At 40.9% G+C, this 72,089-nt stretch overlaps 1 protein-coding gene across 1 annotated transcript; it reads left to right on the top strand.

Moving 5' to 3' along the window:
* Positions 1-48,091: 48,091 nt before the first annotated feature.
* Positions 48,092-63,210, top strand: srgn (serglycin). Its single transcript, XM_028795970.2, has 3 exons — positions 48,092-48,255; positions 51,061-51,205; positions 60,230-63,210. Exons 1-3 carry the CDS (start codon positions 48,168-48,170, stop codon positions 60,522-60,524), a joined length of 528 nt encoding a protein of 175 aa, XP_028651803.1. The 5' UTR covers positions 48,092-48,167; the 3' UTR covers positions 60,525-63,210.
* The last annotated feature ends 8,879 nt before the right edge of the window (positions 63,211-72,089 follow it).

The following is a 72,089-nucleotide window of genomic DNA, read 5'->3' as shown; positions in this document are numbered from 1 at the left end:
TGAACTTCTGCCGGTACTTCCTGGTGTGGCGGAAGTGCTGGCTGAGCACCCAGAAGCACTCCGGGTGTCCCTGGTATCCCTTCCGCCAGCACCTCTGAGTGTGGCGGAAGTGCTGACGTCCAGGGCTCTTCAGGCATTCAGGCACCCCCTGGCAGTGACCACGGGCCCTTATAGGGTTGAGCTTCCATGTTCTGTTCCCGTGGTCCCCATACCAACCAGGACGGCATGTCCCCTCGTGGTCCGGAGGAGGCGTAATCCCTCATCCTGTCCTTCCGGGCGTCCCGGCTGGGTAATGCCCTCAGCCGCTCGCCACAAGGGATGAATGTGAAAACTACTGATGAAGGCTACAATTGATTGTGATCCTGTGCATTCATAAGGTCATAAAGGAAGACAAATCTCAAAAACAAAAGCCAGATCTGTACTTCACCACATGTCTACGGCAAAACAGTGCAGGCTTTACCACTCCCAAGCAGCCTAGTCCAAAATCAAGAGGCAGGCTTATGGGCACAGGCCCAAAAGTGGGGCTAAGATTTTATAATCAAAATATCCATAAAGGAGAGAGGAAAAGCCATAAAAACCTCAAGACTCCAGTCCTCGAGAGCCGCAGTGGCTGCAGGTTTTCATTCTAACCTTTTTCTTAATCATAATTAAAAAAAAACAAATAAAAGGCCAGATTGGCCCGTAATTGGGGTCTGTGCCTCTGGATTGGCCTCACCACAGCCGGTGACCACTGCAGCCAGCAAGAGCCCACAAATGGGGTTAAAGTTCTTAAAATGTCCACAACAAAAACGATGAGGAAAAAAAAGTTAAATCCCAAAGCAAAAGGTCCTTTAAGAATTTATTTATATGAAAAATGAATAACAAAAAAGGCAAGGACAATAAAAATGAGCAAGACCAGGATTTGTCTAAAAACATCTAACACAAAATACAAAGACAGCGCATTAAGTGATAGCAGGGGTGCAAAACCAGGAACTCAAAATCAGACGACTCAAATCACAAAAAACACACAAATTGATTGCAAAAGCACAGCGATGAAGCTTTTAATCCTTCTTTAACTTCTTTGACACTGCGGAGATTTAATAATCAGGTGGCCTGGTCTCCTTCAGTGCCACATATAGGGGGTAAGACAGGTAACAAAAAAAATACATAACAGCAAAATGAATAAACAACACCAAATAATAGTCATACAAAGTCAAACCAAACTTAAAAATGGAATTAACATAATATATCTAAATAACACAAAAGATGAAATAATCAAATAATAAAATTGAGCCAGGCGACAACACTGGCACACATAAAGTGGAGGACTCACAAGTTCCAACTTTGAGTGATGTGGGTGACCAAATGCGCTAGTTTAAATTTGTACTTTGATATAAAATGTTTTCACCTCCTCCTTCTGACAGATACCGAGTTCTCTATATGGTGACCAGAATTTTTTGGTCCAATCCGGGGACAATTTGGGAATTTAGAATCTACAGATCACGAGTAGGGAATCTAAACACTACAGAGTCCAAAGCGAAAGCTTATCACGTGATTTCTCGCTAAAGTTGCAGGATGCGGTAAAGCACAACCTCCGTCAAAACACCGCGCACGCGCGCCGAGTTCAAATTATCGTGGTGATGAGGTACATTCAAAAAAGTGAACCAGCTGAAAGCGGGGACGAAACGGGGACATGTTTCTGAGTGGGGACAGTTGTCTGAAAAAGGGGACTGTCCCCGGAAAACGGGGACGGATGGTCACCTTATCTATTATTCCTTCCACACTCCTTTTCACAGTCATTAGATTTTGCACTGAATTGTGATCCCTTATTCCATCCATCCATCCATTCATTCATTTTCCAACCCGCTGAATCCGAACACAGGGTCACGGGGGTCTGCTGGATCCAATTCCAGCCAACACGGGGCACAAGGCAGGAACCAATCCTGGGCAGGGTGCCAACCCACCGCAGTCCCTTATTCCTAATAGTTTTATCATTTCTAGTAAAAGGGTGTTGTACCGTGTTAGCCATTATGAATGAAGTGAAAAGTCAAGCAAAATGACACCTTTTATTGGCTAACTAGAAAGATTACAATATGCAAGCTTTCGAGGCAACTCAGGCCCCTTCTTCAGAGAAGCCATTTTGTTTGACTTTTCACTAATTTCTAGTGAAGAAGAGAACTTACCTATAGGGGGAGCTCTCACTCACTTCACTAGCTGTGATCACTAAAGTTACTAAAGACGTTACTAGCAAATGTTAAGTCTCAGGCAACATCACTGAAGTTAGCGAGACACCTCAAGAACCTCACTGGAACTCAAGCAAACTAATGGAAACAACAGAAATCAAATCGTGTGTGCGTATGTGCCTGCTGGTATTGCATTATTGTCAAATGTTCTGAGAAGACAGGTAAGTAAGAATTTTCTAATTCCATGTAGACTATGTACACATGACTATAAACTTCACTTGACATCCTGTACTCAGTCAGTCAGTCATTACCCAACCCGCTATATCCTAACACAGGGTCATGGGGGTCTGCTGGAGCCAATCCCAGCCAGCAAACGGGCACAAGGCAGGAAACAAACCCCAGGCAGGGTGCCAGCCCACCGCAGTGCACACACACACACCAAGCACACACTAGGGACAATTTAGGATGGCCAACGCACCTAACCTGCATGTCTTTGGACTGTGGGAGGAAACCCACGCAGACACGGGGAAAACATGCAAACTCCATGCACGGAGGACCTGGGAAACGAACCCAGATCTCCTAACTGCGAGACAGCAGCGCTACCCACTGTGCCACCGTGCCGCCCTACATCCTGTACTGTCTAATTGAACTGTTTATTTAGTGGCTCAAAACTGGGCACTATCAACAAAACTATCATGCTGGACACCCTGACCAAAGTTACATTCCGACTCTTGGAAAAACTGGATTATTAGTGGCATATGATATGGCATCGGGGGTTGAGCAGGTGCACCCAAACTAAAGCTAATACTGGCTAGTCTGCTCTGAAGTAGCTTGAATATGAATAGCAAGTGCCAAAGCTTCTGGCAATGGAAAGTATTCTGGTCAAAAACCAAACGTGTAATTTACTGTAACTTTATCAATAAGGCTTTATTTTGTATGGTGACATTCACAGAGCAAACCATCATTTTAAAGCAGAAATTATGGTAGCAAATGAGTGTGTGAAAAGCAACAGCAACTTCACAAGCTGCTCCGAATTGCTCTTACTAATCAGTAAAACAATCTTCACCCTCAAGACACTGGTGTTTCTCAAAAGTGGTTGTGGAGCAAGAAGGTGAGGAAAGATGAAATGATTAGGAAATAAACAGACAGCCATCTTCTACAACACGCTCTCTACATGACAGCTCAAGTAGGTCACAGGGCACAATTTAAAAATGGCCATTCTGTCCCCCAGTTCTCCACATGGTTGTACTTTTCACAGCACTCTAAAGCTCCTCCTGGTCTAGTATCTCTGAGAAAGGGGATATCTAAAATAAATTCTGAGTGATTTCTGAGAAATGACTGTTCATCCCGGAGTGTCTCAAGCAGTGTCAGCGTTACAGATTCATATCAAAACCAGGCGCCTTGAGCTTCAGTTGACACAGCATCACCCGAGTTTAGGGGCCTGCTGAAGAAATTCTGACTGCCATCCATCTTCTTACATTTTGTTATCTTTTACAGCCTCATTTCCTGTCAGTGGCTCATCCACGCATCCTGTGCTCAAAGTGTCTGCTCTGAACTCCAACCTCGTGGGCATCATACACAGTATGTTTTGTGTTAAATGTTTAATGAAAGCCTTTGGCATCTGTTATATGTTTATCCATCCATCCATTATCCAACCCGCTATATCCTAACTACAGGGTCATGGGGTCTGCTGGAGCCAATCCCAGCCAACACAGGGCGCAAGGCAGGAAACAAACCCCGGACAGGGCGCCAGCCCACCACAGGGCGCACACACACACACACACCCACACACACACCAAGCACACACTAGGGACAATTTAGAATCGCCAGTGCACCTAACCTATGGACTGTGGGAGGAAACCAGAGTACCTGGAGGAAACCCACGCAGACACGGGGAGAACATGCAAACTCCACGCAGGGAGGGCACGGGAAGCAAACCCTGGTCTCCTAACTGCGAGGCAGCAGCGCTACCCACTGCGCCACCGTGCCGCCCGTTATATGTTTACTAAACTGTTAATTGTCATTTTCTAATAAGCAGTGTTTTACATAGGGACTTTACTGTCTGTCTCATTATTTTATATAGCACATTTTTGACTTTGTCTTAAACATCATATACTTTCTTTCCATTTTATTTACCTACTAAGTTTTAAGATAAAACTTTTAAATATAAGAAGAATATTTATTTTATATAATGTCTAATCTAATAATATAGTAGACGAAATGCCTCAGAATTTATTTTATACAGTTTAAAAGCTATTCAATTTCAATACAGATCTTTACTGTCTTTCTATCTATCTATTATATAGTGTCTTTCACATCTATCTATTATATAGTGCCTTACATATCTATCTATCTATCTATCTATCTATCTATCTATCTATCTATCTATCTATCTATCTATCTATCTATCTATCTATCTATCTATGAATCCACGGATGCTGATGTTTTATTGCAAAGCTTCTATACTTCCTGCTGTTCTGTGATGGATGTTGTAGCCCCACTCAAACAGAGACAATCCAAAGTCAAGCATGACCCATGGCTAAATGAACAAACTCGCTCCATCAGGCAAAACTGTAGGCGGCTAGAACGTAAATGGAGGAAAGATGGTCTCACTGTTACCTTTGACTGCATGAGAGACATGTGGTCTCAATACCAGAGAGCAGTCAGAGGTGCAAGGAACCGTTTTTTTACTGACATCATCTCAAAAAATTCTGGCAATCAACGTGTCTTATACAAAACACTGAATGCTGTCCTCTCTCCAGCTGCAACTGTTTTCTCTTCTCCCTCCAATGCTCTTTGTAATCAGATCCTTACGTTTTTTCTGGATAAGGTTACGAACATTAGATCCCAGATCTCCATTTCTTCTTCTGGCTCTGTTGATTTAGCCGTTCCTGTACACGGCTCCCTCACTAGCTTTGAACCCATTTCGCTCCCCCATCTGGAAAAAATCGTCGCCTCAATGAAGCCTTCAGGCTCTCCGGACGATGTGGTGCCGTCCAGACTGCTGAAAGATGTCTTTCCTGTGATTCGATATGATGTCTTAAAGATCATAACTAGTAGTCTATCTTCGGCTACAGTTCCTTGTGCTTTCAAACACGCAGTTGTACATCCAATCGTGAAAAAACCTGATCTTGACCCTGCCATCTTCTCCAATCTACGTCCAATTTCCAAACTACCTTTCCTGTCAAAATTACTCGAAAAAGTAGTTTATGAGCAATTAATTCACCACCTACAGGACCATCAGGTAATGGACCTTTTTCAGTCAGGCTTTAGGCCCCAACACAGCACAGAAACCGCGCATTTACGTGTCCTAAATGATGTCCTTTTGGCATTGGACTCAGGACTCTACGTGATTATGGTTCTTCTCGATTTATCTGCTGCCTTCGACACAATCGACCACGACATCATGATCTCCCGACTCGAATCCTGGGTTGGTGTATCTGGCTTAGCCCTCGACTGGTTCAGGTCATATTTCTGCAACAGGACTCTTAGAGTCATGCTAGATGATTTTTCATCTGAATCAGTCCCACTCCCATGTGGTGTCCCCCAGGGTTCCATTTTGGGGCCACTACTTTTTTCAATTTACATCCTGCCTTTAGGTGCAATTTTTAGAAAACATGCAATCTCGTATCACCTATATGCTGATGACTGCCAAATTTATTTCTCCCTCAAGTCAACTGACTCCACTAAACCTCTTCTCAACTGCTTATCTGACATTAAGGACTGGCTGGCTGTAAACTTCCTTCACCTGAACGATTCAAAAACCGAGGTCATTGTTTTTAGTCCCGACCGCAAACAGACCCTACCCCTTGACCTCGACTTTCTTCCCATTCCAGTAACTTCGTCTGTTTCCAATCTTGGAATCAAAATGGATATGGTCCTGAAAATGGATGCTCAAGTCAACAGCACAGTAAAATCCTGCTTTTTCCATCTCAGGCGAATTGCCAAACTCAAACCAATTCTGCCTTACCACCTCCTGGAATCAGTAATCCATGCATTCATTACGTCCCGGCTCGACTATTCTAATTCCTGCCTATATGGTATTAGTAAAGCCACTCTTTCGAGACTCCAATTGGTTCAAAATGCGGCTGCAAGACTTTTAACTGGAAGCAGCAGAAGCCAACACATTACACCGATTTTAAAAACCCTACACTGGCTGCCGGTTAGCTTCAGAATTGATTTTAAGATACTCCTCTTAACCTATAAGGCACTAAATGGTCTAGCCCCTGCCTACTTGAGTGTCTTGCTCCATCGTCACAATCCCCCTCGTGTTCTTAGATCCGCAGATCAGCTGCTCCTAACCGTTCCCAAGGCACGTTTTAAAGCTCGTGGTGAAAGGGCTTTTTCTGTCTGTGCACCCAAGCTCTGGAACTCCTTACCTTTAGTGGTTAGGCAGGCCGCTTCAGTCACCACATTCAAATCAAACCTAAAAACTCACTTCTTCACATTGGCTTTTAATTCTTAACCTGTCTTATTCCCACTTGCTTTTTGCTATTTCTCTGTTTTATTGGGTCCCCTGACCTGTTTTTTAATGTCTCTGTTTTAATTCTCTCTTAATGTTTGTTTTTAATATTTTGCTTTTAGTCTTGCTTGTTTTAACTGTACAGCGCTTCGGTCAGTTGTAATGCTGTGTTTTTAAGCGCTTAACAAATAAAAATGGTATGGTATGGTATCTATCTATCTATCTATTATATAGTGCCTTACATATCTATCCATCTATCTTTTTTATAGTGTCTTTCACATCTATCTATCTATCTACAGTGCATCTGGAAAGTATTCACAGCCCATCACTTTTTCCACATTTTGTTATGTTACAGCCTTATTCCAAAATGGTTTAAATTCATTTTTTTCCTCAGAATTCTACACACAATGCCCCATAATGACAACATGAAAAAAGTTTACTTGAGGTTTTTGCAAATTTATTAAAAATAAAAAAATTGAGAAAGCACATGTACATAAGTATTCACAGCCTTTGCCATTAAGCTCAAAATTGAGCTCAGGTGCATCCTGTTTCCCCTGATCATCCTTGAGATGTTTCTGCAACTTAATTGGAGTCCACCTGTGGTAAATTCAGTTGACTGACATGATTTGGAAAGGCACACACCTGTCTATATAAGGTCCCACAGTTGACAGTTCATGTCAGAGCACAAACCAAGCATGAAGTCAAAGGAATTGTCTGTAGACCTCCGAGACAGGATTGTCTCGAGGCACAAATCTGGGGAAGGTTATAGAAAAATTTCTGCTGCTTTGAAGGTCCCAATGAGCACAGTGGCCTCCATCTTCCGTAAGTGGAAGAAGTTCGAAACCACCAGGACTCTTCCTAGAGCTGGCCATCCATCTAAACTGAGCAATCGGGGGAGAAGGGCCTTAGTCAGGGAGGTGACCAAGAACCTGATGGTCACTGTGTCAGAGCTCCAGAGGTCCTCTGTGGAGAGAGGAGAACCTTCCAGAAGGATAACCATCTCTGCAGCAATCCACCAATCAGGCCTGTATGGTAGAGTGGCCAGACGGAAGCCACTCCTTAGTAAAAGGCACATGGCAGCCCACCTGGAATTTGCCAAAAGGCACCTGAAGGACTCCCAGACCATGAGAAAGAAAATTCTCTGGTCTGATGAGACAAAGATTGAACTCTTTGGTGTGAATGCCAGGCATCACGTTTGGAGGAAACCAGGCACCGCTCATCACCAGGCCAATACCATCCCTACAGTGAAGCATGGTGGTGGCAGCATCATGCTGTGGGGATGTTTTTCAGCGGCAGGGACTGGGAGACTAGTCAGGATAAAGGGAAAGATGACTGCAGCAATGTACAGAGACATCCTGGATGAAAATCTGCTCCACAGCGCTCTTAACCTCAGACTGGGGCGACAGTTCATCTTTCAGCAGGACAACGACCCTAAGAACACAGCCAAGATATCAAAGGAGTGGCTTCAGGACAACTCTATGAATGTCCCTGAGTGGCCCAGCCAGAGCCCAGACTTGAATCCGATTGAACATCTCTGGAGAGATCTTAAAATGGCTGTGCACCGACGCTTCCCATCCAACCTGATAGAGCTTGAGAGGTGCTGCAAAGAGGAATGGGCGAAACTGGCCAAGGATAGGTGTGCCAAGCTTGTGGCATCATATTCAAAAAGACTTGAGGCTGTAATTGCTGCCAACGGTACATCGACAAAGTATTGAGCAAAGGCTGTGAATACTTATGTACATGGGATTTCTCAGTTTTTTTATTTTTAATAAATTTGCAAAAACCTCAAGTAAACTTTTTTCATGTTGTCATTATGGGGTGTTGTGTGTAGAATTCTGAGGGAAAAAAATGAATTTAATCCATTTTGGAATAAGGCTGTAACATAACAAAATGTGGAAAAAGTGATGCGCTGTGAACACTTTCCAGATGCACTGTAGTGTCTTATCTATCTATCTTGTCTTTCTTATCTATCTATGTTAAATAGTGCATATTTTTACTTAAAATAGAAGCTTTCCGAAAGCTGTAAGCTCCAATATAAAATGTCCCTAAGAAAGGTGACCAGTCACCTGGGATGTCACTCTTAAGTTCCTCTCTAATTTTCTGTCATTTGTCAGTGTATCTATCTGTACTGTATCATACTCTGTAGTGCTTTTCATGTCTATCTATTCTCCGTGCTATGCCATAAAAAAACTATTAGCTTTTTTCCTGATTTCCTGTATTTTTGCTTATTTGTAACACTTAATTGTTGCCCCAAATTTACTATAATATGAAAGACAACCTGGGTAAAAACAATACACAATTTTTAAATGATCATTTGATTTATTAAAAGAAAAAAGTTCACCAACACCTATACCACCTACAGTATGTGACAAAGGAACTGCCCCTTCAGTCACTCAATCAAGCAATGAACCGAGTTTAAATGATAAGGAGTTAAATTAGACTGGACACACCCAAGGTTAATTGCTGTCAACACTATTGAACCTAAATTATGATAATTAATATAAATTATGATCATTTCCTCTTGGGATTAATAAAGTATCTATCTAAATATCACTTAAACAGAACCTTTCATGAAATGTGAAGATAACTAAAAGGTCTCCACATGCAGAACACCATGCTCGATTAAAAAAAAAATTCCAGTAGAACTGACAAAGAAAAATCCTAAAATATGTCAGTCAGGAAAAGGTTACAAAGCAGTCCCTAAAACCCTGGGACCACAGTGAACTACCGTGACAGCCATCATCTCCAAATGGAGACAATTTAGAATACTGGTAAATCTGCCCAGGTTAACCGGATTAGCAAACTTTCTCCAGGGGCACATAGAAAACTCATCTGGAAGAACCCAGACAAACATCTAAGGAACAGCAGGCCTCTTTCAGCTCAGTTAATGTCAGCATCATCAAAGTTGACCATGGTAGGTGGATCGGGGTGGTTCAGGACAGCCTTGAAGTGTTTCGGTCCATCATTCATCCAGTTCGGCTTGGGTTAACATTTCTGTCTTCAAATGGATCATTCAAATTGCGCTTCCATCAACATGTTGACGATTCCTTAAAGGATTTTGGAGTCCACACGATCCACGGCATCTTGGGTTTCCACCTCTTTCCATAGGAGCCAATCTTTCTTATTGCATCAGCATGATCTTTTGACTTGATGATTGAGCTTGGAGTATTGTAAGGTCATTTGATCACACTGGTTGCTTTCCTCAGATTGATCTCACCTTTGTTTCAGTTTTCTTCTTTCATCAATAAATTCCCATGAATGACCTTGAATCCATTGTTCCTTCCGCTTGCCATGCCGGTGACCTATGACCTCTTCAGTGTAGTCCCTTATGCTGGTGTCAGGTAGCTCAGCAAGTGTTTCAGAGCAATTTCATAACTCAACAGCAAAGTCATTTGAGCTTCATAATGGCGTATGGTGACATGGCAATGATTATTCTTTGGCATTTGAAGTTGAGCTTGAGATTCACCCTGACAATATAATGATCCGACCTGATGTCTACCGCCTGGAATACCTGGGCATCATGAAGAGATGTCATCCACTGATGGCTGATGCAGATGTGTTCAATCTCATTGAAGGTAATGTCGTCCAGGGCTCGCCATATCTTTTTATGAATACGGCGATGTTGGTATTCCCAATGTAGAGATCGTTGGAATCGCAAAATGAGTCCAACTGCTCACTGTTGTCACTTAGACGATTCAATGATGCCAAGGGGCCAACAGACCACTTTAACCCATGTTGGTCACCACCAAGTTGCGCATTGAAGTCACAAAGAACAACCTTGGAGTTGTGTTGTGGCGTCTTGTCAAGGATATCCTGGGGCTGACTGTACAAATTGTTCTTTTTGAGATCATCGGTGCCATCAGTCAGTGGACAATTGTTACCCAGATGTGACTAGTGAGAAATTGTGTAGTAAGAATTCTGTTATTCATAGCTTCCATCTGATGAGGGCATTGGCTGCTTGTTTGCTCAATACGATCCCAGATCCACATTTGTGATGTTAATAGTGTCTAGAAAACAAGAAGGTCTTCCCTTTATTGTTCAGTCCACCAAACTTCAAAATGCTCAGGATGTCCAATTGATTTCCCTTAAACTCCTGGAACAGCTGTGCGAGGCGTCCAGCTTGGTGCAGCATTCGAACATTCCAAGTGCTGATACAAGTAATTATTTTTACAGAGAAAATAGAATCCTTCTTCAACCGTTTGCTCCGACGTGGTCATTTGCACATAATCAGACTCACTCACGGAGTCTGCAGCTGAAGAGACGCTTGTCATTTCTTTGGCAGTGGGTTTTTTTGTTCTTATACTGTATAGCAGGAAAGCAAACCCAATGCTCAACCCTCCTCCTTCTGCATTTGGGACATTTGGGACTGGGACTGGCAACAGCGCAGTTAGAACATCAACACCATAATAATAATAATTATTTTTTACATAGCACCTTTCATACATATATGTAGCTCAAATGTGATTTACAAGGAGATAAAATAAAAAGTATTGCAAGGTAAAAAAATAATGTTAATAACAGTAGAAAAGACACCTGGGATTTTCCATCCATCCATCCATCCATCCATCCATCCATCCTCTTCCGCTTATCTGAGGTCAGGTCGCGGGGGCAGCAGCTTGAGCAGAGATACCCAGACTCCCCTCTCCCCGGCCACTTCTTCTAGCTCTTCCGGGAGAATCCCAAGGCGTTCCCAGGCCAGTCGAGAGACATAGTCCCTCCAGCATGTCCTGGGTCTTCCCTGGGGCCTCCTCCCAGTTGGACGTGCCCGGAACACCTCACCAGGGAGGCGTCCAGGAGGCATCCTGATCAGATGCCTGAGCCACCTCATCTGACTCCTCTCGATGCGGAGGAGCAGCGGCTCTACTCTGAGCCCCTCCCGGATGACTGAGCTTCTCACCCTATCTTTAAGGGAGAGCCCAGACACCCTGCGGAGGAAACTCATTTCAGCCGCTTGTATTCGCGATCTCGTTCTTTCGGTCACTACCCATAGCTCATGACCATAGGTGAGGGTAGGAACATAGATTGACTGGTAAATTGAGAGCTTCGCCTTGCGGCTCAGCTCCTTTTTTCACCACGACAGACCGATGCAGATCCCGCATCACTGCGGACGCCACACCGATCCGCCTGTCGATCTCACGCTCCATTCTTCCCTCACTCGTGAATAAGACCCCGAGATACTTGAACTCCTCCACTTGGGGCAGGATCTTGCTCCCAACCCTGAGAGGGCACTCCACCCTTTTCCGGCTGAGGACCATGGTCTTGGATTTGGAGGTGCTGATTCCCATCCCAGCCGCTTCACACTCGGCTGCGAACCGATCCAGAGAGAGCTGAAGATCACGGCCTGATGAAGCAAATAGGACAACATCATCTGCAAAAAGCAGTGACCTAATCCTGAGTCCACCAAACCGGACCCCCTCAACGACCTGGCTGCGCCTAGAAATTCTGTCCATAAAAGTTATGAACAGAATCAGTGACAAAGGGCAGCCCTGGCGGAGTCCAACTCTCACTGGAAACGGGTTCGACTTACTGCCGGCAATGCGGACCAAGCTCTGGCACCGATCGTACAGGGACCGAACAGTCCTTATCAGGGGGTCCGGTACCCCATACTCTCGGAGTACCCCGCACAGGATTCCCCGAGGGACACGGTCGAATGCCTTTTCCAAGTCCACAAAACACATGTAGACTGGTTGGGCAAACTCCCATGCACCCTCCAGGACCCTGCTAAGGGTGTAGAGCTGGTCCACTGTTCCGTGACCAGGACCTGGGATTTTTCTCCACAGTTATGTTGCATAGTAACAGAAGTCCCGCCATGCTGTGTGCAACTGATGAAACACCCATGATGCCTTAGAAGATCTGAGAATTAGACATTAGAATGCACTCCAGTGGGCATTCTGTCAGACCCTGTTGCAAATCAGCATCCGGCTTTAAACAATTCTAAAACTTACTGGTAACCAGTGCATCATGGCAAGCACAGGAGTTCCAGTCGCGATTCTAGCTGCAGTGTTCTGCGCAAGCCCTAGTCTATCAATTAGCTTTTTGGAAGGCTGGCATGAAGAGCTTTCCAATAATCAGGCTTACCAATGACAAATAAGGGTCAGCTTCACAGCACTACATAATGACAACATCAAAGTCAGAGATTGGCAACATTTCTGAAATGTCCAAAAAGGAATCTTCGGGACATTATTAATATCAGGAGAAAACCATAAACCAGAATCAAACAGAACACATCGAGATTATTAACCTGTGTCTTCATTTATGAGCTTAAATGTCTTATTATGTTCCTATTATGATATTCTTTCATTATTTCTGCTCATCTGCTTGTCTTCCTCATTTTGGCAGTACTTTACAGACAAATGCCGCTCTTCTGGCACCCAATGCCCCTACTAGAGCCCAACTGGATTTGTAAAATATTTGTTTACTTCGGCGGAGTTGTTTTTTATTTTTATCCTCTGCCCACAATCTGCTGTTCTAATTAGCTGTTTTTGACGTGGGGCCATTTCTTGTGTTTTATGCCTATCATGGATTGTCACTTACTTATTCTTTTCTGTCATAAACATATACATGTATGAAATGCTGCATATCTCTTAGGCAATTTTTGCTTGCTCTTAGTCTTCTTCTGCTTTTATGACAGATTTTTGTCACCTCCTGAAATAGGAACAAATAACCGCAGCAAGTCACAGAAACAAGAGATAAAGCACCCTTGCAGAGTCATAAGGAGTTGCTTATAGCCGATTGTTGCCTGTGCACATTGCAGGTTGCCTTTCAGTTTTATTGCATGGTGTTTTGCATTTTTTATTGTATTATATTACATTACACATATTAGGGTGACAGTATGGTTGCAGTGGGCAGCAAAAGGTGCCCGATAGATCCAATGTCCTGGCGTCATTTCACACACCTAATTGCTATCTGTGTGTAGTGTGTATGTTCTTCCTGTGCATGTGTCGGGTTTTACTCCTCTTTTCTTCCCACTTCCCTAAGATTTCCATGTTAAGTTACTTGATGAATATAAATTGTCTCTGTGGGCACTACAATGAGCTGGCTCTCCATCCAGGTTTAATTCTTTTCTTCAACCCAGTGCTGCCAGGTCATGCTCTGGTCTCCCACCAAACTGCAGTAAGAATATTTGAGAATGTTATGGTATCATAACTTGTGCAAATGTCTCGAGTGATTTGAAGTTGCCCATAGAATGTGCACTATATAAAAAAGAAGCTAAAATGAATGTTGAGGGCATACAAGCGTATACTTTTCATCCATTCATCCATTGAATTTCAACTGCAATTATGTGGTGAGAGGACCACATCATGTCTCAAGGCATAATTTAGAGTCACTAATTAATCCAATAAAGGACAAATGGGTGCCACAGACTGTCCTGGCAGGATTGGGCAGAAGACAAGAACCAAACCTGAATGGGCCGGCCGTCCATCAGTGGGTCTACACACTTTTTAGGATGTGGGAGGAAAGCCAAAGTACCTGGAGAAACATCCATATACTGTAGATACACCTACAATGACTTAGCCTGGCATTTCAACCCAGGATACTGGATTGGTGAGGCAGCACTACATGAAAGTTCCACCATCTTTATAATATAATCAGCACAAAACATTTCATATATGAACACCATTTTGTGCCCCCTGTTCCTACACCACTAACCCTATGAAAGGCTCCCAGCTGCTCAAGTGTGGCTGAACTCCATTTAGCAACTTCCATGTTCTTACCACTAATCCCTCTCACTGGGTTCATCAAATCTTATCATGATGAGAACGTGAGGTCAAGGTTCACAGGGCAGTTAGAGTCAACCCCTAGATGTCACTTACTGCAAAATCTGTAGTAAATTAGCACAGTTCAATGCATTGTATGAAAGATGTTGAGGAGTGTCATTTACAAATTTATAAAATTGCAAGGCCAAAGCAGACAGTTTTGGACCCGAAACCTCAAGGCTGGTTCAGTTCTCACCGAGCTGGCACTGAGTGACTCATTTAACCCCCTATTTTTAAATAACTGTGTCACATCTCAGTCCCAGAGGTTATCTTAACTAAAAACACCCGTCTAATGTGCAATATTTCAACACCTTGGGGGATGATGATCAGTATTATAGCACTATAAGGGGAAGAGACTGGCTTATTAAATTGTCACAAGTTTCTCTTTTAATACGGATTTCCATATAGAATACCCGAAAAAGTCAGTCTTAAACCCACTTAATCCAAGGCAGGGTCATGGGGGTCAAAACCTATCCTGGCAGATCTGGACAGTATGCCAATTTGTTTCATGGCTCGTTTACATACTTATATTGGGACAAATCTCCAATCGCCAGTCAATGAAATCTCTAAGTCCCTAAGGATAAAGATGGCACATTGAGACCCCATAAAAACCGATATGTGGACATACTAGAGCACCACAACTGCTGACCTGCCCAACCCTAGGACTTTTGAACTGCTGCCCTGCATAACATTTACACTCCAAACTTCTGCCATCATCTATTTAGGATTTAGGAGTCGAAGTGGACTCAACAGTTTTAACTTCCAGACAGTGTTCGGCTAACAGAATGTCAGGTTATATAGCGCCTTGATGTGTGGTGTACAAGTCACAGGAGGTTCTGCTCAAACTTTATAACACACTGGTGAGGCCTCATCTGGAGTACTGGGTGCAGTTTTGGTCTCCAGGCTACAAAAAGGACATAACAACACTAGAAAAGGTCCAGAGAAGAGCAACTAGGCCGAGTCCAGGGCTACAGGGGACGAGTTATGAGTAAAGATTAAAAGAGCTGAGCCTTTACAGTTTAAGCAAAAGAAGATTAAGAGGAGACCTGACTGAAGTGTTTAAAATTATGAAGGGAATTAGTCCAGTGGATCGAGACGGTGACTTTAAAATGAGTTCATCAAGAACATGGGGACACAGTTGCAAACTTGTTAAGGGTACATTTTACACAAACATTCTTCTTCTTTTCTTCTTCTTTGATCCCTAGCTGGCGTTGGGTCTGGATCGGCTCCTAAGCCCATACGCTGCTGTGGGTGCCAATGGTTGTCGGATCTCCTTCACAACTCGTTTCCATGCAAGACGATCGTTGGCGATTGTTCTGGCCTCGTCGAGATTTATTCTGCGATTTCTGATGTCATCTTCGACCTGTTTTAACCATGTTTTCTTCGGTGCCGTTCGTTGGATTCGCCATTGGGTGGGTCGTTCACGCCAGAGGAGTTGGTGTGGTAGTTGGCTCGCGTCCATTCGACATACATGGCCAAACCATCGCAGTCGACGTGTTTGAATTTGTTCCTCGATTGGCGGTTGGTTGTCACATCTCCGTCGGATGTCCCCATTTCGAAGCCGGTCTCTGAGTGATGCTTGTAATATCTGCCGGAGGCAACGCATCTGGCAAACTTCGAGTTTGTTGAGGTCCGCCTTGAGCACTGTCCACGTTTCGAATCCATAGAATAGAATCAGCAGGATCAGTGTCCGGAAAAGGCGGATTTTGGTCGGAATGGAAATATTAGTTCGCTTCCACAAGCACCACTTTAGAGAAGCGAATGCTGTGGTTGCTTGACCTATTCGACTGTGGATCTCCGCCGTCAACGCGACTTTCTTCTGTTCGATCAGTGAGCCAAGGTATTTGAACTGCTGAACTTGCTGTATTTGGATGCCGTCGAGGTGGACATTTGCAGGCGATCCATCTGTTGTCAGCACCTTCATCTTTTCAATGTTTATCTTTAATCCATATGGCTGGGCGGCGCGGGCAATCTTATAGAGAGCATCCGTGGCTTCAGCGTCATCCTCAGCCAGCACACTGCTATCATCTGCAAGCATTAGATCTGTCACGGTGCCATTTTCATCGAACTGGACTCTGCGTCTGCCCCCGAAGACTTTCCTCATAATGGCGTTGAGTACGATGTTGAAGAGCAGCGGTGAGGTGACGTCTCCCTGGCGAACTCCAGTGCGAATGGCGAGTTCAGTCGACAGCTCGTTTCGGATGCGTATTTGGCTCGATGATCCGTTGTAATTGTCCCGCAGTAGCTTGATGACTTTTGGTGGGATGTGCTTGGTCTCCAGCGTCATCCAAAGTGCTGGTCAATCGATGCAGTCGAACGCGGATCGAAAGTAAATAAAGACAACACAAACATTAGGAAGTTTTTCTTTACACAGAGAACCACAGACACATGGAATAAGCGACCAAGTAGTGTGGTAGACAGTAGGACATTAGGGACCTTTAAAACTCAACTTAATGTTATTTTGGAAGAATTACGTGGACAGGACTGGCGAGCTTTGTTGGGCTGAATGGCCTGTTCTAATCTAGAGAACACAACAGCAGCACCCACTCAAATCAGTGGACTGATGCATTCATCTTCGAATCCTAACATAAACTGTTTGTGGATTTGTATGCTGAAATATTCTTTAATACAAGCCAAGTGTAAAGTTATTATTTGTGTCGTGATTGGCTTGTGTCATTGTTTAGTTCATTTTTTTGCCGTGGTAGCTTTCAGGTGACCATATTAACGGAACAACCTTTCCACAGTGCACTAGGCCTGGTCCAATACCCAGGAGCTAGTGCTCCCTACTGGACACAGATGTTATATAAGCATCACAAAAACATTACATTACATTTTCAAACCCACTTAATCTAAGGTCAAAGAATATCCTGGTAACACTGGGCACAAGGCAGGACATAGCACTGGGCAGAGTGCCAGTTCATTACTCAGTTTGGAACTGCCAGTTTATCTAATCCATATTCCATTGGGGAAGTGGGAGGAAAATGGGATTATTTGGAAGGAAACCCTATGCAGACATGAGGAGAACCTGTAAACTCCATACTGTCAATGTTACAAGCGCCATAAGCTCAGTAAATCGTAACAGATGAACATGCTATCTGTACAGCCACAAGTGATATGAGGAAGACAAAAAAGAAATTCTGAACATCAAACTCCCACTTCTGGGAGCCATACAGAATTTTTGGGGGTTTACGTAAATGAGTAAGACGGGGGCCTCCACAGCAAATTTCTATTCCAGCATATTTTGCTGTCAAAACTATCAAGAACTGATAACTAAAGTGAAAATCTGTTAAATGCACAAACAGGAAATATTTTGAGATAATAGAAAGAGCATTATCAGCAGTGAGCTCCCCCTGACTCATCACACTTATCTTTGCATGAAAGATAATTGTCTGTTGAGTGCACCACAGATGAGAGAGCGACCTTACATCACATGAAATGTAGCTCATTTGTTGTAAGGTTTTATTGGGTGGTTTTCTGAAAGCAACTGATTAATTATATTGAGTTAGTTTTATGGGATAAGGCCTTGTGCACATTTTATAGGCTCATATGAAAACGAGGGGAGAAAGTTCCAGAATTGAGTGCCAGGTACTCTTTGCTCTGAGCCCTGGAACAAGTCACTTAACCTGCCTGTGTTCCACCTTTGCAAGTAAATGGTGCTGAATGGTGAATTTTAGAACATTAGGAAGGTGAAAAGATGGGCATGCTTGGTGTCATAATATTTGATTTGATATACTTTATTAATCCCCCCTTCCCGAGGAGAAATTGTCTTTTCACATCACCTTTGGACGGCTGACCCTGCACTCAGACCTCCAAATGTTTTAGTATATGTGTGGTTTTGGGTTATTTCAGAGTTTATATAACTAGGGATCAATTCTAATTGTCTATTATTGAATAGAATAAGTACTGAGTAGGTTATGTTGTTTTCTTCAGTTGTATGACTGTGACAGTCGGGCCGTTACGTTACTGTAGGCGATGTACAAATAGGACTGCACAATTGTTTTCATTCGTTGTTCGGTGGATAACACAATTTTGTAATTTCTCTTACTGATAGTTTTTTTTTTTCTTCTGTAAAGTAACCCTAGCAGTAGGAATGTTATTTTGATTTGGACTTTGTTCTTGAGTAACATCTTGCCCCGTGGTTCCCGGTTTCCTTGTTTTGGTTTGATCTCATGGTTTTGACCCTTGCCTGTTTCACACCAACATCTCAGTTTTCATTTATCGTTTCTCGGTATTTCAGTGCTCACAACATGGCCAGTAGCCATACTACATGCACTTCAGAACAGGTCATCCACCTGACAGCTAAGCATGTTTGAGCTCGGCCAGTACTTGGGTGAGAGACCAGCCAGGAAATGTTTGGGTTGCTGCTGGAAGTGTAATGGCCAGTAGGGGTGCTTACGCTGTGTTCTGAATAAGGATCCCAACGCACCAGTGATGGGGGTCACTGTCCTGTAAAAATGGTGCCATCCTTTGGATGAGATGTAAAATTGAGGTCCTGACTCTCTGTGGTCATAAAAGATCCCTGGGCATCCTTCATAAAGAGTAGGTTGTACCCCGATGTCTTGGATAAACTGTGCACCACATCCTGGTCATTCTGGCCCCCTAATCATCCTCTGCCTCTAACAGGCTCTCTATTTCTCACCCCTTCACCACCTAACAGCTAATGTGTGGTGAGTGTACTAGCGCAAAAATGGCTACCATCCATTTGGATACTGTGCATTAGTGGTGGTTGAAGTGGCTCCCCACTCACTATGTGAAGTGCTGTATAAATGTAAAGAATTATTATTGTTATGTTTATTAATAATAATTCTCAAGCCCTCCGATTTCTAGCTTCTCTTCCCTGTTTTGGGTATGTATTGGTTCAAAAGCAACGGACAGAGGAAGACTAGGATGCCTCGACAAAGGAAGACAGAAGTTTGAAGGTAAGGTAGTTTGTCTCACTAATCATGGCGCTGGGGTTTGGTGATGTTGAATAGCACATACAAGCAAGGATTCACCGTACTCTGTACATGTGACAATAAGGACCCTATGAAACTAAAAACCTACAGTATTAGCTCACCTGGTGTTGGTTACTTAGAGGCTACAGCAGGGCCGTGTGCCCCGTTGTCCATGAATCATTCCTCATTCACAAGGGCAACCTCCCTCAACTGCAGTGACCAATAGTGCAACACAGCCCTTCTGGCTGAGCTGTCCAGAAGCACCTGATGGTCTTCCTTAATGTCCTGTCCTGGTCACTCCAGTGTGTCGGCCTGCTGCAGGGATGCGTATGCATTAGACTTTAATGATACCTACTGCTGGGAAATAAAATAAATATTGATTGATTATTTGGACAGCAAAGCTCTTTGTAGCTGCTCTTAGTAGCAAAGGAGCCACAGATTCATTCGCGTGAAAGGCATTTTATAAAATGTACTGTTCGTCTCACTGTGAAAGGCGAAACATAAAATAACCGAACTGATTTGAAAAGGACTCTGTGTGGAATGTTATGTACAGAATTAACAGGAAAGGATTGTTTTATCATAAGACTGACTGTGAAAGGAGCTGTAACTGTTTGTACATTTTGACAGTGCCCAGTTTAATATTCTCTTTGCAGAATTGGGCATATGGCAGAAACTGACCCTTGATGGGATGTGCATTCATAGACACACTCATGGCGGGCATATTTAGAGGTGCCAGTTATGACGGGGGACATTTTTAGAATCAGGGCAGCAGCCATTGGTGATGGTGGTAGAAGTTGTAGTATTGTCACATACACAAAGTGCAGTGAAATTCTTCCTTGCATGTCAAACCAACATCCAACATTGCCATTCTCTGCAACATCATCATGATAAATAAGAAATCATTGCACTCAGAACTTCATTTTATTTTATTTAATAACAAAGACAACAAAGCTGGCCTGATGCACTCCAGACTGGTGTCCTTCAACATCTGCAATAAGATTCTGCAGATGTTCTATCAGACGGTTGTGGCTAGCGCCATCTTCTACGCAGTGTTGTGCTGGGGAGGCAGCATAAAGAAGAAGGACGCCTCACGCCTGGACAAACTGGTGAGGAAGGCAGGCTCTATTGTAGGCATGGAGCTGGACAGTTTGACATCTGTGGCAGAGCGACAGGCGCTGAGCAGGCTCCTATCAATTATGGAGAATCCACTGCATCCACTAAATAGGATCATCTCCAGGCAGAGGAGCAGCTTCAGCGACAGACTGCTGTCACCGTCCTGCTCCACTGACAGACTGAGGAGATCGTTCCTCCCCCATACTATGCGACTCTTCAATTCCACCGTGGGGGGGGGGGGGGGGGGGGGTAAACGTTAACATTATTCAAAGTCATTGTCTGTTTTTACCTGCATTTTTATTACTCTTTAATTTAATATTGTTTTTTTGTATCAGTATGCTGCTGCTGGAATATGTGAATTTCCCCTTGGGATTAATAAAGTATCTATCTATCTATCTATCTATCTATCTATCTATCTATCTATCTATCTATCTATCTATCTATCTATCTATCTATCTATCTATCTATCTATCTATCATATAGTGCCTTTCTATCTATCTATCTATCTATCTATCTATCTATCTATCTATCTATCTATCTATCTATCTATCTATCTATCTATCTATCATATAGTGTCTTTCACTCTATCTATCTATCTATCTATCATATAGTGCCTTTCACTCTATCTATCTATCTATCTATCTATCTATCTATCTATCTATCTATCTATCTATCTATCTATCTATCTATCTATCTATCTATCTATCTATCTATCTATCTATCTATCTATCTATCTATCTATCTTTTTGTTTCTATGCTTCCATTTCCTAAACCCTGTTGAAAAAAAAAACTCTTACATAGACAGGAGTTCATAAGATGTCCTGGTGGTCCATGCACTGGTTGATTTCATTTTGACTTCTTTGCCAGTGACCCTCCAATGGAGGGTGTTTTACACCTTATACATGCTCCCCGCAAACACATTAATCACTAAGGACTGATGATCTAAAGAAGGCCAGGCCCTTTAAGGGGACACTAACATTTAGGACCACATCTAGCACATGTGGCCACTTTGGGGGGAGTTCTGTACAGTTCTGACACTAGACGCAGTGTGGCATTTCATGCAGAAATGGTCTCAGACTGGAAATTAAATTCCCCTTCTGGTCAGAACCCCGGGAAATTTGGAGTATGGAGCAAGTGTTCAACTAGTGTTGGGAGGACAGGCCAGGCGAAGAGAGGAAAAGAAAGGAAAAAGTAAGAAGTTGGGAATGAGCCGCCAGGTAGGCTTGTGGGAAGCTGCCAACACAGAGTGGACCTGGGGCAGGCCTGTTAGGTTAAAAAAGCACCATTTTTGCTTATTATTATTTTGCCAATAAACAGGGTTTTTTTTTTGTATACCTGGTCTACTTTGGCTTTGTTTTGGGTTCAGAGATTTTTCAAGAACATCATCAGCAGGTGACAGTTTTAACTGCACAGATCGACTAGGTGAGAGATAACTGAAATACCCCAATAAAACCAATACGGACACAGAGAGAACATTCAGTCTTTACAAAGAGATTAAGTGTGCTGGGTATTGAACCCCCATCCATGGATTTGTGAGACATGTCTACCACACTGTGAAAGGTGCTATAAAAATATAAACAGTGCATTTTAATAACACTCAGTGTAAAAGGCATACTATAAAATTAATATGGAGGGATTCTTTTAGTTCAAGATGAACATGTTGCTCCGTACGTTTAGTGGTGCTCACTATGAAAGAGACATGCAATCTCAAACCCACCACTCACACTAGGGACCATTTAGCAGTCACCGAAACACCTACTCTGCATAAGTCTGGTGTCATGGGAAGAAAACTAATGTAGACAAAGGGAGAACTTGCTGACTCCACACAGACAACAGGCGCTTCAGTTCCAGATATGTGCAGCTGCAGCACTAAACATTGCACCACTTACTGTAAAAGGTGCAGATCTATCCATCCATTTTCATACCCACTTAATGTAGGGAAGATTTCCAGGGTCCAGATCTTACCCTAGCAGGATAAGGCAGAAGGCAGGCCAATTCAGTACTCCACCAATACATACATACTGTATTTATGACTTTTAATTGAACTGTGTATGCTCATTTTGTATACATGGTACTGCACAAAAGAAAAGTCTGAACTTTGGTGGCAGCTGTAGCTGTATTGTCCTTTCAGTTGCAGTCGTCTTCTTCTTTCAGCTACTCCCCTTATGGGTTGCCACAGCGGATCATCTATTTCCATATCTTCCTGTCCTCTGCATCCTGCTCTGTTACACCCATCACCTGCATGTCCTCTCTCACCACATCCATAAACCTTCTCTTAGGCCTTCCTCTGTTCCTCTTCCCTGACAGCTCTATCATTAGCATCCTTTGCCCAATATACTCAGCATCGCTCCTCTGTACATGTCCGAAACAACGCAATCTCGCCTCTCTGACTTTGTCTCCAAACCGGTTACAGTGCAAATGGTAAAAGCTTCCTTTGACTGGTTTCAATCTCAGAAAGATCTTCAAGCACAGCAGAGCTGAGAATGCCAAGCATACTGTTATCGAAAAGGCAAATATAATGATGGGATCTTTATAAAAAGCTGCTTAAAATAGACCAAGGGACTTTATGATCAACACACTACACAAAACACATAAGAAGATGTGCAAAGGTGATCAACCACGTGTACTCCAGAGCTGAAGGGCATGTTGTATTGTGACAGGCTCAGACAAACCTCTTTAGGACTGCAAAATTCTCAAAGGCAGAGTGGATCCAGAAAAATGCTTTCAACTAAACAGTGAATCACATACTCAAGGACACCAGTGGAAAAGAGCACACAACAGTTTAGTGTACTTTGACAAATACACTGCATGGAGTCTGCATGTTCCCCAAGTGTCTGTGTGGGTGTCTTCTTGGTGCTCCAGTTTCCTCCCACTGTGCAAAGACATGCAATATAGCAGCGTTTCTCAACCTTTTAAGTATTTGCGACCCGAGTTTTCATAACAGTTTTAATTGCACCCCCCTAACGTTTTTTTGAAAGGAGCCCACTAATACCAATTTGTTCTTTTTTAATTAATGATATATCATAGATGCATATTTTATTATACCTACTTAACTTTTATCAACATTTATCTAACTCTATATTTATTTTTCTAGTATCAGAATGTAGTTTATGTTAATTTGTTTTGGTTTCAATAGATGTATTTTTCATATTTTCGATTCTTGTTTTTTTCACATCTTCGCGCCCCCCCCTTTTTGTTACTTCGCACCCCCCTAGGGGGCCTGCCCCACAGTTTGAGAACCACTGCCATAGAGAGAGTAGCACTTGAAGCTGTGCAGTGGAGGGCAGTCAAATGCATCCCAGGACGAAAGAGCCTGGAGGGAACAGAGAAGGATACACGAGGTTCTCAAATAAAGTGGATCCATCAGATTTATTTATTTATTTTTAAGTTTTATTTATCCCATATATATGCAAAAGATTTTTATAATGTGACAATCAAACATACTTTTCAGTGAAATAAAATGGAAAGATTCTAAATGTCTGTTCAATAAGAAATACAATTGGACCATATATAACAGAATCAATTAAGATTTATAATCACAAATCTCACTTATACCGGCACCCTCACCAAAACACAGTCCTCCAGGCTGGACTATTGTAATGCACCCCTCATCGGGATCCCCAGCAAGAGTCTTCAAAAGCTCCAACAAATCCAAAATAGATCCTAATGAGGGTGCGGAAATATGAACATATTTCACCAATCCTTTGGTCACTACATTGGCTCCCTATTCACCTCCGTATTAAATACAAACTTTGTTTGTTCACTCGCCAGTGTATCCATGGAAATGCTCCACAATACCTTAAGGAACTTCTTATATTACACTCCACTACAAGAAACCTTCGTCTTGCAAATATCAATCGCCTTCGCCCCCCTATGACCAAACTTCGTACAACGGGTGACTGAGCCTTTGCAGTTGCTGCTCCGCGGCTCTGGAATGCCCTACTAGACAACCTGAGAACACAGCAGATTGTGGGCAGTTTTAAAAAACAGTTAAAGACTTTTCTGTTTAGGAAAGCATATTAACAAAATTGCCTCAAATTATTGTTTTATCTTTGTTTTTATCTTGTTGTGTCTTTGTTTACATTTTTTTTATTTAGCACTTTGAGGTTTACTACAAATGTAAAGTGCCTTATAAATAAAATGAATTATTATTATTATTAGTAGTAATTAGCAGTGACACAGGCAGGAGCTCAGCAGGATTATTTCATAATAACTGTCATGCATGCACGTCGGAGGACCTAAACACAGGCTCAGTCGAGGTATGCAGTAACCCGCCGAGACAAGAGGGGGTGCTGTCTGTAACTCTGTCGTCTCCTTCTTCCCCCACAGCACCGACAAGCTGCACGCTAAAGGCATTTGACCACGCCCCTTCTGGTCCAGCCACCATAAAACCCCAAGTATCCAAGAAGGAGGCGTCATTTATTGACTTGAGCAACCCACCGGACGGAGCTCTGCTAGATGCGACTGACTTGCAAATCCTTTGTTTAATGAATCCTCTCATATGGGATGCACACCAAAGAGTGTTATTTCTTTTTATTTTTCATTTTGTTGTCTGCGGACAACAAAAGGGATGACCCCGTTGGTGCCGCAAACTTTCCTTTTCTGTCTGCAGAACTTGTCATTCCCACTCTTGGCCACATAACATTAATGAATTCTTGTCAGATTTTAAAGAAGTTATTCTCTAAATGAGTAGAATAAGCCAATGCACTAACAATGTAATAAAACAAATAATGGTCAGGTTATCACCAAACAGTCTAAATTCATCTTAAAAAATTTCAAAACACTGCAGACAGACAGAAAAAAAATGTTTTCCCAAAAAGGCTTTAATTTTGTATATTCCCAAAACGTATGCCTGAACAAGGCCAGAGCTACTTGGCTTTGTTCACAATTGGGTTCCAATCCCTGACATATATTACAGGACAGTTGTGTCCAATGTGCAATTTTCAGCCAGATTACAACAGGTTCTGCACAAATTGAAGAATGAAAGTCGTGAATGATCAAATTGCACTCCTTGCCTGAGATACTGATAGAGAGCTCTCTTTCCCAGCATTGCTAAAAGTGATCTAGCGGTGATAATATTTGATAAAGTCTGGAAATACTGCAAATATTCTTGTCCTTACTAGTAAATTAAATTAAAAAATTTAAAAAATTTTAAATTAAAAGCCGACTATACTTCCTTAGAAGGCTGGCGTCCTTCAACATCTGCAATAAGATGCTGCAGTTGTTCTATCAGATGGTTGTGGCGAGTGCCCTCTTCTACGCGGTGGTGTGCTGGGGAGGCAGCATAAAGAAGAAGGACGCCTCACGCCTGGACAAACTGGTGAGGAAGGCAGGCTGTATTGTAGGCACGGAGCTGGACAGTTTGACATCCGTGGCAGAGCGACGGGCGCTGAGCAGGCTCCTGTCAATCATGGAGAATCCACTGCATCCACTGAACAGGATCATCTCCAGACAGAGGAGCAGCTTCAGCGACAGACTGCTGTCACTGTCCTGCTCCACTGACAGACTGAGGAGATCGTTCCTCCCCCACACTATGCGACTCTTCAATTCCACCTGGGGGGTAAACGTTAACATTTAACATTATACAAAGTTATTGTCTGTCTGTATACCTGCATTGTTATCACTCTTTAATTTAATATTTTTTTATCAGCATGCTGCTGCTGGAGTATGTGAATTTCCCCTTGGGATTAATAAAGTATCTATCTATCTATCTATCTATCTATCTATCTATCTATCTATCTATCTATCTATCTATCTATCTATCTATCTATCTATCTATCTATCTATCTATCTATCTATCAGATGAGACCATTGTTGGTGCATTAGGAACATTTTTGTTTACAACTTACAGACTTGTAATAAAAAAAAAAAATAAGTGTGTTGAGGTAATACAATATTTACAACAGAGCTGATCAAAAGGTTCAAACATATTATCACCATAAAGATCTGACAGTTGAGATGCCCGCCATGTTTCAAGACTTAAATACTGCGTAGTTGACGGAGGCCTCAAATGCAAAGTTATCCAGTAATGGAGCAGCACATCAAAAAATGGTGACTGCTATAAACAGGAATAGCTACAGAAGAAGAAGAAGTATTTGATTAAATACTCAAGGGGGAGTGGAAATAAAGAGGAAGTGCATTTAAGACAGAACTTTGGTTGCACTTCCTTACTTAAAGAGTCGTGAGAATCTGAGAGAAACTACCACGTTATGGAGTTGAAGCAGAAACCTTAATAACTTTATAAAGTATCTGGATAAAATATTGAAACAAATTATCTACTGGTTAACCAAATGGACTGAAAGGTCACCAACCATTTGTTAAACCTCTTACTGTAGGTTCTTATTTTCTAAGTGTGGTATGAGCAGCCATATCTGAAAATCAGGTGACCCACAGGGATCCATCCTTCCATTTTCTATCCTAATGAACTGGTTTACGGTTGCCAATCCAGTCAGCATGAAGCATGTTATCGGAGGCAGGCCATCAGAGGGCAAACTCACACTCAGTCACTAATTCACACTGATATTATTACATCTGTTGACTGGTAGCTTGTTGTATGGAGTGCATATGGTGTGGAAACAGGGATAAGCAGCACTTCAGGTAAGCCGATTTATATTTTCTATTCAATAAAATGAAGTCCAGCATTTTAAAACATTCTTGTTTATCACAGTACTAAAGAATGGCAACGTGCTGCTGGTTGGCTGAACTAAGAATTTTGGTGTACCCTCTACGTGAAACAATGCTGTTACCACCAATTCTACTGCTAGTATTATTATCAGGCCAAAGTCACTAATTAATCAAACACAATTATTACTCCCAGACCATGAAGGCTATAAACAGACACCCCATGCACTTCTTACCAGCTCTTCTTTAGACAGACCGTGTCTTTAAGCTTTGCAAAGGAATCCCACACAGACATGGAGAAGAAATACAAACTCCACATAGATGATGTCTTGAGTTGTGATTTAAACCCAGGACTCTGGAGCTGTGAAGCAGCACTGCTAACTGGTGATTTTTACAAAAACCAGCATACTCCACATCGAGACAAGATGCAGAGTCTTAGATTCTCTTCAGAACAAAACCCACTCTAAAAGGCTTTAGGGGCACAGACAAATGTATGCAATAAAGAAACCAAGAACACAACTGGAAAAATGTGTTTCGTCTAAGGTGATATTCAACTACCAGTTTAGCCACATTTTTTTTTGAGCCCCCACATGTCACGTGGCCTTAAGTGTGAATATGACCTCATAGCATATGTTCCATTTACATACAGAACATAAATAATCCGGCGGGGGAGGTGTGCACTCCTCATTTCCTGTATCGGTTCATTTTCTGCTCAAAGCCTTAAGTCTAAAGGCTGTGACGGCAGTGCTGCATGGACAGGCCATTTTTGTGAGTTCTACAGATGGTGGCCACTACTCCCACCTCCGTATCTGAGTGTCACTCTTTCACATGGCCTCCCCAAAAAGAGTCACTTTGACTCATCCTGCTGTGTGGGGCTGATAAATTCCCCTTCCATTTACATAGTGAGTACTCTAAAAAATTCTGCAATTTTTAATTTTTTTTTTGCAGAAGAGGGCAGTTTATGACCCATTAACCTGGATTTCCCCTGGTTCTATCTATCTATCTATCTGTTGTATAGTGCCTTTTATATTATTAAGGATAAGATTGAGCAACACCTGGCAAGGACAGGAGTTATTCTGAACTGTCAGCATGGGTTCAGAAGGAAAGTCGTGTTTTACTAACATGCTGGAATTCTATGAGGAGGCAACAAAAGGATACGATCAAAGTGGAGCAGATGATATTAAGTATCTGGACTTTCACAAAGCATTTGATAAGGTGCCACATGAGAGGTTGGGCATCAAATTAAAAGAAGTGGGAGTTCAGGGTGATGTTTTGAGACACAGGAAGCTGAGGGTGATGGTACAAGGAACCTCATCAGAATTGGCCGATGTTAAGAGTGGTGTTCCACAGGGGTCAGTGCTGGGGCCGCTGCTATTTTTAATATAAATAAATGATTTAGATTTGAATGTAAGTAACAGGCTGGTTACGTTTGCAGATGATACCAAGATAGGTGGATTATTAGATAATTTGGAATCCGTTATATCATTACAGAAGGACTTGGATAGCATACAGGCTTGGGCAGATTTGTGGCAGATGAAATTTAATGTCAGTAAATGTAAAGTATTACACATAGGAAGTAAAAATGTTAGGTGTGAATACACAATGGGCGGTCAGAAAATCGAGAGTACACCTTATGAGAAGGATTTAGGAGTCATAGTGGACTCTAAGCTATCGACTTCCCGACAGTGTTCAGAAGCCATTAAGAAGGCTAACAGAATGTTAGGTTATATAGCGCCTTGATGTGTGCAGTACAAGTCACAGGAGGTTCTGCTCAACCTTTATAATGCACTGGTGAGGTCTCATCTGGTGTCCTGGGTGCAGTTTTGGTCTCCAGGCTACAAAAAGGACACAGCAGCACTAGAAAAAGTCCAGAGAAGAGCGACTAGGCTGAGTCCAGGGCTACAGGGGTTGAATTATGAGGAAAGATTAAAAGAGCTGAGCCTTTACAGTTTAAGCAAAAGAAGATTAAGAGGTGACATGATTGAAGTGGTTAAAATTATGAAGGGAATTAGTACAGCGGATCGAGACTGTAACTTTAAAATGAGTTCATCCAGAACACGGTTGGAAACTTGTTAAGGGTAAATTTTGCACAAACATTACGAAGTTTTTCTTTACACAAAGAACGATAGATGACCAAGTAGTGTGGTAGACCGTAAGACGTTGGGGACTGTCAAAACTCGACTTGATATTTATTTGGAAGAAATAAGTGGATAGGACTGGCGAGCTTTGTTGGGCTGAATGGCCTGTTCTCGTCTAGAGTATTCTAATGTTCTAACGTTCTAATATCTATCTATCTATCTATCTATCTATCTATCTATCTATCTATCTATCTATCTATCTATCTAGTGTGGTGGATGGCAGGGGCCCTTGCCTGGCTAGGATGCCTGTTCTGTATATGGCCCGGGGGAAGAGGCATGGACTGATCAGTACCTCCCTTAGGATGCTACATGGCAGCCCCCTGGGTGGCATTAGTGCCTCGGATTCCTGCAGGGCTCCATGGAAGATGGAGTTCTCTACGACCCTGTTCGGATCCAGGGGTGACACAAGGAGGCTCGGCAGTGGTCCCTTAGCCCATTTGGGCGGTTCTTCCACCACACCCGGAAGTGCAGTCGGAAATGGGTCATCAAACACCTGGAGCACTTTTGGGTGGGCTATAAAAGGAGCCAGTAGCCACTACTCCGGGAGCCAGAGTAGGGAGGAGGGAGACAAAGCTTGCCGGAGATCAGTGGAGGAAAAAAGAAGAAAAAGAAAAAGTACTGTGTGTGAATAGTGCTTATTGGGACTGTGTTGTGCATGTGGGAACGGGGAAGGCGTTGCCCACAGGTGAAGAAAAGAGAAATAAAAACTTGTGTTTTTATTTGTGTGCCTCCCTGTCTGTCTGTGCGTGGTTAGGTGGCTGGTACGCCCCCCTACTGGTCTTGTTCCACTATCTATCTATCTATCTATCTATCTATCTATCTATCTATCTATCTATCTATCTATCTATCTATCTATCTATCTATCTATCTATCTATCTATCTATCTATCTATCTATCTATCTATCTATCTATCTATCTATCTATCATCTAGTGTGGAAATACTGACAGTATAACATAAGAACAACTATGTGGTAGACATGCCATTTAGCCCATAAAAAGTATGTCAAGCCAGTCTGCTTAATTTATCCAAGATAACATCAACATGGAGTTTGGAAGGTCTCCAAAGTCCTACTCTTCACCCTACTACTTGGTAATTTATTCCACATATTTGTGGTTCTAAGTGTGAAGAAAGATTTTAATGTTTGTGTGAAGTTTCCCTTAATGGATTTCCATCTGTGTTATTCATGTTGAAGAACTCAGTTGAAATGAATTACTGGGATCCACCGATTCTTTTATACTTCGATACACCACCATCATGTCAGCTCTTAGTCTCTGTTCGCTCAAACTGTAAAGGCTAAACTCCTTCAAAGTTTGTATATAATTCTTACCTCCCCAGTCTCTCACTCTCTTCTGGACTTTCTCTAGTACTGCTTTCTCTTGTCTTGGTCTTTTATGGAGCCCCAAACTGCCCGCAGTACTGAAAGTGAAGCCTCCCCAATGTGTTATAAAGCTTAAGAATAAGCTCCCGTGACTTGTGCTAACACCCTTTTAGTATTCTTAATGGCCTCTGCACAGTGTGGGTGTAGACAGTGCTGAGTCCACTATGGCTCCTAAGTCCTTTTCATAAGGTGTTCTTTCAATTTTCAGACTTCCCATTGTGTATTCATGTCTAACATTTTTACTTCCTACGTGTAATACTTTACATTAATTTACATTAACTTCCATTTGCCACATTTATGCTCCAGCCTGTATGCTTCCCATGTTCCTTTTTAATGATGTGATTGATTATAGTGCCATCCCGTCTAGTTTGGAATCATCTGCAAACTTACCCAACTTGTTCCTATCTAGAACATTTATGTATATTAAGAAGAACTGCAGGCCTGGCCCTGATGGACACCTCATTCTGAGAAGTTCCCCTACACCACAACTCTTCATTTCCTGTATTTGAGCCAATTTCTCACCAGCCCACTTTCACACTACACCCTGAATTCAAACGTCTTTTCGTTTAATGGTTAATCTCTCATGTAGGACCTTGTCAAATGTTTTCTTGAAATCAAGATAAATAATATCACGTTCCCCTCTTTGATCATATGTTTTTGTTGCTTATTCAAGGATTTCAGTTATATCAGTAAGTCTGTCTGACCCCATGTTTACTGTTCCTTAATACATCTGAATGCTGCTTGATCGTTTCTTTAGTAATTCCTTCAGATATTCTGGCCATGATGCACGTGAAGTTTACTGGTCTTTATTATAATGTCTCCATATTAAGCAATCACACTACAGTAGTAGTAGTAGTAATGTTGTGACAAGTACAGGGTACATTGAAATTTTTACACATCTGAGGAATATACAGCACTTCACCAATCTGCAGCGCCACAATTACAGTAAATGCTGCTTAAATGTAAATATACAAGCACTTATATGTTTTAATCATTTTAAATCATTAATCGCACTACAGCTTTTTGCTATTAAAAAATAAATTTACAATATTTATACAGGTGTTTTTTTCCTTCAGTGTATCAACTACACATTCATAATTCTTGAGGTGTAATTTTAAATTATATGGATTACCATTTTAATCATGTAGTACTTGTTTCTTACCAAAACATATGCTGTATGACCCACAGCAACAACAATAAACACTGTACAAACCTTTAAAACAACCCTATTGTTTGTCTCGTTCACTGATAAAACAAGCCTCCACTCGCTGCTCTTTGTTTACACTGCAGGAGGTTTGCTGTAAAAGAAAAGAAAAAAGACACAAACTGGCTGAACTACCGTAATGCCTTGCGTAAAGGAGCACTACAACTATTTTGCAATAAAGTTTAGAAAAACAGGAAGCAAAAGTATTGTTTTTTTGTGATTGGCCTTTTTATCGATCACCAATCAAGTCTTTTTTACAGTAGTGAAAATCTGCCAATATCAATTGGAGCATCCCTAGCATAGATAGATAGATAGATAGATAGATAGATAGATAGATAGATAGATAGATAGATAGATAGATAGATAGATAGATAGATAGATAGATAGATAGATAAAACTTTGTCCCCAGAGGGAAATTTGGCAATAAAAAGATTGTTAATTCATTAATTAATAGATTACAGATTGATTGTTTTTGTAATATGCTTTATTTCCTTGTGTTATTTTGTTTTATATTCCTCTGTGTTTTGTAAATTGCTTTCATTTTGTAATTTATGTTGCTGTGTAGTGGTGCCACCTAGGTTTGAATCTTTTGTCATTGTGGATTCTGCACATTTTCTACATTTCTATGTGAGTTTTCCTCCAGTACCTATATTTTTTTTAACAAACACCCCCAAACTTGTGCAAGCTGTTGATTCCAGATTAAGCAAATATGGGTTGTATGTGAATAGGCCATGTGATGGACAGGTGTGTTCTTTAGGGTTGTTTCCCTGCACTGAGCCAGTGCTGCCAAAATTGGATCCAACCCCCTACAACCCTTAACCAAGCAGGTTTGCAGATGTCAATGCTAAGAACTCACTTAATGCCTCATCATTCTCTTGCATAATGCTCGATCTTTGTCTATCTCAAATCTTCACTTTGACAGACTGGCTGTGAAACTGGGGCGTCCTTGTCAGTAAGCTGCAGCTTATGCAGCTGAGCCAAAGGAGAACACTTTCTTTCCAAGTGAATCAGTGAACTTCCGACTTCTAAACTGAAATTGTGGGGGTCTCATAACATGCTTCTCTCCCTCTCTGTCTCTGTCTCTTTCGGGCTCACTGTGCCCCCACAACACTCACTCCTCCCCGAAGATGATTCTTAAAAAGTGTTACTGGTTAATAATCCCTCAGGCGTCTTGTCTTTTTCTCTGTCTCTCTATTATATCCTCACATGGAGAGGCTGGCTGTAAACCCGGAGCCCCTGAGTCAGTCAAGTGTCATCTTAAACTCTCTGTTCTAATTGAAGAATTTATTTTTAATTAGCAGTCTTGATCCATAGTACTAATTCCCTTAATAATTTTAAACCCTATGGTCATGTCACCTCCTAAACTCTGTTTGCTAAAACTGAAAAGGATCCAGCTCCTTTAGTCTCTCTTCACAGCTCATAACTCGCAGTCCTGGACTCATCCTACTTCCTCTCTTCCAGAAATTCTCTAGCATTGCCAAGTCTTTTTTGTAATTTGGTGGTCAAACTGTATGCGGTACTTAAGATGAGGCGTCACTTGTGTGTTACATAACTGAAGCACAACCTCCCTTGACTTGTACTCCATACATTGTGATATATAACCCAACATCCTATCATCCTCCTTGATTGCTTCAGTAAACTCTTAGACATTAGTTCTTTAATAGCATTTTATGATTCTTTATTCCTCGTAGAACTATTACTTGACAAATAACTCATTACATTTATATAGCGCTTTTCTCAGTACTCAAAGCGCTATCCACACAGGGAGGAACTGGGAAGCGAACCCACCATCTTCCACAGTCTCCTTACTGCTAAGCAGCAGCACTACCACTGTGCCACCTGTGAGGACACAAAGCACTATTTCATTCTGGGAAAGGTTCTTTGCATATGAAGTTGGTTCTTTGGGCTTTGAAAAACTTTCCAATATGAAGAAAAAACAGAAATCTTTAATGTTTGGTAGTCTACCAAGCAGGATCACTAACAGATGAAGAAAACCAGGACTTGGCCTGTGTTATTGTATGCAGCAAGAATCCTTTTAAAATCGGGACCCATTTGTATTTCATAAATTTGTTACCATCCATTCATGGTTATTTACTGTATGGAGCCTGTTACGGATCCAAATAAATAAAGGGTTCTTTCTGGGACCTCCATGTGAATGAGTCTTTTGGGAACTAAAATGGTTCCCCATGGCATTGCTCTGATGAACCTGTCTGTCTCTGGCACCTTTATTTTCAAGAGTGAACAATGTCTTGATGTAGATGATGACAAGTCCACTCTTAGGTTCTTCTCATGGCATGGGTGGCTTGTAATTCTCCAGTTTCAGACCCCTCTGTGTGTATTCAAATCTAAAATTTCTACTACCTAACAAGTAATACTTTACATTTACTTACATTAAATTTCATCTGTCACAAACCTCCTCAAGCCTGTATACTTTCCTTGCTCCTCTGTAATGATTTGGATGATTATGGAGTGGTGGCTCTGAGGCTAGGGATCTGCACTGGCAATCGGAAGGTTGCCGGTTTGAATCCCGTAAATGCCAATAGGGACTCTGCTCTGTTGGGCCCTTGAGCTAGGCCCTTAAACTGCAATTGCTGAGCGCTTTGAGTAGTGAGAAATGTGCTATATAAATCCATCCATCCATCCATTTTCCAACCCGCTGAATCCAAACATAGGGTCACGGGGGTCTGCTGGAGCCAATCCCAGCCAACACAGGGCACAAGGCAGGAACCAATCCCGGGCAGGGTGCCAACCCACCGCAGGTGCTATATAAAAGTATTATTATTATTATTATCTGCCCTTCTGCCTAGAATGGTAACATCTACAAACATAACCAAGTTATGGATTATATTCTTGTCCATATTATTAACTAGCAAAATACCCGCGCTTCGCAGCGGATAAGTAGTGTGTTAAAGAGGTTATGTAAACATATATATACATATACATATATATACATATCTACATATACACATATCTACATATACATATATATATACATACATATACACATCCACATATACATATATATACATATACAAATTTACACATCTACATATATACTGTATATACATATGTACATATATATATACATATAAATATATACATATCTACATATGTATACACATATATATACATATGCACATATATATATATATATATAAATATAGACATACATATATACATACATACATTCATTCACATATATATACATATATATATATATATATATATATAGCAAAATACCCATGCTTCGCAGCGGAGAAGTAGTGTGTTAAAGAGGTTATGTAAACATATATATACATATACATATATACACATATCTACATATACATATATATACATATATATATATATATACATATACACATCCACATATATATACATATATATATACACATATCAACATATATATATACACATACATATACACATATACATAAACACACACATATACATCCATCCATCCATCCTCTTCATATATACATATATACATATATACATAGTGCGTTGTAACACGGGCTGTGATTGTTACATGGGAGGGAGACGACAAATCACAGCTTCCTGCTTTCTAATCAGGCCTGTGATTGGTGCTTTGACTGATGCCTAGATCCCACAGTATGTCCCCTTAGGAGAGGCGTTAGGCAAGTGTAATTGAATAGCGGTGCTGCAAGTTTAGCTTTACACCTGTTTTTAAGGCTTATTGACTGAAAGGGGCTTTCATGAAAAAACTTAGGGCTTTGCTACAGGATACACCCTCCACAAGTTAAGGAAGTAAAAATAAAGGTATATATTTCTGTTTTATTTAAACCTTTTAAGTTTGTATGCGGGCGGCATGGTGGTGCAGTGAAAGGTGCCAGTTAGGAGACCCGGGTTCGCTTCCCTGCGTGGAGTTTGAATGTTCTCCCCGTGTCTGTCTGGGTTTCCTCCGGGTACTCCGGTTTCCTCCCACAGTCCAAAGACATGCAGGTTAGGTGCATTGGAGATTCTAAATTGTCCCTGGTGTGTGGGTGTGTGTGGGTGTGTGCGCCCTGCGGTGGGCTGGCACCTTGCCCGGGGTTTGTTTCCTGCCTTGTGCCCTGTGTTGGCAAGGATTGGCTCCTGTATTTAGGATATAGCGGGTTGGATAATGGATGGATGGACATTTGTATGCATAATCCCATTTGCCCGTTTTCGTTTTTTTTCTTTCTTCAGTAATATTTGAGCAAACCCGGAGTTTGTCAGTTCAAATCCTGGTACTGACACCACTGTGTGATCCTGAGGAAGTCACTTCACCTGCCTGTGCTGCAAAAAACAAAAGTAATGTAACAAATTGTACCTCAGATGTTGCAAGTTGCTGGAATAAAGGCATAAGTAAAATAGATAAATATGTATTATAAACATAGGAACTATTCGTTTATCGTTTATTTTCAGTTAAGTCATCTGCAGCAAACCTTTATAAATGAGGGTTTCTCCTTTTTAGATAGTGCAAGCTGTTTCTTCTTCATTGAGGTTTTCTCTTGGAGAGCTTTTTTCATTTCATTGAAAATTAAAGCAGCAGATGCCAAAATATGTAGCTTTCTTATTAATTTTTCAACATTGTGTAAAATAACTTTATAAAGTAACATAAAAGGTTTAAATACTGGTTATCCTTTTACACTAAAATATTACTAAAGAGATACAAAAAAAGTAAAATGCATATGTTGTTTTTCTTTAAGGAGATTAAATATTACTGAAGAAAGAAAAAAAAAAACTAAAACAGCCAAATGAGGCTATGCATACGAACTTAAAAGGTTTAAACAAAACAGAAATATATACCTTTATTTTTACTTCCTTAACTTGTGGAGGGTGTATCCTGTAGCAAAGCCCTAACTTTTTTCGTGAAAGCCCGTTTCAGTCAATAAGTCTTAAAAACAGGTGTAAAGATATTGACAATAAGCTACGCAAACCCACCAAGACATAGAATCGTTTAAATCAAGTATCATTACATCTTCCTTTCTTAAAGAGAAATAAGGCAAATATCTATATCTATATCTAAATCCCCGCGAAGTACTGCTTTTAAATTTTTATTAAGAAGAAAACCTTTTTAAATTGAGGGAAAATATACCAATAACAATTTGTTAAGGATCTGTTTTTTTGTGAAGCTGACTTCACACAGCTTTTCGGCTGTTTTATAAACGAACGTCATATAAGGTTTTCCTTTTTTGTTGCTTCGCCAAGGAAGGAGCCTTTTTATTAAATCCAAGGGTTCTTCGCTTTTTTTTTTTCTTTTTTTACGATTGTTATAGTTCTGTTTGTATACCACATTGTCAGTTCAGCACTCCGGTTGTAATATGACCAAGCCGTGCAAGCTTACTGTTAAGAATGCAACATATAGTTGTACAGGAGAAAAGCAATCTTGCCTCAAATCAATGGCAACCTTTTGTAGGTCTATGAACTTAATTTAAACTTTAGGTTTACACGGTGCTTTCTTTCTGAAGTACTTGCACTCATGAATATGTCTGTATGCGCCAGTTGCTCAAATCCACGCGCTTCGCACTGGCGAAGTACTGCTTTTAAATTTTTATTAAGAAGAAAAGAAAACCTTTTTAAATTGAAGGAAAATATACCAATAACAATTTGTTAAGGATCTGGTTTTTTGTGAAGCTGACTTCACACAGCCTCTCCGCTGTTTTATAAATGAACGCCATATAAGGTCTTCCTTTTTCATTGCTTCGCCAACGAAAGCAGCCTTTTTATTTAATCCACGGGTTGTCCGCTGTTTTTTTGTTCGTTTATTACGATTGTTATAGTTCTGTTTGTATACCACGTTGTCAGTTCAGCACTCCGGTTGTAATATGACCAAGCCGTGCAAGCACACTCTTGAGAATGCAACGTATAGTTGTACAGGAGAAAAGCAATCTTGCCTCAAATCAATGGCAACCTTTTGTAGGTCTATGAAATTAATTTAAACTTTAGGTTTACACGGTGCTTTCTTTCCGAAGTACCTGCACTCATGAATATGTCTGTATGCATCAGTCACTCAAATCCCCGCGCTTCGCACCGGCGAAGAACTGCTTTTAAATTTTTATTAAGAAGAAAAGAAAACCTTTTTAAATTGAGGGAAAATATACCAATAACAGTTTGTTAAGTATCTGTTTTTTTGTGAAGCTGCCTTCACTCGAGTGATCACTTCGAGCTGACTTGCTGGCTACCCATAAGCGTTACCTGGTAGGTAACCACCCATACAATCAGATTGTGAATCAGACTACGAATGCCGTGAATGTAATTACCCCGATCTACGTGCTGTCAAATAAACGAACCACACGCCGTGGCGCAATTTTAGGGGCTTCGCCTCTAGCGCTGACGTCCGAGGTTCGATTCCCGTAAGGGAAAGAAGTGAGTGGGTGATTACCTACCAGGTAACACTTATGGTTGGCCAGCAAGTCAGGTAACATAAGCCACGGTGCCTTCAGTTGTGAGAAGCAGATCATAGAATGGTTGAAAATAGTTTACTGTCAAATAATGCAAAGAGTACGCGACACGTGTTTCCCCCTTATTCTTAGCTCATCAGGCGTACACACTCACTGCAGTCGCTTACGGTAATCGAACCTCGGACGTCAGCGCTAGAGGGGCTTCACAGCGATGAAGTATTGCTTTTAAATTTTAATTAAGAAGAAAAGAAAATCTTTTTAAATTAAGTCTTAAAAAGAGGTGTAAAGATATTGACAATAAGCTACGCAAACCCACCAAGACATGCAATCGTTTAAATCAAGGCGCGAGTCGAAAAACACCATCCCATAATATTAGTTAACGATTAACACATTTCTATATGTATTGTAAGCATACAATACAACTGATAATATGTTGCACTTATTTATCTGGTGTACCGACATTTTTGCGCGTTTAACGGCTGAAATCTAACGTGGTTTGTGCCCTTCAGAATGAAAACAGTTTGCATTTACCTTTTTAATAAAAGGCGAGCTTCTAAGCCTGAGAAATCACCCCGTAAATGCACACGTTTAATTGCACGTGTTAATATGTATGCTTACACAGTATTAAAAGACACTTAACAATTAACGTCATTTACCTTCGTTCCCGCGTTTGACTCGTGCTGTAAATCTCTTCCTTGTTTTCAGTTCACGTGATTACGTAGGAGGCGTGATGACGCGATATGTGACTCCGCCTCCTCCATTAGAGTATATGGACAAAAAACAGGTTCCAGTTATGATCATTACGCGTAGAATTTCGAAATGAAACCTGCCTAACTTTTGTAAGTAAGCTGTAAGGAATGAGCCTGCCAAATTTCAGCCTTCTACCTACACGGGAAGTTGGAGAATTAGTGATGAGTGAGTGAGTGAGTGAGTGAGTGAGTGAGTGAGTGAGTGAGTGAGTGAGTGAGTGAGTGAGTGAGTGAGTGAGTGAGTGAGTCAGTCAGTCAGTCAGTCAGTCAGTCAGTGAGGGCTTTGCCTTTTATTAGTATAGATGTATTATTAAAAGAGCAGCGGCCACAGCACTAAACCCTGTAAGTAACCACTTTTAACATCAGCTAAAACTGAAAAAGTTCCCCTCACCATAACCCTTGGCTTCCTGTGTTCAGCCAAGTTTCACACCGCGCCTTGAATTCTCACTTCTTTTAGTTTGATCACTAATCTTTCATGTGGTACCTTATCAAAAGCTCTATCAAAGCAATATTTCAAAAACACTAGTAGCTCAGTAGACCCGCTTCTGTCAGCTGATTTCTCTAACCAGAGTGCATGTTTTTACTCCGTGAGACTCGTTCATTTTAATACCCAGTGTCAGGCCATTGATGCATCACACAACTCCATCACAGATAATGCTTTGCTCTGAAGCCAGTGAGCAAAGTTATCATCATGCATGACTTTACTTGCAAGGCAAAAGAGGCTCTTGACAATTGTGGGAGGCTTTTTGCATTCGGCTATGAAATACACCATTTGTGCTTTATCAGAAATTTGCCTTTCTTTAGTTGGAATTTCCCATTGACCCTGTAACTTGTCCCTGTGATAATTTATTTATTTTTTTAGTGTGTTCAATGCCTTGTTTCTAAATGTCCTAAAGCTGAACAGGTTTTAAGCCACAGGTAAGGGGTGCGGAGCACAAAACACACAGTAGATGAGGACTCATCTTCAATTAACCAGCATATAAACCCATACTGCAGAAAGTCAGCTTGATGTCTGCACCCTTTCACTTTCTTTTCTGATAAGTAGTTGCTCTTTGCCTTGTGTTTATCATCATCTTCATGAGCAAACGATTCCAATCCATCAATTCGATCTGTCACTTAAAGATGACATAATCCTTCTCTTGAAGGACTACAGTATGTCATCTATGTTTGAGCTTTTTTTCCATCTTGTTTACTGAGTACATAGGATATGACTGTTGAGCAAATCAGCGAGGGCACCGTTTTGAAGAACCAAATGTATACAATGAACATAACACTGCCATCTCCAAGCTGGCAGACAGAAATTGTTAAAGTGACAAGGTGCTACTGAAGCAACGTGTGCCATTACATCCTGCTATTACAGGAGAGGGTCCTAGATAGGAGATAAGACGGAGGTAAAAAGCTTAGGGGTAACTGTTGACTGTAATCTAAATTTTAAATTGCATATTAATCAGATCACTAGGACAGCATTTTTTCACTTAAGAAACATAGCAAAAGTTAGACCTCTTATATCATTGAAAGATGCTGAGAAATTAGTTCACGCGTTTGTTTTCAGTCGACTAGATTACTGTAACGCACTCCTCTCAGGACTACCCAAAAAAGACATAAATCGGTTGCAACTAGTGCAGAATGCAGCTGCTAGAATCCTAACCAGGAAAAGAAAATCCGAGCACATTTCTCCAGTTTTGATGTCACTACATTGGTTACCTGTGTCATTCAGGATTGACTTTAAAATTCTTATGGTTTATAAAGCCTTAAATAATCTCGCCCCATCTTATATATCGGAATGTCTGACATCTTATATTCCAAATCGTGACCTCAGATCCTCAACTGAGTGTCTCCTTAGAATTCCAAGAGCAAAACTTAAAAGAAGTGGTGAGGCGGCCTTCTGCTGTTATGCACCTAAAATCTGGAATAGCCTGCCAATAGGAATTCGCCAGGCTAATACAGTGGAGCACTTTAAAAAACTACTGAAAACACATTACTTTAACATGGCCTTCTCATAACTTCACTGTAATTTAAATCCTGATACTCTGTATATTCAATTCATTATAATAACTATTTGTGGTGGCTCTAAAATCTGTACTAACCCCTACTCTCTCTTCTGTTTCCTTTTCTGGTGTCCTTTTGGTTGTCGCTTGCGCCACCACCATTTACTCAAAGTACCATGATGTTCCAACAATGATGGATGGATTAAAAGCCAGAAGTCTGTATGACCATCAGAATCAAGTGACTCCGTGAGAACCCTAACTACAAAGAGGACTATTTCATTTTTGTTAGGTAGAATGCCCAGAGGGGACTGGGCAGTCTCGTGGCCTCAGAACCCCTGCAGATTTTATTTTTTTCTCCAGCCGTCTGGAGTTTTTTTTTTGTTTTTTTCTGTCCACCCTGGCCATCGGACCTTACTCCTTTTCTATGTTAACTAATGTTGTCTTATTTTATTTTCTTATTTTGTCTATTATTTTTCTTTTCTTCATTATGTAAAGCACTTGGAGCTACTTTTTGTATGAAAATGTGCCATATAAATAAATGTTGTTGTTGAGATGTGGGATGAGATGGGATCAAATGGCCAAGTGTTCACACTAAACCCTAACGACACTAACCCCTAACCTTAACTCAGGGGTCCTCAATCACGGTTCTGGAGGGCATCAGTAGCTGCAGGTGTTTGCTCCAACCCAATTGCTTAATAAGATGCACTTATTGCTCAAGTAACACTTCTGCTTCACTTTAGTTGTCTCGCTCATTAAGATTTTGAACCCTTATTGCTTATTTTAGTCTTAAACAGATGTAGTCTTGGTTTTATTTACTCCTAATTAGCAATAACATGAAAATGACAAAAGAGACCAGCATTTCCCCACTTAGCTTGTTTCCATTTACACCTGCGTGTATTTATCATTGCGGCGGGTTGGCACCCTGCCTGGGATTGGTTCCTGCCTTGTGCCCTGTGTTGGCTGGGATTGGCTCCAGCAGACCCCCGTGACCCTGTGTTCGGATTCAGCGGGTTGGAAAATGGATGGATGGATGGATGTATTTATCATGCACTATTTGGTTTAATTAAATACTTGGAAGAAAAGTGAACAGAAAAAAGTGAAGGGTTGAGAATTACTCCTCCATTTTAGACTTCAAATCATTTGGATGATATCCTTAGAAAGGGGAAGAAAATCTAGGACATGAGAATGACCTGACATTGCAGAGTTAAAGCACTGACAAGCCATGGAATTAAATTATTGGTAAGAATTGCTTACTAATTAAACAATCAAGTTATTAGAACAAAAACCTGCAGCCACTGCAGCTCCAGGACTGCGACTGAGGACCCCTGCCTTAACTTCGGTCCTAAAATTAGATAAAGAGATAAACTAAGAAATTAAACCAAATTTCTTTCAACTGAGGCTTTTATCTAAAGTTAAGCAATTCTTATTGTTTCACAATTTAGAAAAGGTTATACATGCTTTTATTTTGTCCTGACCCAACTACTGTAATGCACTTTTATGTTGGTGTCAGCCAGGCTTCTGTCTCATGTTTACAGCTGGTTGAAAATGAGAACACACAAGTGAGAAAACATTTTCCCTGTGCTAGCCTTCCTGCTAATTTTAGGATTAATTTTAAGATTTTATTGTTTGCTTATGAAGTACTAAATGGCCAAGCTCCCTCTTACCTCTCCAACTTATATTTTCCATCAAGGTCACTCAGATCTATTGATCAGTGGTCTCTAAATCAAGACTGAAGTGTATGGGAGATCGTGTCCTTTCAGTTGTAGTCCCCAGACTCCAGAATGGACTACCACTTCATGTTAGATTGGCTCTTATTTTGCCTATTTTTCAATCACTTCTTAAGGCACATTTCTGTTACTTGGCTTTTAATTAATTATAAGAGCTATGTTTGTCTATTTTATTGTCTTCTTGCTTATTGTCTTTTGCACTGTATTATTCTTGGTTGTACAGCAATTGTTGTTTTTAAATGTGCTATATAAATACATTTGATATTGATATTTGATAATTGACTTTATGGTGCTGTGGCTTTGCAAATATATGATACTGCTGCATTGTGGTACAGTAGGGATCAGAATTTACCCTGCAAGGTGATAAATAGATAAAGAGTAGTGTTACTTGTGAATTGGTGATCCTAAACTGACCCTAGCATGTGGTTGAGGTGTGTGTATTTGAGTGTGTGTTTGCCCTGTGATGGACTGGCACCATGTGGAAGGTTTGATCCTGCCTTGCGCCCTATGCTAGCTAGAATAGGCTCCAGCAGACCCCCTCGACCCTGTTCAGGACTAAGACGGTTTGAAAAATGACTGACTGACATTTAGCATCATATACTGTTTATTTACTAATACTTGGATATTATCCACCAAGCCAGATTACAGAATATGAAAGGTTTTTGACATCTAACAATGCTCTATGTCACATCCCATCTCATGTTCTGCAGCGAGAGGGGTCTGACATCCAACCCAGCCCATGTCAGTCTCCACCCCATCCCCTGGTCCACAGCAAGGAGTAGTTAGTTGACTACATAAGCTTTTACGTAACAGGTGAGCGACTTCAGGCGCCCCCCCAGAATTTCACTGGTTCACCACACTTTGCGCACCACCAAGTTAGACTACAAATTCCAACATTTCTATTGGTTAATGTTGGGTGCATTAAGTTGGTTGGAGATTCTAAATTGGGTTCTTGTAGGTGTTTGTCAGATAGGGCACTGAGAAGGTCTGGCCTCCAAGTTCTGAACCTGGCCCAAAGTAGCTGGGATAGGCTTTGGCCCAGTTTGACCCTGATCTGAGCTTTGCAAATTTAGAAATGTGGTTGGATGTTTTGTCCTACTCCTGTACTGCTGTGCAAAGTGCCCTGTGACGGGGACTGAATTTGAAATCTGCTTGTGGGGTGGCATCTTTCATGGCAGCATTATGTGCAAAGGCAGGAACCAACCTTGGACAGGAGGCCAGTCCATTGAAGGGACCGAATGCTTATTTTTTAAAAACGTAAACTATAATTTACAAAGGCAAAGTGTTCAGGTTTGGACTTCTTGTTAGGAGGATCCTACATTAGACAGGTCAGTATTTAAATCTAAATGAAGAAGAGCACCGTATGCAGTGGTGTCTCCTCAGACTCTTGCATCACAGTTCTGTTATCTTCTAGAAGGTTGTTTAAGAGACATTTGCTTGTTCTCCCTAGCATGCTGGAAGTTCTACATTGTCTCAGGGTGAGTGGCTTTCTGTCCCATTCACTAAAGTCAGCATGTCCAGATGGCTGGCTGGGTGATAAACGGGACTCTACATTGAAAACGCCAGAGGTGTCTATTCTTTAACCATTTATTTTGGCAAATTCACTAATTAATATATGAAGACCTGGTCACCCTCAGTGACTTGACTGCTTAAATTCAGAAGTGTTTAACGCTGTTCTTTGCTGACAGCCATGCTGGTTGCACTTTCTAATTGTCAGCTCTTTTAACTCACCTTCATATTCTAGTTGGTGCGTGTATGATACCTCTTTACCCGCTGTGATGCTTATTTCCATCCTTGAGAAATAATGCTCTTTACCTTCAAAATGAGGCAAGGTAAAGACTTGTCTGATCAGAATCTGTTAGTGCTGACCAAAATCTAGCCACAAGCACAAATGATGAAATATCTGACAGACATTTCAGAAATCAGCAGCAGTTTTTACCGCCTTTTAAACAAAAACACACCATCCGCCTTGCATTCATTTTCTAACCTGCTCAGAATCATGGGTTATCAGCATCTACCCTAGTAGCAATAGGTGCAAAGGAGGAATCAACCCTGGATGGAAAGCAGTCCATTTTAGGCTACACTCAACCTCACACACCCTGGGCTACTTTAGAACGAAAACCTACACAGACAATGGGGGGGGTGACGGTATATATATATAGCTGAGCTCAGAAGTAATGAGCTGTTTGTGAGGAACAGACATCTTGATACTCAGAAGCCCGATCAGTTATTTGACCTGACGGAGTTCCCCTTTGGCTTGACTAGCTTTCTGCACTGTATGTGTGGTGGGGACTTGAGTTTGATGGCTTGTTATGGGGGTGTGGTTGCATGTGCAAAATCCATCCAGGAAGTGCCTAAGCTAGAATTCTCCATGTTCTCCATTTTTTCACCTCACTTTCAAACTATATGAAGTAATGTCACCGGACAGCTCTGAAATGGACCAATATGAGTGAATATTAGGTATGTGTGGAACCATTTCTAGCCTATTGTGGGGCCTCAAACTCCCCTTCACCCCTCTTTCCCATGTGATTTGCCCTTTCAACTATGGAGGACTCGCTGCCTCATTTAATTTTATTTTCAGTTCCATTGTATTATGCCTTCAGTTGTCTGCACCACCATTTTGGTTTATAAGAGGGCATTGCCATTTTGTGAATGGTTTGCTTGCTGTTCTCACTCTGCTACAATTCATGGATGACCAGAAGTGCCAAAAACAAACTTCAGAGATGGATCTGTGTGCAATGATCTTCCTTCATCTTCATCAACATTGCTGTGCTTAACATAAGACTTATCAATGGCAAAACATTAGAACAATTTTATTCTTTGGGGACTGCAAACTTACTATGCCACGCATAAATGGAAAAAACAAAAACTTTAGAAGTGTAAATCTCTAAACGAAGCACTCCATCTTGTCTGTTCAATTTGCAGTGGTGCGCCGCTCAGGTCAGCGTGGCAGTTTTTGCTGGAATTGTTAGATCTGAACTGAACATCAAATGAATTGGCGGCCACTGAATGGCAAATGTCCTTTCAGTGATTGTCTCTAATAATGAAATCTGCTCGTATCATTGTTCTTTATCCTCATGGGTGATTATTTATAACATCAACATTTATATCCCTACATGCAAATTGTGTTATTTTTTTAAATTTTATTTTATTTTTTAATTTTTTTATTACTTTTTATTGTTTCTCAACCTAATTCAGAACTTTGATTTTCATATAGTTATTTATTTGTTATTTATTGCTTGATATTAGTTGTATCCTGTGTTATATGTTATCTTTTCTTTTATTCACATTGTTTTACTTTGAATATTTGTGAAGTGTTTTAAACAAGAAATGCACTATGTATTATTATTAATATTCTGCGGTGGGCTAGCGCCCTGGTGGTTTGTTCCTGCCTTGCACCCTGTGTTGGCTGGGATTGGCTCCAGCAGACCCCCGTGACCCTGTAGTTAGGATATAGTGGGTTGGATAATGGATGGATAGATTATTAATATTATTAACATTAATCCTTCTGAACTCCTAAAGTCATCCTGCTACAGTTGTCCCCTATAGCAGCCCCAGGTGTCCCTGCAACTCTCCTTTCTAGAAGGTAACTGGAGGCCATGTGTAAGTCAATAGGCCTCCCGTCTGCTGTCTATCTTCTTAAGGTGAGTTTATACTCTAAAACTGAATGGACACAGATAGCTGTGGATGTACTCGAGGACAGAGGATGCACACCGTGTATTGTTTAGAGTACAATACTTTGTGCCGCACTTTGCTCAGCTTCTGCTAAAAGATGTTCATATTTTGTTCTCTAGTGCACGTGCAGTCGACATGCAGAGGACTGCGCAGACACAAAAATCTGGAGGCACACAGTTGGAGACGTGCAAATCTGCACAATATGACTACTGATGAAATTTATGTCTGACAGACCCTTGTGGGTATGCAGATGCACAAAATACAAATGGGTCTTTAGGAGACTCTTTCTGTTTGGCCATACCAAAAATGGTTCCACAAGGGGTAATTATCTCCTATATTCAAAATAGTGTGTGTGGTATTTAGCTGATGGCAATGCTACCATTGAAAAAATATATATATTTGTTTTTATTAAAAGGCAAGGAACAATCCATACAATCAAGTCAAACTTAACAAAACTAAGTTTAATTCAACACCCACCCAAGAGAAAGACAGGAAGGCCAACAGACAAGAGAAAAATCAGAGTAGAAAAGAGGGAAGAGAATCCTTTTCAGCAATATACTGTAAATGCTTATTCTAAAATGTTATTGATTAGATCCTGCCAGGTTTTAAAATACTTTTGAACAGATCCTCCAAGTTAGAATTTGATTTTTTTCCTATTTCAAATAGTATAACATCAGTTACCCACTGACTTAAATATAATTGAAAAGTAGTTGAAAGTAATTTTGGGCGGCACGGTGACGCAGTGGTAGCGCTGCTGCCTCGCAGTTAGGAGATCCAGGTTCGCTTCCCGGGTCCTCCCTGCGTGGAGTTTGCATGTTCTCCCCTTGTCTGCGTGGGTTTCCTCCCACAGTCCAAAGACATGCAGGTTAGGTGGATTGGTGATTCTAAATTGTCCCTAGTGTGTGCTTGGTGTGTGGGTGTGTTTGTGTGTGTCCTGCGGTGGGTTGGCACCCTGCCCGGGATTGGTTCCCTGCCTTGTGCCCTGTGTTGGCTGGGATTGGCTCCAGCAGACCCCTGTGTTCGGATTCAGCAGGTTGGAAACTGGAGGGATGGATGGATGAAAGTAATTTTAACACTTTTAATGATTTATATTTTACCTATAAACTTAAGGTGCTCCGAGCCTAAACCTAGTAAACAGAACTTTATATTAAATCGGCAGTCTCTACAGCTACTTAATTTTCTTTATTGTAATATGTACAAAAAATAGTAAGTAATAAAAAAATAATTTTCCATGTAAGGGAGGTACCAGCAAAAGTTAAAAAAAGGAGCAATGCAAGACAGGAGTTTGGTCCTAACATACCTGGTGGTCAAATAGGCTATTTGTTCAATTTAATATATTTTTTATAGTGCTAAGTACATTTTGAATGATTAAAAGTTCACGGTAAGTTGTAGGACCAATGGCGGCCACGGGAATATAAGAGTTGTAAATAATGAAACATTTAGATGAGTAGGTCTCACATTTATACTGTATGTTTATTTGCCACATTAAAAGAACCAACATTTTACATATTGTGGTGAACTTCCTAAATGAAGACTCAAGAACTAGCGGGGGGCCACAACATCTTCTGTCTGCGAAGGCGCGCGGCTCGGACTCATCATAATTTGCTTACAGAATTAAATATTCTTCACTTCTCATGAAGTATAATACAGTAACATCAGAGTTAGCTATCTAATGGAAATGAGAGCAAGAGGAAACGCGTCTCGCGGTAAGCTTTCCAGTGCGGAGGATGTTTCGCAGCTTTTTTTTTTGCGAGAGATGCTCATTTGCAGGAAGCTGACGCGCAGGGGGCTGGAGGTTTGATAAAGTGAAGCCAAGTTTAGTGGTAGGCAATAAGCCAGTTTACGTATCGGCTGCTGGAAGTACAGATCGGCATGGGGAACAGCAAAGGAGGGCGATTTAGGTCCGCCGTCTTGGCACTATCTTTTTTATTTCTCGTCTTTCTGGAGCATGCTGCACAAGGTGGGTTTTGTATTTCATCGATGAGAAAAGTGTTTTTTTCCTCTGTCATTAATTTAAAAAGCTGCACGAGTATTCAGAAAACAACTGATTAATTCGGCCTCATCTGGTGAATTTATGATGTAAATGACTTTGCGGTAATCTTGTGATCGGCTAGTCTTTACCTTTAATTAAAAGCATACATTTCTCGCAGACGACTTATCATAACACACACACAGTGACGCGACAGGGTGCAATATCAATAGAGATGTTGCGGAGTAAAAAGCAAAAGCGGTATAAACTTGAGAAACGGGGAGCGCAGATTCAGATATGTAGTGACTGTCGCTTTAGAACCGCTGTTTCACGGCTTACCTTACAAGAACACAGCCGACTTCGTTTACCGTCGAAATTCTATTTAGATTAACATTCTTGACTTTTTCGCTGCGGTTTTGCTATAGAGCAAAGCTGCAGGGCAAGATCGAGGCGGCAGACAAAATAAAGGAACAAAAATGTCAGGTGCGCAGCATAAATTGGTTAATAAGATATTGTGAAAAGCCCTAAGTTAAGCGTAATACGAGCACAACAAGGGTTTAACGGGTGTGCATCGGCCACAAAGTGCGCACTTCATGATTCCTGCGCCCGACCTGCTTACTGGAAGTTACGACTTCCGAGCAATTCACGTCAGAACGCAAGTTAAAGTGCAGTCTGCGATGTCTGGAGAATTGCAGCTCTGAGACGAATTTCAGCCGCGTGCTATGTTTACATTCATTAAAATGAAGGTTTAGCGGGTCTTCAAATAGATGGACATGCTTCTTATCGTTACTTTCACTGTATTCTAAAGTAATTAAGGAGGTTAGTGCTGTTCGAACACAGCGTCAAAGACCTGTGTTCAATTTTCTGTATTTAAGTTTCCATCTCCACGTCACAGGCGGACTTATTAGAGTATATTGGTCTAGTATGAGTGTTTGTGGCTTGTGTTATTTGTGGACTGGTGCCTTCTGCCATGGGAGGTTGCGGCTGGGCTAGTCCCGAGCTCCCGGTTAATCGATTACCCGAGTGCAGGAAATGGATATTTGTTGTATAGAGAGAGGGCTGTGAGTCAAAGTGCATCAACATGAGGAAAACTAAAAAAACGAAATGCAGGGTTTCACTTTTTAGAGGACTTATGATTCTAACTTTCTTTTCATTTGGAAATTCCACACATACACTTATTATATTCTGGGGGTTCCAAAGGCTGCTGCTTTATTAATAATAAATAATGATAATAATGCATTTTATTTATAGAGCACCTTTCCCATTCTCGGTGCTGCTACCGTGATTGGAACTCCAGACCATTGCAAAGCACACACGTACACTGGTGTATACTAGTACTGGGCCATTTAAACCTAATGTTTATGTCTTTTGTGATGCACGGCAAAATTTAAAATGGCCAGTTAAAGTAATATCTTTGTGTTTGGGGGAAAAAACAAGTGTACAGAGACACATTGGGGCAACAGGCAAATGCCACACAAATGGCGACTGAACTAGAAACCTGTGAGAGCGGAACTGGGCATTTACATATGGTGATTTATAAGTCTGGTGGCACATAACCCTTTTTATGACCAGTGCCTTCCAATAAAGCATCGGCTGTAGACAAGTGAAAAGTTTAAAGATGCTTAGATGTATATATTTAGCATCTGAACCCGGTCAGGTTAAATTATTTGTTTAGGGACAGATGCTGTGAGTCAGATGTGAGGACTTAACTGTATCTGCCAGCCTTGTGGTTAAAAGTCCAGTAGCTTAGCCACTTGGGAGCAACACTGACTTCAATTTGCAATGTTAAGATTGGCATTCACTTATGAATTTTTCTGTTACCAACTAGATTTTCATTATCCCAGTAACTGGGATGAAAAAATTGCCTATTTGTAGTGTAACTAAGAAGACTGATTGATAATGTCTAGGAGATGCTACAATTCATTACTGCTTGGTGGTGAGAGATACTCTATGGGTTTAATGGTATTGTTCTGCTTGCTGAGTTGTTAGGAAGTTGTGGTATATTTTCAGCGAACGCCCACTTAGTTAATCACAACATTGGTATCAAGATTCTTGATTTCCTATTTTAAATTTGCTATCCATTTGTAACTAGTTCTCATAGAAAAAGTTTCTATACTGTATACAATTTACATTTATTCATTTAGCACACACTTTTATGCATAGCGACTTACAAAACAGGTCAGCAGAATTGAGTAAGCATCAGTTTGGGGGCGGTTTTGAAACAAGTGCTGAAGGATAAGGTTACAAAATTGATCACCACAAGAGTGGTAAACCAAACAGATTAACAGAAGACCGGTTAAATCTCATCATGGCATACAATACCTTCTCAATTAGAAAGATATTCAAAGAAGTCAAGAACAAGAGACTCTTCATACACTTCTTAAACATAATGGAGTCAGCAGCAGTTCAGATGGAGATAATGAAGAAACAGTAGTGATAATAAAGAATTCAAGATAATAAAGAAATAAAATAGATAAAAGATTTTATGTTTAACTTTTTTTCAACAGGTCATTAATGTTTTTTGTTCATGTTGATGCAGTCTTACTCCAAATACATCTTATATACAATAATGAACATTGCTGAAAACCATACTCAAAAACTAAAGCATTAAATCTATCTAACCAAGTCAACTAAAACTGTTATCATATTTGATATTTTCATGGATGTCTTCGTTCAGTTCAGCTTGACTGACACTGTTTTTTCTTGGTAGACATGGATTTAAGGACCCATTTCAGTATAAAACATTTTGTACGTAGAGACATTATCCTGATCAAGTCCATTATATTCCTCCTCCAGGAGCTCCTGCAAAGGGAAGATTCATGTGGGTGCGATGCAAACCCGACAGCAAGGATGCCAACTGCATTGAGCAGAAAGGTCCATGGATTGACCTTCCCAAATCTGGAGTTAATCGAATCCTGCCACCCAATGCGGACCCTGAGCAGTAAGAAGTCTTTTTTAATATAATGATAGCGTTTGAGGTGGATCACCGGCTGTATATACTCTGAATCTCATCCAGATGTTACTGTATATGTCTGTCAAAGTTATCTTTGGATTTTTATGTGTTGTTTATGTAATACAGAACATCATATTGATTACATTTAGAATGATGGGATGTGGCCGTGTCACTTAATGTGCGTACCACAAAGTTCAGACATAGGAAGTGTAAGTGGAAATACAATTTTTTAACTCATTACTGACACCCAGTGTTCAAATTAAGTATAGCATTACTCCACCAACACTGGGGAGATTCTGAAAAGATTCCAGAAAACTTGGATAACTTTTTCCTATTACATAATATCCAGTACTTTATAATAAGAATCTTTCCCTGGTAATGAGAATATTTAAGAATTGACTTGCCTAGTCACATTTTTTTGGTATTTCTGGGGCAGTTACTATATTGTGAAATAAGGGTTCAACAGCCTTGTAGTGTGTTGAGAGTGAATCTGTTGAGTCAGTAGGGAAAAAAGCAAGAAAGCCATAAAGATAAGAGAGGAAAAAAGAAGAGTTTACCAAAAAAATCATTTTACTCGGAGACTGAAGCCAAGAAAAAAAGGGTGACTAAAGTATTTTGAGTTTAAATAATACTTAATTTTGGATTCTGTGTAATACATTTTAGGTCTTATTACACGTGGATCTAATTAGGCATAATGGCTAACCTTATTTTTCAAGAGCAAAATTCAGTTGTAGTATTATGGGAACTGTATACTGTACTGGTTACTTTAGGGATGGGATGACGGGTGGGGTTGGCTCAGGGTTTATCTTTACTGAGACACAGGCAGATAAATGAACCCTGCCTGCTTCCAGCAATTGTGAGCCATTTATTTGTTTATAGAAAAATGGATCTATTACCAGACCTGGTCATATTGTATGTCTGTATAGACTTTCCTCCACAACTGAAAGATAGGCGTGCTAGGATAATTGGAAATTCAAATTGGCCTAACATAATTTGTGTGAGTGAAGCCTTGTGATTTACTGGTGCCCAGTCAAGGGATGGTTCCTACCTTGTGGCCAGTATTGCCAGGATAAACTTTGGTTCCTCATGTCAAGATCTGTTAATGTAGATGTATATTTCAAGTATATACTGTGCATATAGCTTCATATAGCCATCTGTAACACATTCCTCTTTGATAATTATATCTTGCCATAAAAAGTAGTAAGTTTACTCAGAGTTAAATAAGTGCTTATTAAGGCAACACAGTGTAATACAGTGGTTCTCAAACTGTGGGGCGGGGCGCAAAGTAACAAAAAGGGGGTTACAAAGATATGAAAAAAAGAAAACAAGAATAAAAAATACGAAAAATACATCTATTGAAACCAAAACAAATTAACTTAAACTAGATTCTGATACTAGAAAAATAAATATAGAGTTAGATAAATGTTGATAAAAGTTAAGTAGGTATAATAAAATATGCATTATGATACATCATTAATTAAAAAAGAACAAATTGGTATTAGTGGGCTCTTTTCAAAAAAACCTTAGGGGGGCGCGATTAAAACTGTTATGAAAACTCGGGTTGCAAATACTTAAAGGTTGAGAAATCCATCCATCCATCCATGTTCCAACCCGCTGAATCCGAACACAGGGTCACGGGGGTCTGCTGGAGCCAATCCCAGCCAACACAGGGCAAAAGGCAGGAAACAATCCTGGGCAGGGTGCCAACCCACCGCAGGACACACACAAACACACCCACACACCAAGGCCAATTTAGAACCGCCAATCCACCTAACCTGCATGTCTTTGGACTGTGGGAGGAAACCCACGCAGACACAGGGAGAACATGCAAACTCCACGCAGGGAGGACCCGGGAATCGAACCCAGGTCCCCAGATCTCCCAACTGTGAGGCAGCAGCGCTACCCACTGCGCCACCGTGCCGCCCAGGTTGAGAAATGCTGGTGTAATACATTTTACAAACAAGAGGAAACCATTCAGTCATCATCTTGGTTTATTGATAGCTAAGCATTCTGCTTTCTTCTTATTAATAATTTGCAGACCACTTTAAAAACTTTAATAACAAATCATTATATATAGCATTACATGGGGCATCTTGGTGTCTCCTGAAAGACATCAGATCGTTCTTGCAGTTCATCCCTAGACCCTTGTTGTGTGAAGTACTGCTGCCTGATGTCCCAACATTGAATGTGCTTCCTCCCAGTCTCCTCTAATAGCTTGACATTAACTGGAACAACTCTGGTCGATTTTATGTTTCTATTTGAGAATTTTTATTATTATCAATCTTATAAATTTCAGTTCAGGAATTAAGACATAGACAGTGAAGGGTACAATCAACATTACATGTCACAGATGTAAATTTTACTTCAAAGTCAACCCCAATCCTAAACCCATCTCGGAGAGCTACATGATCAGTGGACCCAGCATGAAGTATTTCTTTGTAGGTACTGAGACATCAATCAGGTTAACATTTGGTTTATTGTACAACAGTACTAATACTTTTTTGACAAATTCTGAAAAAAAGTGTGGACTGTTACTTGTAGAGAAATAAGGTTTGTTCTTCTAATTTTAAATTAAATAAGACTTCCCTTTCTTGTTCTTGAGTTATGATATCTTACACTATGTTTGTCATTGTATCTTACACAGCCAGGAGAATTGTAACCCACCTATCATAACTCATTCATGTGGCAGAATGTTGCCTATATTTGCTGTAACTCCAAATAGATAGATAGATAGATACTTTATTAATCCCAAGGGGAAAATCACATACTCCAGCAGCAGCATACTGATACAAAAACAATATTAAATTAAAGAGTAATAAAAATGCAGGTAAAAACAGACAATAACTTTGAATAATGTTAACGTTTACACCAATCCCCGGGGGAATTGAAGAGTCACATAGTGTGGGAGAGGAACGATCTCCTCAGTCTGTCAGTGGAGCAGGACGGTGACAGCAGTCTGTCGCTGAAGCTGCTCCTCCGTCTGGAGATGATCCTGTTTAGTGGATGCAGTGGATTCTCCATGATTGACAGGAGTCTGCTCAGTGCCCGTTGCTCTGCCACGGATGTCAAACTGTCCAGCTCCATGCCTACAATAGAGCCTGCCTTCCTCACCAGTTTGTCCAGGCGTGAGGCGTCCTTCTTCTGAATGCTGCCTCCCCAGCACACCACCGCGTAGAAGAGGGCACTCGCTACAACCATCTGATAGAACATCTGCAGTATCTTATTGCAGATGTTGAAAGACGCCAGCCTTCTAAGGAAGTATAGTCGGCTCTGTCCTCTCTTACACAGAAAATCAGTATTGGCAGTCCAGCCTAATTTATCATCCAGCTGCACTCCCAGGTATTTATAGGTCTGTACCCTCTGCACACAGTCACCTCTGATGATCACTTGGTCCATGAGGGGGCTGGGTCTCCTAAAATCCACCACCAGCTCCTTGGTTTTGCTGGTGTTTAGTTGTAGGTGGTTTGAGTCGCACCATTTAACAAAGTCCTTGATTAGGTCCTTATACTCCTCCTCCTGCCCACTCATGTTGCAGCCCACGATAGCAGTGTCGTCAGCGAACTTTTGCACGTGGCAGGACTCCGAGTTGTATTGGAAGTCCGATGTATATAGGCTGAACAGGACCGGAGAAAGTACAGTCCCCTGCGGCGCTCTTGTGTTGCTGACCACAATGTTAGACCTGAAATTCCTGAGACGCACATCTGAGGTCTGTTTGTAAGGTAGTCCACGATCCATGCCACCAGGTATGAATCTACTCCCATCTCTGTCAGTTGTCCCTAAGGAGCAGAGGTTGGATGGTGTTGAAGGCGCTGGAGAAGTCCAGAAACATCATTCTTACAGCGCCACTGTAATAAATAAAGATGATTTGGAGAAAGTGTGAACCAAGCTTATCAGAAAAATAAGCAAAATATGATTAAACTGTAGGATATTCTCAAAACATGGCCTAGTGACCAGGCACTTAACATCATTCACAGTTCAGGTCTTGTCTTGGATATATTTTGGATTATCTTAGTATAGTACAGATACATTTGTGTGATGTACATCCTAGTGGATGAATGCATCTTGTCTATGTCTCACTTAATTAATTACCTGAAACTCTATATTAAAGATCACATTTCCAAAGTTGCCTAGGATTCTTATCTTTGCTAGGTAATACAGCTTTAACTACAGTTAAATTTTGGAACATTAGGCAGGTTAATTTGGCATATTTGTCATCTTGCACCAAGTGAAAGAAATGTGTAAAGAACAGTTGTGTAAAGGATGTAAGTATGTGGTCAATATAGAAATCTGGAAAGGTCCAGATACCCAATACATGATATGAATATAATCCTGTGTAGCTTAAGGAAGATTGGAAAAATTGTTGTTAAGCATGGGAGCAATCGAGTAACATTTCCGATTTGGGTGTGTCTCCTACATTGGAGCTATGTTTTCAGAGAGTTATGAAATGGCAGATTACTTAATAAACTGAAGATAAATAGTGGTGGCAGGTACACAGTGAAGAGTTTGAATAGGATTTCCTTTCCATGGATAAACAATATCAGGAATAGTTTCATCACTCTTTTCCTTGCAAATTTTTAAATCAAGTATATATGTGGCATAGCAGTAAAATTGGAAATTAGGTATAATACTACCCACTATGTTTTACACCTTTTGGAAAATCTTTTTTTTTCCCTAATTGACTGTTTCTGCTTGAAATGAATGAAATGATGATGTCATTTTCTTAACATGTGTTATATATTACAACACTGGAACAGTCTAGATGAGAACAGGCCATTCAGCCCAGCAAAGCTTGCCAGTAATATCCACTTAATTCTTCTAAAATAACATCAAGTTGAATTTTGAAAGTCACTAAAGTCCAACTGTTTGCCAGACTACTTGGTAGCTTATTCAAAGTGTCTATGGTTCCCTGTGTAAAGAAAAACTTCCCTAATTTTATGTGAAATTTATCCTTAACAGGTTTTCAATTGTGTCCCTGTGTTCTTGATGAACTCATTTTAAAATCACAATCTCAATCCACTGGACTAATTCCCTTCATAATTTTAAACACTTCAATCATGTCATTTTGCTTAAACTGAAAAGGTTCATCTCTTTTATATTAAATATTGTGAAGACTAGGGGGCGCCACTGAGCTACAAACATGAACAAACACTCATAACAAAATCCCAGGTTCAAATAAAGGGATTTTATTACCAAATACCTTGTACCAAGAGGGGTAGAGAGGGTTTTCTTCTTCTTCTATCTCTCTACACCACACTGCTACTCCTCCAGTCCAGTGTTGCCTGTCTCTGCTTCCAGCTCCGATTCACCTGGACCAGGTAGTGCGATGTCTTTCATTGAGAACCCTGGACTACTTCTGGTGATGTGACATAGCCAGTTGGAAGCACTTCCTGGAGATCCTCCCTGGGCAGTGCCCTTTGTCATCTGCAAAGGATCTCAGCTAGGCTGCTCCTCTGGACTCCAACTCCCATTTTGCCCTGCTGGTTTCCAAACTGGGACTACATGAGGGACACTGTCACCTATTAAAGAGGGGGTTGAACTGCCAGTTCTTGTAATCTTCGGGCATCCCACATATGAATGGGGATCGTAAGGCATCCCAACGGGTATTGCTCCCATTTAGTCCATCCTTCCATTAATGGCATCTCTTCCGGTTAAGGACTCCACCCCTGTCCTGGGTGGGATGCCCAACTATCCTCTGGGGTATCTACAATATACATTTATATATAAGTGTATGTGTATGTATGCATGTCTTTTTTTTTTTTATACTTTTCATCAAGTTGCAACAATTCAGTTTCTACAGGTCCTAACTTTATTTTTTGTAACTTTAAAGTATTAGATAGTTAAACTGTTTAGTGAAAAGCTGATGTGTAAACTTATAGTTTAGGAATATTATGCACTTATTCAAGTTATTTTTAACACTGGAAATCCTGTAGAATTCCCCAGGAGATTAAATGCATGTGTTAGCAAATGACTATGGATCAGTAATTTAGAACATTACATCATAAGCATAAAAACATGTGTTTTTTTTTGTCCTTTCCCCATAATACCCTGAGGGTTTCATAGCAATAGCAAGTAGCCTTCATGACAATGAGCATTTCAGTCTGGTTCCTGCATGTTAGAATAAAATTATCAGAATTGTAATACTTTATACTATAGAAACTCTTACTGCCAAGAATAGTTGTAATGAGAAACTCTGTCTTGTTTGTTTATTTAAGTACAATAAATAACTAATAATACTATAGATATGTACAGACATAGTGATCAGCTGACATATGGGACACATGGCATATCTGTGTGGTTTCAATTCCTTCCAGCATTTACTTTTAAACAAAAGTGAAACTCCTCAGTGCTAAACCAAAACTAATTATTAACTGAGGCAGGAAGGTTCCCAATTCCATGTGTAGTTAAAATATGAAAAACTGCCCCAGCATGGTTTTAAGCAGAAAAAGATTTATCATTTCTGATCTTCTAAAATTCAATCATTTTCATAATGTACACTGAACTCTTTGATAACACTGCTACTGTAGGGCAGGTACTGTAGTGATAACTATATCAGTAACTTGCTCCATGCAGGTTACACATTCTCCTCATGTTCGTGTTGCTTTTATCTCCAGTATTATTTCCTCTTAACCAACTCCTAAAGATAAAATCCTTAGGTTATTTGATACATTTAAATTGGCCCACTATACAGAAAGAGTGTGTGTGTGTGTGTGTGTGTATACATGATTACAGGTGCTCTGTAATACTCCCTAGGATTGGCTCTTGATTGATAGTGGAATTTTGTGTATGTCGATAATGCTTTTTTACTCTGTGTAAATGTCTATGGATCCCACCCAAGGAGGATGAGCAGAAGCCTTTTTCTACCCCACGCATGGATTTGTTTGGCCTGAGTTGAAATTGATCCACAACCTGAGAAAAATATTTCCTGTTTTAAAATATACCCATACTAGCCATGTACGCCCAACTACGTTGCGCGTGTTAAAGTTGTCTGTGAAGGGCTCCCTGTTTAAACACGGCTACCAGTCGTGAACTGGGCCCTTTGTCGCACAGCATTATGATTTTTTATAAGGGAAACAAAATTACAAAAGAAAACCCTTGGACATTGATTCGATAGGAACGGCCCACTCGGAATCACTGTCCGAATAGTAATTATGTGGTGGTGTAGGAGCATTTCTGCTTCTCTCCGTTCACAGTCCGTCTCGTTTTCACGACGCTGTCGTTTCCTCTCACGATCTGTTCTCAACCTTTCTCCAATCTCGCAGGTTGCTTTGTGGCAATCCAAAGAGTAAGGCAATATACATGGAGCAATGGTTATAAATGGGGGACACATAGGTATCCAGGCTCTTTAAAGCATAAATAGGGATCACTTCACTGACATGTGAGCAAGCCACGGTACAACTGTGAGATGCGCAGCACTCGCCGGCTACAACGTAATAATAATAATTTCCAGAACGTGTTGTTACGTTGTCATTCATTTTACCCACTGTCTTTCTTTCATTCATATGTTACGTAGGCACGTACCTTTTATCTTCGGCAATCTCATTCTCTAACCAGGCCTCAGGAGCTAACCAGCATAACACTGTCCACCACCCCTTTCGTTATTCCGGCACATTGTTGACATCCGTGAGTAACAACAACGTACTAAACTGGAAGGTGGTCTACGCATGCGTGGAATTCGCGGACAAAGAAAGATCAAGATCCAAATGAAGATTATATATAGAGATGGAATGACATTGATAGATTCAGCAGGTTGGAAAATGGATGGATGGATGGATGGATTTAGGTTTATTAAATGAGTCATAAATTTTAGTTTAGGCCTTAAATGAGATGTTAGGACTAAATGGGTACACACAATGTTTCAAGCTAGGTGATAATGGTTTCCAGTTCTAAAAATAGAAGAGAGAATAGAATAGAAGTAGAGAAGAAAGCAGAAGTTAAGTATGAGGCAGGGCTTGGGCTCCAATCAGTTTACTCTGTGTGTGTGTGTGTGTGTGTGTGTGTGTGTGTGTGTGTGCATGTGTGTGTGTGTGTGTGTGTGTGGTGTCAGTTTGTGACTTTTTATATTAGCCTTATGCAAGTTGAATTAGCACCTTCTGCAGGGTCATTTCCTGCCTTGTACCGTCAAATAGGTTTCAGCTTTTTTGACCCTGTAAACTGTGTAAATAATGGCTGCTTGGTGGCGCTATTGCCCACCTTTTTTCCCAACAGACAGTACACTGGACATGGGGTAAAATCACCCAGAAGTTGATTTTTAATTATTTTCTTAAATACAGTGCACCAAGCACCACACTCGCCACAATTAACAAATCAATAATCACAAATACTAAATCCTCCTCTCCTCCCAGCATCTCTGTCACACTCCCTCCCAACTCCAGCTCAGCTTGCTGGGTTTCAACCAGTCCTTTAAATAGTCCTTGACCCGGAAGTGCTCTTGTTCTTCTGTCCATGTGATTCTATAGCACTTCCGGGTCAGACGAAGATTTGTGTTTTTCTTCAGCCTGGAAGTACTTCTATTTCTCCATCCTTATGACTGGGGAGTACTTCCGGGCTACCGGGAAAATAGAAATCCCCACGTCTCCCTGCAGCGTCCCACGATAGTACCCACGGCACCCAACAGGACTGTGAAGCCGAACTCCATCTTCCATGGTGCCCTGCGGGAATCCGGGGCACCTCCATGCTGCAGGGAAGATGCCATCTAGCATCTTGGATGTTTTGGCCGGGATAAGCTGCCGGCCGTCCATCACAACTGAGTAAAAAGGTTTAAAAAAAACAAAAAAAAAAAAACAGATGGATGCATTGTATGTGTAATTTATTAAATGAGGTTACTTAGTGAAGAAGAGATGATGCTCAGATGTCTACATCACTGCTTAAGTACTGGGGTTTTTTGTCTAATGATGTGAGCTTTAGTCTGTCCAAATCTAATGAATGTCTGATTAAATAATCATAGCTAGACAATTATTAGTTGTGATCTAACATTCCATCCTTCCAATTCTTTGCATTTTTTTTTCTTCTTAGGATGATGAGAATGGTAAATAACTTCAATGAAGAAGACCTTTCTGGAGACTTCTCTGGTGATGTCCAAATCGAGGGAAAGCCAGAGCCTGATTCTAAATCTAAAGTTGATGTGGCGCGGTTAACAAAGAAAGAAGAGGAAGTAGAAGAAGAGGAAGGAAGTGCATTGGACAGCACAAGCCCACCGGATGAGGCAGAAGTGGATTACTCCCTCTACAGCTACCCGGTCAGAGTCCCTGCAAATCAGCAAGGCATAACACAAGACCTAAAGCTTCAGGAGGAGGGCTTCATTCTGTGAAGTAACTGGTTTAAGAAAAAGTAATTGTCAGGGCATTGCATTCTTTATTTTACTTACTGTTTTTCAATCTGCAAACCTTTTAGCTGAAACATTTAATTTTGTTTTTCAACCCACCCCACCACCACTCCACTCCCAAGAATCTTTTGCACATAAGTCCTGCTTTTTTGACTCAACTTGCTTTATGCGACAGGACTATCTCTGTTTGTATTCTAGAAATGTTTTTACAATACCACTTGGCTCCTGAATTTTATCTAATAAGTATTTAAATTTTTTTATGGAAAAATGCTGTCAGGGACACTGTCTGGCAGTGAATTTTCTTCTTCTCTCTTCTGGACTTTTCTTTTCATGGCAATGGCAACTAGTGCATCACTGTGGTACGGCAAACTTGAGGAAAGCAGAGCCATGGCTTTTTACGTTTAATAGCTGATTTAATAGCTGCTTAGGCCTTATGCTGATGTCAAATGTCTCTGGCAGGTGATATGCCATAGCAATTTTGGCATCGTTTACCTTCTACCAAGCATAATAAAACTGGCAGATTTAGGAAGAAACCCTGCAGACGTTTTACTAGAGATTGATAGGTGCAATTTTTAGAAAACATGCAATCTCGTATCACCTATATGCTGATGACTGCCAAATTTATTTCTCCCTCAAGTCAACTGACTCCACTAAACCTCTTCTCAACTGCTTATCTGACATTAAGGACTGGCTGGCTGTAAACTTCCTTCACCTGAACGATTCAAAAACCGAGGTCATTGTTTTTAGTCCCGACCGCAAACAGACCCTACCCCTTGACCTCGACTTTCTTCCCATTCCAGTAACTTCGTCTGTTTCCAATCTTGGAATCAAAATGGATATGGTCCTGAAAATGGATGCTCAAGTCAACAGCACAGTAAAATCCTGCTTTTTCCATCTCAGGCGAATTGCCAAACTCAAACCAATTCTGCCTTACCACCTCCTGGAATCAGTAATCCATGCATTCATTACGTCCCGGCTCGACTATTCTAATTCCTGCCTATATGGTATTAGTAAAGCCACTCTTTCGAGACTCCAATTGGTTCAAAATGCGGCTGCAAGACTTTTAACTGGAAGCAGCAGAAGCCAACACATTACACCGATTTTAAAAACCCTACACTGGCTGCCGGTTAGCTTCAGAATTGATTTTAAGATACTCCTCTTAACCTATAAGGCACTAAATGGTCTAGCCCCTGCCTACTTGAGTGTCTTGCTCCATCGTCACAATCCCCCTTGTGTTCTTAGATCCGCAGATCAGCTGCTCCTAACCGTTCCCAAGGCACATTTTAAAGCTCGTGGTGAAAGGGCTTTTTCTGTCTGTGCACCCAAGCTCTGGAACTCCTTACCTTTAGTGGTTAGGCAAGCCGCTTCAGTCACCACATTCAAATCACACCTAAAAACGCACTTCTTCACATTGGCTTTTAATTCTTAACCTGTCTTATTCCCACTTGCTTTTTGCTATTTCTCTGTTTTATTGGGTCCCCTGACCTGTTTTTTAATGTCTGTTTTAATTCTCTCTTAATGTTTGTTTTTAATATTTTGCTTTTAGTCTTGCTTGTTTTAACTGTACAGCGCTTCGGTCAGTTGTAATGCTGTGTTTTTAAGCGCTTAACAAATAAAAATGGTATGGTATGGTATTGTTAAGCGGCCTTTCAGTAGGCTGCTGTGTGATCTGTCCTAAGACCTCATCTGTTTAATCTTGCTTGGATCCACCACAGATATTGTTATTGAAACTCTGCCTCTTGCCTTCTCTCCCCCTATTTTTATGAGTTCTAGCCAGTAAACCCGCAATTAGTATGTGATATTCATTAATCGTGCCTTCATGTGCTGTGGAACAGGTGGAAAATGTTTCCTGGTAGGAAATGTTAAGAGAATGCCCTTCAAGTTGCCACTTGAAATTAGCAAAGTTGTGACATAACATTGACCTGCCATTCTTTTGATAATAATGTGTATGTTTAAATTGGAACATGAGCCTAATGTCATCCACAGAAGTACTTGTTAAGGGGACCCGAGCATCAAGTGGGGATCTCCTACTAATTTGTTTTCTCATTTTACCCCATTGTCTTAAAAAGGTTAATTTCTGTTTATAGTTCAAGCTTTAGTCTTTAATTTTCCAGTCTATTCATGCCAGTGCCAGGCTAAACAAAAATGTAAAACATTTTGGTAATTTTTTCATGTTTGCTTCCTATAGCTTTGACCCCGCCAAGCCTAAAAGCAGGTACTTCTCACTTCCGTGGTGCTCTAGGAGGTGCCATTGTACAGAACTCTAGACACAGATACATGCTTACTCTTTCTGAACATTTGTCAGGAAGATGATCACATGCGGTGGTGTGAAGTGCAATGCAGAGGTACACCCGGCCAAAAAACAATAGGCATCTTTTTTGTTATTCATTTTGGTATATTAAATTTATGCAGATGTGTGATGCAGCAAAAAGTATTTTTTCTTATGCATGCTATGTTAAAAATATTACTAAATGCTTTTTTATATGTATTATTTGTTTTCATATAACTTATTTTATAGTGTGTTAGATGGATAGAAGGGAAATGATTTATGTCATTTTAAACTGCACAGCCAACTTCAATCTTCTATGCAAGTTTATAATTGTTTTCAATTTGCCTTTTGTAAAGAAATATTGAGTAAAAATTGTATAAAGAATAAAGGCCTTCATTTTTATTTCTACTGACTATTAATACTGTTTATGTAAATGTAATATACTGTTTGAGTAACATACTGTATGACACAAGGGTGATACATTATATATAAATAATTGAGTTACTCACACAAACACACACACACACAATTTAAAAATCTTATGTACCGTATTATGGTGAATCGTTTGGAGCACTCTCTGAACTAGTTCACATCCAAATTGTCCACCATTTATTGTCTGGCAGTACATACTGTGGTGAAAAAGTTTCCTGCATGTGTTCTTCCTCCTAAATGTTTTAATATCCTCCCTATCAATGTGTGACATGGTGGCATAGTGTTTAGCAGTGGTGCCTCACAGCTCCAGAGCTCTGGCTATGGACTACAGACTCTAAATTTGGACAGTATGATGGAGTGTGAATGTTTGTGCTCATTCAAGACTGCCTCATGCCTTGAGCCCGGTGCTGCTCAGTCAAGCACTGGGTGCCTACAACCCCAATCTATAGAAACAGATTAGAAAATGGATGTCATATCATTTTGTTTTCAAACCATGCTATTCAGAGACTAATTTAAGTTCCTCCATTACCATTACATATGGAATGAAATATGATACTATAGATGAAATACAGATAGTCTACATTTTTTTCTAAACAGCCTGGAAAATATATTTGGGATGAGTGCAACATAAGTATTCGGAAGCAGTAACTCAACAATTCATAGTTCAATGTTCCCTATAATAATTATATTTGGTAGACCATATCTGTGTCCATAAGAGCCTGATGGATAGCCCCTTTATGGCACCCACTGACTGCATGCTGGTGAGTTGTAACTCGGGGTGTTGCAGGTAGAAGTTGATCAGATTAGTAAAGATTTTGCTCTAAGGAGGCTGCACAGCCTTTAGTATTCAGCATCCACTGCCTAGCCATGACTGCAAGTACACATTTCCAAAGATATTATTCCAGGTGACTTTTCTATTTAATTTAATTTAATTGGACAATACCAATCAGGTATTTGTGACTTTGATATTTAGGGTTGGTGTTGCCTCTCTTCAAATCCGCAGTTTGGCAAAGCAGTGTTTGCAACCTGTGCGGTGTGAGCGAGGGCATTGTTGTGAAGGAGAAGGGGACGATGATAAACTGCTTTCCTCTCTGCTATTTCCTGACTGATTGCTGAAAATGCAAAAGACATCTTTTTTAATGTGGACCAGTTATTTGGGCATTCTGAGGAATGCAATCAATATGGACTACTCCCTCGCCATCATAAATTATGCACATGATGTTTTGGCACTGGATTGGACCTTGGATTGCCATGCTTTCATTGTTTTGACTGTTATATGAATTCTGCTTCATAAATTTTATTATCCATCCATCCATCCATTGTCTCCCGCTTATCCGAGGTCGGGTCGCGGGGGCAGCAGCTTGAGCAGAGATGCCCAGACTTCCCTCTCCCCAGCCACTTCTTCTAGCTCTTCCGGGAGAATCCCAAGGCGTTCCCAGGCCAGTCGAGAGACATAGTCCCTCCAACGTGTCCTGGGTCTTCCCTGGGGCCTCCTCCCGGTTGGACGTGCCCGGAACACCTCACCAGGGAGGCGTCCAGGAGGCATCCTGATCAGATGCCCGAGCCACCTCATCTGACTCCTCTCGATGCGGAGGAGCAGCGGCTCTACTCTGAGCCCCTCCCGGATGACTGAGCTTCTCACCCTATGTTTAAGGGAAAGCCCAGACACCCTGCGGAGGAAACTCATTTCAGCCGCTTGTATTCGCGATCTCGTTCTTTCGGTCACTACCCATAGTTCATGACCATAGGTGAGGGTAGGAACATAGATCGACTGGTAAATTGAAAGCTTCGCCTTACGGCTCAGCTCCTTTTTCACCACGACAGACCGATGCAGCGCCCGCATTACTGCGGATGCCGCACCGATCCGCCTGTCGATCTCACGCTCCATTCTTCCCTCACTCGTGAACAAGATCCCGAGATACTTGAACTCCTCCACTTGAGGCAGGATCTCGCTCCCAACCCTGAGAGGGCACTCCACCCTTTTCCGACTGAGGACCATGGTCTCGGATTTGGAGGTGCTGATTCTCATCCCAGCCGCTTCACACTCGGCTGCGAACCGATCCAGAGAGAGCTGAAGATCACGGCCTGATGAAGCAAACAGGACAACATCATCTGCAAAAAGCAGTGACCCAATCCTGAGCCCACCAAACCGGACCCCCTCAACGCCCTGGCTGCGCCTAGAAATTCTGTCCATAAAAGTTATGAACAGAATCGGTGACAAAGGGCAGCCCTGGCGGAGTCCAACTCTCACTGGAAACGGGTTCGACTTACTGCCGGCAATGCGGACCAAGCTCTGGCACCGATCGTACAGGGACCGAACAGCCCTTATCAGGGGGGCCGGTACCCCATACTCTCGGAGTACCCCCCACAGGATTCCCTGAGGGACACGGTCGAATGCCTTTTCCAAGTCCACAAAACACATGTAGACTGGTTGGGCAAACTCCCATGCACCCTCCAGGACCCTGCTAAGGGTATAGAGCTGGTCCACTGTTCCGCGACCAGGACGAAAACCACACTGTTCCTCCTGAATCCGAGGCTCGACTATCCGACGGACCCTCCTCTCCAGGACCCCTGAATAGACTTTTCCAGGGAGGCTGAGGAGTGTGATCCCCTCTGTAGTTGGAACACACCCTCCGGTCCCCCTTCTTAAAGAGGGGGACCACCACCCCAGTCTGCCAATCCAGAGGCACTGTCCCTGATGTCCATGCGATGTTGCAGAGGCGTGTCAACCAAGACAGTCCTACAACATCCAGAGCCTTGAGGAACTCCGGGCGTATCTCATCCACCCCCGGGGCCCTGCCACCAAGGAGTTTTTTGACCACCTCGGTGACCTCAGTCCTATTTTATTTTAACTATTTTATTAGCTCAAGGATATTCCATGTAGAGGTGAATGCTTAATTTCTGCAGCCAACATACAGAGACCCCACTCATTTTTAATTGGTCATGAAGAACTAATCCCTATTATTAGGCCAGTCACGAATACTCAAAGTGGTTTGTCTGTAATACAGCACAGACTAGTCTTGTCTGCTTTTTTAGTTCTAGCCAACCTCATTATATTGTCTGCTGTGGCTCACAATCCTCTGTACCAGCAAAGCTGGTGTTAGAAAAGGACTGGGAAATGTGTGTTCTTGAGAAGTTGGGATAAGAATGGTTTTCTAGAAAACAAAAGTATTGCTGTCAAAACAAAGTCACATTGTAAGTCAAAACAAGAGTTACCAAAACTACAAGAATGTCACTGGAGCTAAAATACTTAGTCTATTAACTGTATTGAGAAGTGGGAAACTACAAGTCATTAACCAAAATACCATATGCTAGGAGATCGAGACTAACACTTTTCAAGGTTTATATCATTACATCAGATTTTATAGCGGATCCTTTATGATAAGACATGTAGTGACTCTTGGGAGGCATTCCTTAGCAACAGTGCAGTGCATCCTAACAACTCAATAACAAAATTCTGTAAACAAAAATTGAATAAATGTATTGTTAACTTTCTCAAGCTATAGAATTAATCCATACAAATATAGGATCACGTTCCTTGAAAATAAATTTAAGAATAATCACAAAAAATGAACAGAAGAAAAACATAAGAAAAAAGGTTGTCCGTGGTTTGTCTCTTCTTAACACCTACAGCATAGTGTTAGCTATCTCACACAACATACACGTCATCTCTCCATTATGATTTGCTCCACAGTGGCAATACTTTCTTGTGTAGTCAACATCGAAGGTTGGCCTAACCTTGGATCATCCTTGAGAGGTATCCTGCCATGATGGAATTCTGTAATCCATCTCTTGAATCAACAAAATTGTGTTGTACTCTAGCAATAGTGTTTCAATGACAACACAATACATGACTTTGTTTTATTGGTATTTGTTCACTTTGTTCTGAATCAAGATGCACAAGAAACCATAAATGCTGTAAATTTGTAATTCACATATTTAACGTGTGGAGAAGATGGTCTTTGTTGTCAAAATCAGCCCTATAGCTTAATCATTCAGGTTTAGACACAAACCTTTTGGGTCAACTCTCATATAACCATATCAAATAAGACTGTGTGTGGGTTTGAATTTATATAGTAAGTGATGCACTATCTAGGTATTATGGCTTTATACGTGCTAAGAGTTTGGGCAGTAAAGAATATGAATGTTGGTTCCATTCCTATTACTTGGTCACTGTTTTGCATTACTGCAGCGGGCTGGCGCCCTGTCCAATGTTTGTTTCCTGCCTTGCACCCTGTGTTGGCTGCGATTGGCTCCAGCAGACCCCCGTGACCCTGTAGTTAGGATATAGCGGGTTGGATAATGGATGGATGGATGGATGTTTTACATTATACATACAGTAGATATAGTTATAGATGTATGATGCAAGCCTCACGAATCACAAAACCCTGGATTTAAATCTCAGCCCCAGGCACTGCCTTAATGCAGTTTTCACAATCTCACTTTGGTTGCAGGGGTTTCCTTGGGGTACCCCATTTTTCCTTTCACATCTCAAAGCCTCCAGATTAGGTTAATTAGCATGTCTAAATTGCCCCTGTGCCAGAATGCCTTTCAATGGACTGGCCCAGCATTAGGGTTAGTTCCTTCCTTATGTCCAATCTTATGTAGAATAGGCCAGGGATGTCCAGTCAGGGGAGGAATCTTAAAAAGTAAAAAAAAATAATGATAACATAAAATAAATTTGTCCACTGGTCTGTGATATAAATTGTGATCATTGTTATAGTTAAAATCACTGAATTTACGCATTTCCTGTTCAAATGGAGGAGAGAAACATGAGGTACAGCAATGACGAGCCTCACCTCCCTTCAGGCTGTGCTCTCCCTCACACTCAAGGTTGATGCATGCAGTTGTCGCATGCCTGTTGCTGTCTCTCTGTATGTCGCCAATATAAGGTTTGCAGACACGTTTATTATACACCCTGACTCTCCACAGTCTGGATAATATCTTTAATTAATGTGTGTGACATATCTAGTCTTGCTGATCGGACATAAAAACGCAGTGAGAAGGCCCAAGGTGAGGCAGACAGTACCATGCCGCCCTGAAGGGGGCACATGTGAGCCCAACAGGTGCTCATTGCTGCATTTCTTCTCCACAGACGCACCAATAAGTTAGCGATATCAGAAAGGCAAGTGCACTGCAGCGGTCCGTTAATTTTATTTTTTGTTCCGACTGACTGCCAAACTAGAAGATTAAGATTTTTAAAATTGAAGGAAAATAAGGAGGGACTTTTAGAAGAAAGTGACAGAGATTTTCATGGAGAAGAATGGACTTAATTTACACATAAAGGTAAGACTGTAACGGTTTTCAATTTTATAGAAAAAAAATGGGATCAGACAAAGAAAAAAACAATCCAATATTTAAAAACTAAATTTTGTCCTTAAATGAAATATTCTTTTGTTTTTCTTGTTATCCTTTTGTTGAACAGTCTGTATTAAAATTGATTAAAGCATCAGAATAAAAAACTTGAACAAAAAAAAGAAATATTTCAATTATGGTCAAATTGAAATCTGTTTATTGTGTATCACTCAATACTTTCATTTGTATTGAATGGGTGTGAATTGTGGAATTGCAACAGCAAATTTAGAACACAAGGCGGGTGCAGAGGAAATGCGCGCTTTCCACTCTCTTGCCACTATAAATGTAATGTTCTTTCTTAGCCAAATAATTACCTTGCCTATTTGCGTGTAAAGAATGCTGATTAGATATGAAACATAACCAGTAGTGAATGTGCAGGCTGCCAATTGAATAGTCAATAAGCTACTCTTTTGGGTTCATATATTTGTAAATCTGACTCTGAAGGAGTCAGGGCCTCACCAGCCATGAACCTCACCGCACATCACTGGAATAGGCACCATTTCATGTAACTTTAAACAAGATAGAAGATGGATGTATTGAATATCTAGGAGATGTAACCACTTCTAGCCAAAACGCAGGGCAGTAAAACATTTCTGTGTGATTCAATTTCATTCAACTTAGTCCTTTTGTAAATCCCTTACACCTATAAAAAGCATTCACCCCTTGGATGATTTCACATTTTATTGTAATACAACATTAAATCAGAGTGGATTAATTATTATTTTTTGACAAAGAGCAACAGAAAAAAAGTATTTTTAATTCTTTAATTTGGCAGGATGGTATGTCGAGACAGTAGGTAGGCATAGGTAAAAACACATCTACTGTACAATAGAAAAACTGAATTCTTCAAAATCTCTAAAAATGCTTTGAGTAACTTTATTGAGATTTTGTGATGTTATAGACAAAAGAAAATCAATCAACCGGTGTCTATTTGTTGATAATTGTCAGTAATAAAGCTGTAACAAATGGGGTATACTTAGGCAGTACGTCTTTTCTTTTTTTCTGTAGAGGAATGTTGTGTGCAGTTTGAGCACATGAACACCGCAAGCAGAACATACCACAGTACAAGCTAAGGGTTATAATTGTATAGAGAAATAAGGCTGGCGGCCAAAGAGTAACTGCAACTCACTGCACAGGAAAAAGAGACAAGGTGGCGAGTTGCATGGAATATGAGATGTGAAGTGGAGGAAGAAAAGCTAGGTGAAATTCAAAGAAGATGTAATTAGCAAGAAGCTTTCTTTTGTACACGCAGTACTGGATTGGAATTTCGAACACTCTTATATACATAAAGTTCAAAGAATGGGGGCTTGGAGGTAAAATATGTGCAGTGTCGGAGAGAACTAAGGTGGCACCATGGTGGTCAGACTGCTATGTGCTGCTACACTCCGGTTCACAAAGCAGAAACAGGAATCTGCCAGTACAGAATACCAGCCAACTTTAAGCCTTATGTACAAGCCAATTGTACAATGGTCAATTTAAACACTTGTACAGCTCAGTAAAGGGGTCTCCATGCAGTACTACTTTATATTCCTTGCTTTGTACCACAATAAATAGAAGTTATCGCCAATACATTAACAACCCAATTGTGCTTCGCTCAATCAGAATATGGAACCAACGTAGGAAGTATTTTAAGATAGAGAAGCTTTTATCTGTGGCACCTCTGCACGAGAACCACCTTTTTCCACCCTCTCAAATGTATGCAGTTTTTAATGTCTGGAAAACATTCGGGATTAAATCACTTAGAGATCTGTATATAGACAACATCTTTGCATCCTACGAACAATTACACTCCAAATTTAACTTTCCAGCAACACATTTCTTTCACTACCTTCAAATTTGAAACTTTGTTAAACAGAACCTGTCCAATTTTCCTCACCTCCCACCTACCTCTATACCGGAAAAAATATTGCTCAGTCTTGAGGACTCAAACAGCATTTCTGTAACATATAAAACCATTTTACAGTCCCTCCCTTTCAAAGATCCAAGAGAACAGTGGGAAAAGGATCTCACACTCAACATATCAGAAAAGGAGTGGAAAGTAGCAATGCACAGAATTCACTCAAGCTCCATATGTGCAAAGCATAGAATTATTCAACTTAAAATTATATATCGAGCGAATCTCTCTTATTTAAAATTGTCCAAAATGTTTCCAGGGCAAGATCCAACCTGCAAACACTGCAATTGAGCTCTGGCCTCACTGAGTCACATGTGTTGGGCCTGACACCAAGTTAACATCATTCTGGACCAAAATCTTTAAATGCCTTTCAGACAGCCTTGGTGTCACAATCCCTCCTAATCCATTAACAGCTGTGTTTGGTGTTCTTCCAGATGGGCTTAAAATGGAGAAGGACAAACAAACTGTAATCGCCTTTACTACACTATTGGCACGTAGACTTATCTTGCTCAACTGGATGAATCCTAACTCTCCTATTCTAAGTCAGTGGGTAAACTGGTAGTATATACTATTTGAAACTGGAAAAAATCAAATTTGCACTTAGAGGATCTGTGTAAATTTTTTTCAAAACCTGGCAGGATCTGATCAATAACATTTTAGAATAAGCATTTAAATTGAGGAAGCAGGTTATCTCCCCTCTTTTACTCCATTTATCTTTATTCATTTATTATTTTATCTATTCAGTTGTTTTTACTAGAATAAAGTTTTACTCTGCTGGCCTAGCTCTCTTTCTCAGGGGTGGGGGTTGATTTGTTTCGAACCTTTTTTTTTTTCTTTTTGTAAAACTCGAGTTATATGTATGGAGTGATATTTCCATCCATCCATTATACAACTCAATATATACTAACTTCAGGGTCACGGGGGTCTGCTGGAGCCAATCCCAGCCAACACAGGGCTCAAGGCAGGAAACAAACCCCAGGCAGAGCGCCAGCCCACCGCAGGGCGCGCACACACACACAAAGCACACACTAGAGACAATTTAGGATCACCAATGCACCTAACCTGCATGTCTTTGGACTGTGGGAGGAAACCGGAGTACCCGAAGGAAACCCACGCAGACATGGGGAGAACGTGCAAACTCCATGCAGGGAGGACCCATGAAGCGAACCCAGGTCTCCTAACTATGAGGCAGCAGCGCTATCACTGTGCCACCATGCTGCCTGGAGTGATATTTCATTTTAATAAATTCAATAAAATTAAAAAAAAAAAAAAAGTAAAGGGATCTCCCACAGATAGACCATAAAGGGGTGGACATTGTACACAGTTCACCATATTAGCTCTTTTATCCTGTACTTATCTGTACAGTGCTTAAAACATTCAGTTGATTACATGGACCACATAAAAGTGCAGCCTGTAACTGTCAATGCTGTATGTAATACATTAAAGCAAACCACCGTTCAGTGTATATTGCTTTTGATCTAAACCCTCCAAAACTTTGTAACAGTACAAGATTACAGATCAAAGTATTACAGATCAGTACAGATTGGGTATAAATTATATTTACATCCAAAATTCCTATTATTACTACTCATTACCTGTT

Source organism: Erpetoichthys calabaricus, chromosome 2 (genome assembly GCF_900747795.2).
Source record: "Erpetoichthys calabaricus chromosome 2, fErpCal1.3, whole genome shotgun sequence".
Classification (NCBI taxonomy): domain Eukaryota; kingdom Metazoa; phylum Chordata; class Cladistia; order Polypteriformes; family Polypteridae; genus Erpetoichthys; species Erpetoichthys calabaricus.
Note: the sequence above shows the minus strand (reverse complement) of the source record. Positions and strands in the feature narration are given on the sequence as shown.

What these genes read in the sequence shown, in the direction of transcription:
- srgn (XM_028795970.2), top strand. Translation starts at nt 48,168, where the DNA reads ATGGGGAACAGCAAAGGAGGGCGATTTAGGTCCGCCGTCTTGGCACTA. An exon ending in TCTGGAGCATGCTGCACAAG is followed by an intron (nt 48,256 to 51,060) that starts GTGGGTTTTGTA and finishes TTCCTCCTCCAG; the next exon opens with GAGCTCCTGCAAAGGGAAGA. An exon ending in CCCAATGCGGACCCTGAGCA is followed by an intron (nt 51,206 to 60,229) that starts GTAAGAAGTCTT and finishes TTTTCTTCTTAG; the next exon opens with GATGATGAGAATGGTAAATA.